Source organism: Megalops cyprinoides, chromosome 14, assembly GCF_013368585.1.
Source record: "Megalops cyprinoides isolate fMegCyp1 chromosome 14, fMegCyp1.pri, whole genome shotgun sequence".
Classification (NCBI taxonomy): Eukaryota; Metazoa; Chordata; class Actinopteri; order Elopiformes; family Megalopidae; genus Megalops; species Megalops cyprinoides.
In genome coordinates this window covers 8,655,873-8,716,820 of record NC_050596.1, presented here as the reverse complement: position 1 = coordinate 8,716,820, position 60,948 = coordinate 8,655,873, and the positions used below count along the sequence as shown (strand labels likewise).

At 44.7% G+C, this 60,948-nt stretch overlaps 5 protein-coding genes across 6 annotated transcripts; 1 reads left to right on the top strand and 4 right to left on the bottom strand.

Annotated features, from left to right (window-relative positions):
• Positions 1-5,353: 5,353 nt before the first annotated feature.
• LOC118789193 (kelch-like protein 9) lies at positions 5,354-12,672 on the top strand. The gene is made up of 7 exons (XM_036545525.1): positions 5,354-5,400; positions 5,772-6,237; positions 6,515-6,647; positions 7,086-7,276; positions 8,616-9,444; positions 10,390-10,503; positions 11,991-12,672. The coding sequence occupies exons 1-7, from the start codon at positions 5,396-5,398 to the stop codon at positions 12,476-12,478; spliced, it is 2,226 nt and encodes a 741-aa protein (XP_036401418.1). The 5' UTR covers positions 5,354-5,395; the 3' UTR covers positions 12,479-12,672.
• Positions 12,673-12,906: 234 nt separating this feature from the next.
• On the bottom strand, positions 12,907-19,130 carry LOC118789215 (popeye domain-containing 2-like). Its single transcript, XM_036545563.1, has 4 exons — positions 18,649-19,130; positions 16,264-16,372; positions 15,775-16,102; positions 12,907-14,019 (listed from the first exon to the last, which is right to left on the bottom strand). The coding sequence occupies exons 1-4, from the start codon at positions 19,128-19,130 to the stop codon at positions 13,937-13,939; spliced, it is 1,002 nt and encodes a 333-aa protein (XP_036401456.1). The 3' UTR covers positions 12,907-13,936.
• Positions 19,131-20,599: 1,469 nt separating this feature from the next.
• LOC118789499 (cytochrome c oxidase copper chaperone-like) lies at positions 20,600-23,283 on the bottom strand. Of its 2 annotated transcripts, none has more exons than XM_036545960.1 (4): positions 23,219-23,283; positions 22,626-22,758; positions 22,363-22,493; positions 20,600-20,791 (listed from the first exon to the last, which is right to left on the bottom strand). In XM_036545960.1, exons 2-3 carry the CDS (start codon positions 22,739-22,741, stop codon positions 22,409-22,411), a joined length of 201 nt encoding a protein of 66 aa, XP_036401853.1. In that variant the 5' UTR covers positions 22,742-22,758; positions 23,219-23,283; the 3' UTR covers positions 20,600-20,791; positions 22,363-22,408. The 2 variants fall into 2 exon arrangements, with proteins under 2 accessions (XP_036401853.1, XP_036401852.1); XM_036545959.1 differs by having other exon boundaries at positions 22,380-22,493.
• A 5,460-nt stretch (positions 23,284-28,743) lies between these two features.
• On the bottom strand, positions 28,744-31,788 carry LOC118789427 (histone deacetylase complex subunit SAP18-like). Its single transcript, XM_036545846.1, has 4 exons — positions 31,707-31,788; positions 31,187-31,296; positions 29,656-29,778; positions 28,744-29,084 (listed from the first exon to the last, which is right to left on the bottom strand). Exons 1-4 carry the CDS (start codon positions 31,776-31,778, stop codon positions 28,928-28,930), a joined length of 462 nt encoding a protein of 153 aa, XP_036401739.1. The 5' UTR covers positions 31,779-31,788; the 3' UTR covers positions 28,744-28,927.
• A 1,967-nt stretch (positions 31,789-33,755) lies between these two features.
• On the bottom strand, positions 33,756-41,496 carry LOC118789530 (junctional adhesion molecule B-like). The gene is made up of 10 exons (XM_036545998.1): positions 41,322-41,496; positions 37,776-37,841; positions 37,564-37,674; positions 36,594-36,743; positions 36,047-36,234; positions 35,457-35,559; positions 35,010-35,117; positions 34,619-34,634; positions 34,385-34,418; positions 33,756-34,147 (listed from the first exon to the last, which is right to left on the bottom strand). Exons 1-10 carry the CDS (start codon positions 41,428-41,430, stop codon positions 34,109-34,111), a joined length of 924 nt encoding a protein of 307 aa, XP_036401891.1. The 5' UTR covers positions 41,431-41,496; the 3' UTR covers positions 33,756-34,108.
• Positions 41,497-60,948: the final 19,452 nt, after the last annotated feature.

Sequence of the window (60,948 nt, the reverse complement as noted above, 5' to 3'; positions counted from 1 at the left end):
TTCAGGAGAATGTGGCAGCGCCGGAGCAGAGCTCTTCCAGAGACAAACAGCGCCGGAGTCCGCCAGACCACAAGGGCTTTGAAACCGAAGCAGGCGAGTGGCAGACCATGAAGGCCAGGAAACGCGATATCCTGCCCATCACTCCCTTCACGGACCTCTTTGTTGTGGGGCACGTCCAAATCCCGTCGGTCTGTAATCCCGAGCGCCCCGGTTCCACATCCGTACGACGTCTATACAACATAGAGGCAACCTCAGTGAAGTCCATGCTGGCAGATCTACTGTCAGGGACCTGCCTGTGAAGATACTGCGGCAGTGTAGCATAGCGGTAAGGAGCAGGGTTATTAACCGAAAGGTTGCTGGTTTGATTAGTTGGTTAGCGTTACTGAAACTGCAGAGACACAATACTGTGCGGGACATTGCTCGGAGCTGAGCCATGCTCCCACATCAATCATGCGGCCATCTCCTGCAGGAGGTTTATGGCCATCACGGTGTCCAGCCGTTTCCACTGCAGTTTCCAATGAAACAACAGACACGAGACAGAATGGAGGCTCTTTTTCTACCAGGGGCGGGATGTCAGTCAATATAATAGTTTTCTTTTGAACCGTATTCCTTTTGAACCATCATTTTATACCCTGCAAAACATTTGCAAGCTGAATAATGTATCACAGTATTTGCCAAAGAGAAATCCTTTTCCAGCACAGATGTTACACGTTCCATTTTATGCAACTCGATATTTTGCAAAAGCCATTCATGTTAACTAACTTATGAAATCCTCCAGGTTTCCAGCTCGTGTCCTGGTCCATATCGTCCAGGTCCGCGCCCTCAACCACCACACCTGGGAGCTTAGATTATTGATTAGATACTGGTGACTCAAGATGCCACGTTTTCCGAGTGAAATTGGCACAGAAGGATCCAGTGCTGATCACAGACAGGTCCCTCAGAGGTGCATTGTGAAACCCAAGCTACCATATGGTAGCCCTGTGTGTGACTGTTACAGACCATGAGACTTCTCTGTGTGTGGCTTCTCTCCTCTCAGCAATGTCAGATCTCCTGGCCACCCCATTGTGGCACTGATGGAGAACCAGAGAACCAGTGAGCCTGTAGATTCCTCCCTCCCTCTGGGAGTCTGTAGAGTAAACTACATGTAGAGAGATCTGGAGAGGACCATCTCTGCATTCCTGGAGGGCGTCCAGACACTTGCGGTCATGAAACCAGGAGAGGGAGCTGTGTTCAAGAGAGATGTGGTCCCGAGACTCCACACACACCAAGCAGGCACTCATTACTCACACCGAGCAAACAGCTCTCATACCGATCAAGCTGTTTTTCAGAGAGCGGTGTTTCTGTACTGAACACAGAAACACCGCTCTCTGTACTGAACACAGACACACATCGCTCTCACTCTGTAATGAACACAGAAAGATCCCTCTCTCTGTACTGAACACATATTCATCTCTGCGACTCACAGATACTCAGGGAACGGTCTGAACTCAAGCTCATACTGAAACTGGAGGCACAGAGCCACAGAATGGAGAAAAATACGACTCTTACTGTCTGCTGACAGCTTGTTAAAACTTCACTCGAGACAAGAGAGGGAGAAATACAGCCTTCTCTTTTTACTTTTCACGTGTTTCTCTTCAATTCCAGCCATTCCTTATGGAGAAAATGCTGAAAGAATATGATCAAAATCTTGATATTATGAGTAAACTGGCATATTTTTCCTTCGCATTCTTTTAAAGTTCTTTTCCTTTCTCTTTGGCAGAATATCTGCAATAACAATGTTCCGTCAATGTGGTGTGTATTTTGACTAACATTATACATCTGACTGTAACTGCACTGTCAGATTTGAATTACATTGGAAAATAAAAATAAACAGGTGGTCATTTTTTCTGGTAATTAATGTTTAGATAGCAATGCAAAGTAGATATTAAATTTAATTAACCTTACGTCTGCATTGTCTCCCTATTTTTATACATTTTTGCTGAACTGATCACAATGGTGATAAATTAGAGAAAGCTGGATCTGGAATTCTGGAATTCTGTAACTCATAACAGATCAGGTATGAAATCAGAAACTGAAAATACCACTTTATCCAGGGCTGTTATACCACCTATGTATAAGATTTCTCAATAAAATGTTGAGTTCATTTACAATACATCCTTTATATAAAACAAACAAACATTTTAAATTTGCTTCCAATATACACTCCTTTGTCATGAATATAATTGAATAATTGAATATTAATTGAATAAATACTCTAAGGTAAAAACGTGATGTTGAGAAATGGAACTGCCATTCTCTGTATATAACTGCCATTCTCTGTATAAAATAACTATATAAGTTACAAACGCCCACAGGTGTGCTCATTGGTTATGGTATTGGAGGGTAATAGAAAGTGACAGCTAGCATGTGTGATTGAAAATCTAAATAACACATTATAAATATTATATCTTGGCTTACCGAACTCTCATCTATCCCTCTCCTGATGCTGTAATAAAAGCTCGTGTATGTTAAATGTATGGAGATTTAAGCACTGGATATATTGTTTCAGGCTTTAAAAGTGTATTTGGGAGATAATTTTGGCATTCAATCATAGAGAATATGGTAGAAAACATGTTTTTATAACAAAATCATTTAACATCCCAAAATAGGTGAAGAGTGGTGAAAATGGCAATTACCTGCTAATGAACCAATGCAACATCCAAATGATTTTGATAGAATGCATCATGTATACCTGAATTTGGTTTACCTTTAATTTGATACCTTAGCTTGGTTTAGCTTTAACCTGATCATGTGTTTTTGATGACTGTCTTTGATGATTTTGATGATTGTTTTTCAGAAGTAATAGCCTTGCCGGTAAGGATATCCTATCAGCAGCTTAATCCTTTGCTACTGGTGTAGAATTTAGGGTTAGGGTTAGGGTAGGGTCAGTACTGCTGTGCACTTTTCCTGTATAACAGACACAGGAGATTGGATTTAATTACATTGGGTTCCTTGTTGAGATAGCAAGAGCAGCTTGACTTCAAAGCTTCGCTAAAAGCTGCACTGTAATGTAGTGTAATAGTAATCTAATGAAGTAATAGTGAAATGATGTACTGTTTTAATAATACACATTGTTTAGTGACGATGCCCCAAATGACAGCTCCCTATCCCCTGACTTCAACAGGATTCTATTGACAGCTGAAAAACACAGTCTACCAAAATTAAATCAGAGTGCAACCTCATGAACAATGATGTTCAGTACAAAAAGTGTTTGATTGCACTTCACCGATCAAACCTACATCAGGACAGTTCTGTTTGCATAGGAAACTGACATTTAGAAAAAAAAAAACACTGTCAGACTGTTGTTGGGCTAGTTCTCTGTCTCTCTCTGTTTGTGCGTAAGTGTGTGTGTGTTTATTGTGAGGGGGTGGGATGCATTTTTATGCTCATCTTTGAAAATGAGACAGAAGAAAGCGTGGCTCATGTCATCACGTATGCGATTGCTCTCCATGTTTAACAGCTGACTCTGACCTCATTGCATACATTAATAATCAAATTTCTAACAACGTTATGCCATCACTCTGGTCTCTCACGCTCACTCTCTCGTTCTCTCAGGGGCTGGGTATTGTCACTTTGGCTGCGGGCGTTGACACAGGAAGTCAGGCCTTGTGGGGCTGCGGTTAGCTCTGCTCACACAAGGCTGTGGACGGGTCACAGATGGGCATGGCTCCGGCTCAGCTTCAGACGCTACAGGAAGGCCTTGCAGTAAGCGTGCGATCTTAAACAGACAGCTCACCAAATGGAGAACTCCTGCTTGCATAGAACAGGCTGAAAGGTAGGTTTCTCGTTTTGTGCGTTCTCTGTTCTTTCAAGGATGGATGTTGCCAGCAGGTGTTGTTAAAAGAGATTCAGGAACCAACAAGAGCAATCATGTATGTTTTCAATTGCTCAGTTTGTTACCTTTTACTTTTACTGACTCCTGGCAAAGGGTAATGGAATGTTTGAGTAAAGATGCGCCATAAGTCACTACATATTGACCAGTCAGTCAGGTAGCCATAAGGGCACAGGGGCTATACTCTCACCTGAGCACCTGAAACACTACCCCCCTTAAGGAACTTCTCATGTCTTAAGCTGTCTCCTACTAAACTATAAAATATTTAAAAAGTGTAATCTAAGGGTTTAACGCACTCTATCTTTCTTTACCTGCCAGTTTGTACCTTGCCTGGCCAACCATTGAAACCTGGTCGCGCAGTGCTTGTAATACTGTTGACGTATGGTTTTTCGCTTGCTAAATGGGCTCTGTTTGTGCTCTCAGGGCTGTGAACGGATAGTCCAGGGAAGGTGACAGAATGGTGGAACAAGTTTGGGGTCAGGTGTTTTAAGACACAAACAAACTTTATTTTAATAAAAATAAGAGTTAGGAACTTCAGTCCATCCTCAACTTTGGAAACAGGCTTTAAGTAAAAGTAGTGCAGATAGGTGCATGTAACATGAATTACAACATTCTCACACAGCTGTTCTGACATTGTGGCCCTATGAGCACCTTTCTGCTAGAAGGTTAGGTGCTACCTGAGGGCTGAAGGGAAACATATTGACAAAGTGGGGTGAGGACAGGATTTATTTTGAAAATACAGTTTAAATGTAAGATATGGTAACTGCACACCGCAAAAGAAGATCGGTCTGACCTGTAAAATAATATATTTTTATATTTACATGGCTCACAACAGAAAAGTATAAAATTAAAAAGTGCTCAAGCGCACGAAAAAAAGACCAAGTACGCAAGTTTCGGTTTTGTTCAGGTCTTCATCAGTGCTAAAAAGTCCCACAGCCACAAGCACTTTAACAGGGGAATCAACTGAGATGTGACAGCTGTCTCAGCTGTTTTTGCGCATTGCTTTTGTTGTGTGTATGTGTGAGCATTAATAAATTCTTTTACAGGTCAGACTGATATAAACTTGCAGTGTGCAGTTACGATACGTGTTTGTGTGGTTGGCTTTTTCTCTTTGTTAATCTGTTGTAGGCTCTGAGTACCTGCAGTACAGCCTAGCAGTACAGCATGTTCACTAACTGCAGTGACAATTCTCTTAACTTTTAAAGTGGAAAATATGGCCATTGTCTCCATATAAGCTTACAGGGACCCTAAGGCCATCTCTGAGAGTTTGTCCGGCCCATGTATGAGTCATATGTGTAATATCACTAATGAATTGCTGTCGTGTGACTTTTTTTCCACTTCCCCTTTGACCAGACCACTGAGGGTCACAGGATGTGAACATCGATCTACAGAGCCTAAACAAAACACCCATTGTTCTGATTCAGCACTACAAAAAGTGTTAAAATTGATCTGAACAAACACTTCTGTTTCTGTTAAGAAAATAATTTGGATCTTCATCAAAACAAGCATCAAAGACTAGAGAAAATGGGGTAAGTAAGAAGTTTCTGTTTTGCCGTACTCAACATGTGCACTCCAGCACAAGTACCCTCCACAAATCAGAATCAGAAAGTCCATAGAAAGAGATGCTCAGGGTCCTATTGTTTTCTATGATGTCGCTGTTCTGTTGGAAACAAGTGTAACACAAAGGTAAGGGTGGCTTACCAATCACTCTAAAGTATTCAGGAAACCAGCTCGGTTTTACTGGAGGCCTGTAGCATAGACGTAGTGTGTAGTTACCAAAGACATCAGTGTGGGGTCTGTGGTCATGAGGTCCTGAGGTAGTGTGTGAGATGGGAGGGCCATTGATCTGTGGGGTTGAGATGACGTTGGGCAGACTGACCTGTGTCCCATTCTGTTCCAGGAGCAGTGGGGAGGGGAACATACTGCAGCGGAAACTATCCCGTCTGGGGAGCAGGAAGTCACAGAAGGAACCTTCAAAAGCTAGAGTACCGAGCCCAAAACCTCCTGAACTCAGCAATAAGCCTTCCAAATTGCCCCCTAAACCCCCAGAGCTCCCTCCTAAACCCCCCAAATTACCTCCCAAACCCCCACAATTGCCTCCCAAACCATCAAAATTTGAGTCAAAAGCCGCAGAATTTCCTCAACACCAAAATAACCTCAAGACTATCCCTCCTGACCTTGCCCTCAACCCCCCTGACCTCACAAATGATTCCCTTGAAATCACCCCCGTCCCCTCCGAACCTACCCCCGACCCCCCGGAACCTATTCCTGTCCCCCCTGAACTCACTCCAGATTCCCCTGAACTTGTGTCTAAGCCCAGCTCCAGGGTGTTCAACTGCAGTGAGCATGGAGCCGCCATCCTGCAGGTAAAGCTTCACACACAGGACCCTAGTGTGAATGTGGGTATCTAAAAATGGCAGACGACTGAGGTTATGACATTAACAAAATGAGAAATCCAGGTGTCAGAGTCACAGCTACTTTTACTTTTATTGCATTACATCCTGTCACAGACAGCACAGGGCTTGAATACATTACACCAACAGCCTTTTATAGGTGAAGCATTTTTAGCCATTCTATTTCCATGGTCCATTCAGTCTGGCCTAGTCACTGATGAGAGTTTTATTTTCCACTCGTCCCTCTCAGGGCTTTGAACACTTCCGTTCTGACAAGGCTCTGTGTGATGTCACTCTGGTGTCGGGTGACAGCGGCGAGACTTTCCCAGTACACAGAGTTATCATGGCTTCAGCCAGCGACTACTTCAGAGACATGTTCACAGGTTTGTCTGTCTGTCACCAGCTGCTCTTTGTGGGGTTACAAGTGAATCCCCCTTAAATAGCAGGTATGTTAGCAGGTGTGTCCTTAACTAAGAGATTCCTCAGCTGAGCTCAGAGGACAGTCACTTTCCCATTGAATCGAGTCCCTGTTCAGCATTCTTCTCCAGGCTTCCTAATATTCACTATTGCTAAGTAGTTAATGTCCATGTAATTCTTACACCATGGTTACCAGTTTATTATTTGTATGTTACCTATTTAACACCAATGGGTGAAATAACTATGGCTACATTTTATACACTGGATTTGGACTAAATCAATTCAGGATTAGTGTGTTTGTTCCTGTAATGTGTCCAGATTCTCCTAAAGTCAAGCCTCATGCTCTTATTGCTCTCTCTCTCTCTCTCTCTCTCTCTCTCTCTCGCTCTCTGTTTGATTGGCAGGTGGCATGAACGATCAGGGGGTGATTAAGCTGGAGGGGGTGAGTGGGCGTGGCCTGAGGAGGGTCATCGAGTTCATTTACACGGGCGGAGTCACCCTGGCCGTGGACTGCCTGCAGGAGACTCTGGAGGCGGCAACGTTCCTGAAGGTGTCACCCATCCTGCGCTTCTGCAATGACCTGCTGAGCAGCGAGGTAAGGAGTGGGGGTGAGAGAGTAGGACAAGGAGAGAAACACAGGGGAGAGGGAGCTCATTAAACTCCTTTAAAGCTGGAAACAGACTGGCCCAGTATATCCCTTTCCTAATGTACACTGGGATCCTCTAACCCAGGGGTGTCCAAACCTCTCCTGGAGGGCCACTTGTCCTGCATGTTTTAGATCTCTCCCTGCTCCAACACAGCTGATTCAAATGATCACTTTGTTATTCAGCAGCTTCAGGAGTTCATAACGAGTTGATCATTTGAATCAGCTGTGTTGGAACAGGGAGAGATCTAAAACATGCAGGACAAGTGGCCCTCCAGGAGAGGTTTGGACACCCCTGCTCTAACCTAAACTGCAGCCAAAGCTTGTGCATCAAGTACAGCAATGATGCTTTCCATTGCATTATCCATGCCTAAAACTGTAGCACACAACATCACACTGAATTCTAGCACCCGCTCAGACTGAGCCCTCTGCCTGGATTTTTTCTGCAATCAAACGCTGCTTGAAAGCTTTTCTGAAAAAAAAAAAAAAAAAGTAGGTCCCACGTTACTTCTGTGTATCTCCCTTTGTTTGTTGAGACCAGTGATGGCGGCTATCTCCCCTTTGTGTTTGTGTTCTCAGCTGAGAGCGCTAACGCTAACGGAAGCGATGTAGTCACACAGCACACTGACTCTGCCCACGGGCGGTTTGTAAGTAGGCCACGCTGTAGCGCTAGCAGGCCGAGCTCACACGGGCCTGTGTGGTAACGGTGATTACGGAGAGGCAGTGTGGCATAGCGGTACCAAAAAGGGTGTGTAACTCAAAAGCTGCTGCTTTGTTTCCCAGGTGGGGCACTGCTTTGATTGAGGTTCTTAACACAAATTGTGTCACAACACCCATGTTCAGAAAAAGAATGTTCTTCAATCACATTTTAAAAAATAATAGTGCAATGCAGAAACATACCAAGACTGCAATAATTTGCATATTTTAATATAGTGAATGAGCTAAAAAATATATTCTCTAAAATACATTCTCAATACATTACTTGTTACCCTTTTGTATGGGTGTATCCAGCTGTTTAAATAGGTAGAAGCTAAATGTGCCACAAGAGCATTTGTTAAGTAAATAAATGATAGTAAATACATGACAATCCACCTATAACCTGAATTAAGCCAGCCTGGTTTCATTTACATCTACATTTAAATTGCAGGAGTCACAATACTAGTAGTGCTGCATGACCAAGTTTCAACAGTTGGCCAATAGTTAGCTTTTCACATTGTGAAAAAGACTTAAGGAGTGAGTCTGTTTATGTCTGTGTGTGTGTGTCTGTGTGTGTGTGTGTGTGCTCTGGCAGATCACCATAGACAACTGCGTGGAGGTGGAACTCGTTGCCATTGACCTTGGTCTGGAGGAGGTGCTGGTGCAGGTCGGAGAGTTCGTCCAGCGGAACTTCTCGGCGCTGATGCGGAGCGGGAGGTACCTGCAGCTGTCGGAGTCGTGCGTGTGCCGCGCCCTGGCCAGCGACGGCCTGCGCGGGCTCACGGAGGCGGAGCTGTACCGGGCGGCGCGGGGCTGGCTGGAGCACGACCCCGCCTCCCGCCGCGGGAGCAGCCACGCCCTCATGAGCTGCGTCCGCTTCCCGCTCATGAGCCCCACCGAGCTGCTGCGCATCTCCCAGGGCGGCGGCGACGACGGCGGCGGCGCGCTCCGGGATGACCCCGCCTGCGTCCACCTCCTGCTGGAGGCCAGCACCTACCAGATGCTGCCCTTCCTGCAGCCGGCCCTGCAGAGCCCTCGCACCCGCATCCGCTCCGACTCCGCCCACCTGCTGGCGCTGGGCGGGGTCGTGCGGCAGCAGCTGCTGGTCAGCCGGGAGCTGCGTCTCTACGACGACGGCAGCGGCGGGGGGGCGGCGGCCGCCTGGAGGCCGCTGCAGCCCATGGAGGCGCCGCGGTACCAGCACGGCGCCGCCCTCATCGGGGGCTTCCTCTACGTGGTGGGCGGGCAGAGCGAGTATGACACCAAGGGCAAGACGGCAGTGGACAGCGTGCACCGCTACGACCCACGCTTCGACCGCTGGCTGCAGGTGGCCTCGCTCAACGAGAAGCGTACCTTCTTCCACCTCAGCGCCCTGCGGGGCCGTCTGTACGCCGCCGGGGGCAGGAACTCCAGCGGGGAGATCGGTGAGGCACTTTATCCGGTCGTGCACCTACTGACACACCTGCAAACACACCTGCAAACGCACCTACAAACGCACCTACAAACACACCTGCAAACACACCTACTAACACACATGCAAACACACCTGCTTTCCTACCGGTGGCCTATTACAGTGTCGTCAAGTGTGACACCATCAATGAGCTAATGAGTTAGAAAAGTATGTTCTCAGTGAGAACTGAGTGAGAACTTCTCACTCATACAACATGAATAATACACATTTCATCTTTCTGACGGTGGAATTACTCTGCCAGTGCATGTTCCTAATTTAGAATAATGAATTTAATTTAGCACTCGGTGAAAGACACAACCAGTAATATAATATTTACTCATTCACTATTCTCAATATTTTCAGCTCTAGATCATTATTCAATAAATAAACGTTTAGAAGTGCTTTGTGGTGAAAAATAGGACTCTTCACACCGATTGTTCACATAAATCACTTTATAAGTGATTTAAATATGTGAGAACTCTTCTCAAACATTGAGATTACACATGAGAGGAGTGAGCTCTTATCACGTCAACAGGACATAAACCCAGAAATGGAGACGACTGATTTTAGTGATAAAGACCTGATACATTGCATGAATGCTGCAAGATTAAACAATTAATGTTATGGGAAAGACTATTCCTATTCATTATGGAATTATTGTCCATCATCTTCAGCATTCAGTGATGATACAGTGCATTATAGAAACCATATGCAAACAGTATGCAGATATTTTGAATAGATTTTGAAGTATTTACTGCTTACACAGGTGACACCCAGGATAGTTAATAATCTCTGGGCTATTTAGAGGAGGTAAAAATGGATAGAATTGCCTTAGAAAACATTGTGCTGGCACTGTGTAAATGTAAATGCAGTTGTCACAGTGTGTAAATGGTGTGTAAATGCCTCTTTGCTCCTACAGACTCAGTGGAGTGCTATGACCTCAGTAAGAATGAGTGGACATTCGTGTCTCCGATGGCCGAGCCACGCTACGGTCACGCCGGAACGGCTCACGGGGAACTCATGTATATCTCTGGTGAGCACCGTCTCTATTTACATTTTTAAATGGTTTTTAAAAGACTAACACAGTTGTGAAGTTTAGGTAATGGAGCCCTGAGCATAATCTCTGAAGAGGGTTTGCACTCGCTTCTCACTGTGGTCTACCAGAGCTCAGTTTATATCACAGTCAGATGTCCTGTGAAGGTTTTCGCACCAGCACAGGTCAAACAGAGTTGATATCTTTTCTCACACTATCAGTCTCCATGGTCTGGTATCTGTCGCTGTTGCTCTACTCCTCTGAATTCCATTTAGTTTAGTATCTAAATATAATTCTGCATTGTTTCTCTGTAATGTGTAATTGTGCTGGCAAATTGATGGGTCAGAGCACTGGAGTCTGGACCTGAGGGCTGTAGATTTACATATACAGGCTGTCTACTGGATGTAATGTGGCCTGCAGTCACTGTGCCGCTATTGGCTAGGGCTGAACAGTACTGCAGACAACTGTGGACCTCCAGGACCAGGGTTGACTAGCCCTGCCCTTAGAAATGTCTGACAAAAGCTGTTTCTTTAAACCTTTCAAACAAAAAAAATGGCTTTTAAAAGCCAGACATAGAAAGTAATCTGGATAAAAACTACCACAAATTAAATGTGGCTTGAAATACTAACGCTAAGTAAAACCTTTTAGTCAGTAAAAAAAAAAAAAAACACCCTTCAAAAATTTCCTGTTTGGTTTTAGTAGTACAGAAAACGAGGTCATTCTCACACGGACACTTCATTGTCAGTGCGACGATGACGCGGACTTCGTTGTAGAGGCATGTAGAGGGCCCCTTTGGTGGCCAGTACATGTGATGAGCAGCTCCAGCATGGCGGTGTGGTGCGTGAGGAGGCAGAGGGCGGGGGGGTGGGGGTAGATAGTCACAGGAAGGACTGCTGTACTGATGGGGGAGGAGACTCAGAACTGTCTCACCACTTCCTCCCTCTGCTCTGGACAAACACACAGCTGCGTTCTGAGAGTCATTTCAAAACTGGGGTGTGTCTGTGTCTGTGTGTGTGTGTTGGGGGATGGGGCAGTGGCTCACTGTACATCCACATTGTACCTCTCATTGTTGTGGTTCCTGTTGGGACCCACAGGGGGCACTGTAGTGCAGGGATAGGAACCTGAAGTCTGAGGTGTCATGAGTGTCTAATATGTTGCACATCTTGCTGTCTTAGCATTAATGCCAATGACAAAACACGTTTGCTATATGCTCAAACTTCCCCCTGCACCCACTATGACATTTAACAGAATGACATGTTATGTAAAGACTCCTACTATCCGATTGTCACACTTGCTTTAGTAGTGTCTCTGTTCTTAGCCTAACCCTCTTGTACACACTTTTGCATGTCAATCTGGGTAAGAGCATCTGCTAAATTATTAAATGTAATGTAATGTAAAGTGTAAGCAAGTGACCCCGGATAGGAGAATGCGGAATCAGGAATCCCCAGCAGAGGGGAATTCTAGCTGTTTGTGCCCTTCCTGCACAGGCGGCATCACGCGGGACGTCTTCCAGAAGGAGCTCCTAGTCTACGACCCCGAGACAGACGGGTGGAGCCGCCTGCCGGACATGGCCACGCCCCGCGGTCTGCACTGCATGTGCACCGTCGGGGACCGCCTCTATGTCATGGGCGGGAACCACTTTTGCGGCGCCAACGAGTACGACGACGTGCTGAGCTGCGAGTTCTACAGCCCCGCCACGGAGCAGTGGACCGCCGTGGCCCCCATGGGGCGGGGCCAGAGCGACGTGGGCGTGGCCGTGTTCCGGGGACAGGTGTACGTGGTGGGGGGTTACTCCTGGAGCAGCCGCTGCATGCTGGACCTGGTGCAGCGCTACGACCCCGAGCTCGACCGGTGGGAGGAGGTGTTTAAGCTTCTGGAACCAACGGGGGGAATCCGGGCCTGCGCCATGACCGTCCATCTTCCAGAGGAGTCTGTGGAGGGCCACACCCAGGAGTTCCCACTTTCCACCCCCTGAGGAGAGCACACACCTTACACCGCCTTCCCACTGCACATCTTGAACCAGGCTGGTTCACTGTACCCCTTTCCCACTGTACACCTGGGCCCAGAATGGCTCAGTATACCCCTTTTCCACTGTAAATCTGGAACCAGACTGGCTCACTATACTCCTTTCCCACTGTACAGCTGGAACTATGCTGGCTCATTATACCCCTTTCCCACTATAGATCTGGAACAAGCTGGATCATTACAGCCTTTTTCCACTGTACTGCTGTAATGAAGAAAAACAGCTTTGATGAAAGGAAATAATTCCATATAATCTGTTGGAAAATGTTATTTTTTTATTGTCAAACTTTTTGAGTATTTTTTTTTTTTACATAAGTCCACATTGATGTGAATTAATAAACAAAAATACACAGTTGATGACATTTGTCCTTATGTGTTAAATCGTGGGAGCTGCATCAGTAATCACTGTAATGACACAGTCTGAGTTCTCTCTGTCCCTTCTGTCTCCTCCTAACATGGTCCTCAGGTCTCTTTCTCTCCTACCTCCAAATATGGTTCTCAGGGTCTCTCTCTCCCTCTCTCTCTCTCTGTCTCTCACTCTCTTTCTATTACAAACCTTCGACTAATGCTCCTGTGCTTGTCTGCAGCAAACTGGAGATACCCAGGCATTCAGCTCAGAACAAACTGCACTGATCACCTGACCTTAATGTGATCTCATTCTGCTGATAGAAGGTACCGAGAATGAAACTGATGCATCCATATATTGTACAGATTAGTGGACCAGAGTTAGTATTTTACTAAGCCCATGATAATTAGTGGTGTGACTTTGCATTGTTTTTTCCTAACTTTGTTGCAAGGGCACTATAAATAAATAGTCAGAAAGCTATCAAGGTCACCTGCACAGGAAGTGGTTGATGGTCACATATCTGGTCACCTGGGTGAATAGCTATTGTAGCTACGGCACGCTTTGAAAGATTTTATAGATTCATTAAATCATCAGTAACATTTATTTCAGTATTATGTTTCTAGTTTGCATTGCTCTTACAATTCAGGTAAATGAAAGTAATTTACTAAACAGTTCTATGACTACAATGTCTCTTTGCAGTGTTAAATGTTAGAAATCATGTTAACTGTATTTTGGTACTGTTGTAACATTACCTGGAGGAAACTTTACTGTTCACGATGAACCTGTGTTGACCCTATAACATCTGCTCTGTGAGCTGAGCTCTGGTGTGGAAACTCCAGAGCCAATTAAACCCAACCAATTAAACCAGGCAAATTAAAGGTGAATCACAGTGAACCACTGCACAACGCTAGCCTGGTGAGAGAGACTAGAGAAAGCAGTCACTTTATCACATTGCATCACCCTTTTTGTGGGTGTGGTTATTATAGTAGAAGTGGGAGGGTTGGGGCTGCACTGTGCCGGGCCCCACCCTGCTTCTCCTGTACAGTCTGCGGGACAGGGATGGGGTCACAGCTCGGGTGTGTCCGTGGGTGCTAGTGGGGCCCTGCGCCTCTTGAAACGGGTGGGAAGAGTCTCGGGTGAACTGTCCCCTGTGGGATGAATAAAAAAAATTATTATTTTTTTTGCAGTGGGCATCACTGAGCTGCTATGAGAGCAGGGTTCCCTTCAGTCAAAACAGTTAAAATACAATCATAGGCAAAGAAAACTTCATTGTATACGCAAAGATGTTGCGCTTGCTGCAGCTGAACCATCCCTGAGAGCTCTGTTCTGCCCCTACACTCTGTCTGAGGGTCAACACCCTGATCCCCCAGCCACTCCACAGCTGTCCCAGATTCTCTGTTGAAATGGGATCCACTCTCATCACCCACGGAGCTTTTTCAGAGGGACGTCGGGGGTGTAATGGTAACTTGCACTTGCCTGGATATTATCACTGTCCAGGCTGTAACCTTGCATAGACTCAACACTCCACCCCCAACATAAACATGCATACACACACGCACACACACACACACACACACACACACATGCGCACACACACACACACACACACACACACACACACACACACATACACACACACAGACACACACACATGTGCACACACACACACACACACACACACACACGTGCACACACACACACACACACACACACACACACACACACACACACACGGGGACCAAATAACCAAAATAGGTTATTATGGCAATGTTGTAATAAGGTGCTCCTTTAGCATAACTTGTTTATGCTCCTGTAATCTGAATGTATTTCAAATCTGCATCAGCCTGTACAAACCATACTGGAAAAACCTCAGCCCTGGGCAGTGCTAAGCCACAGCACTGGAAGAGCTGAGTGAGCACATGAGCAAGCAGAGCAGAGGCTGACATCATCTCCCTGCAGCCAGAGCAAGACTGCCAGCAGTCTGACAAAGCTGAACTTCACAACCAACACCAGCCGAGAAAATAAACCAGCGAATGCCAGTAGAATACCAGCAAATGTTACAGCAGCCAGGTGAGAGGGCATGTCAGTGCTGCCCGGTGAGCAGGCGTGTCAGTGCTGCCCGGTGAGAGGGCGTGTCAGTGCTGCCGGGTGAGAGAGCGTGTCAGTGCTGCCCGGTGAGAGAGCGTGTCAGTGCTGCCCGGTGAGAGGGCGTGTCAGTGCTGCCAGGTGAGAGAGCGTGTCAGTGCTGCCCGGTGAGAGAGCGTGTCAGTGCTGCCGGGTGAGAGAGCGTGTCAGTGCTGCCCGGTGAGCAGGCGTGTCAGTGCTGCCAGGTGAGAGAGCGTGTCAGTGCTGCCCGGTGAGAGGGCGTGTCAGTGCTGCCAGGTGAGAGGGCGTGTCAGTGCTGCCCGGTGAGCGGGCGTGTCAGTGCTGCCGGGTGAGAGAGCGTGTCAGTGCTGCCCGGTGAGAGGGCGTGTCAGTGCTGCCGGGTGAGAGAGCGTGTCAGTGCTGCCCGGTGAGAGGGCGTGTCAGTGCTGCCGGGTGAGAGAGCGTGTCAGTGCTGCCCGGTGAGAGGGCGTGTCAGTGCTGCCAGGTGAGAGAGCGTGTCAGTGCTGCCGTGTGAGAGAGCGTGTCAGTGCTGCCCGGTGAGAGAGCGTGTCAGTGCTGCCGGGTGAGAGAGCGTGTCAGTGCTGCCCGGTGAGAGGGCGTGTCAGTGCTGCCGGGTGAGAGAGCGTGTCAGTGCTGCCGGGTGAGAGAGCGTGTCAGTCCAGTGCCGCAGTACTTACATGAAGCTTCAGCAGCAGGCACTGCGTTAGCTGCAGGGCCCTGGCCTCTACCTCAGAAAGTCCCTCTCAGTGCAATACTGCGCTACAGACCCTGGCATGTTAGACTGGTGGAGTCCTCACCCGGGGGTGAGTCTGAGTGGATTGGCTCAGGGGATGGTGGGGCGGGGTCAGAGTCTGCAGCCCCGCCCAGGCCCTGCCCATCGCCACGCCCCTGCCTGGGGGAGGGGGTGGGGGACAGGACGTAGCACAGGCTCTGCAGGCGTATGTCCACGCGCTGTCCGGCCTTGGCGAGGAGTCTTTCGTTGAGCGTGGAGAGCTTGTCGGCGATGTCGCTGCCCAGCATGACGGAGAAGAGCCGGGCCACGTAGCGCTCCTTCGACAGCAGCAGCTGCAGCTTCCGCCTCTTCCACGACACGTAGCGGCACTCTGTCTCTGCCGTCAGGGTCACCTGGGAGCATCCGGTCAGCAGGGGATCACAGGAGGCCAAGATCAAAAGGGAGGCACACAAAGGCTGTCTCTCATGCGCTCTCTCTCTCTCTCTTTCTCTCTCTTCCACCCTCTCTCTCACACCCCCTGCCCCCTCTCTCACTCTGTCTCTGTCTCCAGTACCTGGAATGTCCCCTCCTTCATGGGCTTCAGAGACTCCCACTCAGGGGAGTCCAGGAACTGATAGGGGAAGATATAGTGGAGGAACTGGTCCTCCTGGGACACCCGCACCCTGGGAGAGAGAGAGGGGGAAGGGGAGAGGGAATGATAGAGGGGTTGGGGGAATGAGAGAGAGAGAGAAAAAGAGAGAGAGAGAGGGAGAGGGAGGGAGACAGAGAGAGATTTATACTGTACATACCTGTTAAAGTGATTTGGCAATGCAATTTTCCTATACATCAAGCTAATTAAGACACTTTGAATTTCAGAAGAAATCATTGCAGTAAAAGACATTATAGTAACACTAACATCTATATACACACACATCTCTTCTCTACATACACACTGACTATGAAGTGTACTTGTCAAGACGTACAGCCAGTAGTCTTGTGTTCAAGTTTTGGCAGGAAATGAGTTTTGCACTGTGTATCTGAACATATGAGGAAGGCACAGGAGAACTTCAAAATGATTTCATGCTCTGTTTACATATACAGCAGAAGTTTAATCAAAATACAGAGGTCAAATCTTAATAACAGTCCCTTTGAATTCCCTGAATGGGTCTGACTCAGGGTCAGCAGCAGCCACTGGACGCATTGCTCTTAGGGAAGTGATGCTATTGAGGGTGATGTAATAACAGCTTCATGTGGCGAATTCAGTTTCCATGGTAAAAAGCCCCTTGAGAAGAACCATTTCATTTAGCAGGGTTCTTGTGGAGCCAGCAGAGGTGGAGAGGGAAGGAATCATGCAGCCAATGAAACCGGGCATGATTATATGGCCAGATTTAGAATTCTGGTATGACAGGAAACCCACTATTCCGGTGCCAGGGGGCCCATAATGACCACTTGATGATTCTGGATGATGATTTAATGTTGTTCAGATAAATCTCCTATGTCACAGTGTCCCCACGATAGGGCCGGAGCACTGGTTTTCTCCTTGATCCAGAGCGAAGACTGCCTTCAACAGCAGTTCCAACAATAACCTGCTTTTCCCAGGAGGTTTTCCTAGTACAAACAGAACGCAAGCCATGAATATCTGGTTTAAAAGGACCCCAACTGTCCAATTTTTATTCATAAAATTTTATGATAAAATCCATACTTGCAATGCGGGGGAGGCTGGGGAGTGAGGGTGAGAAAAAGAGTTGTAAAAGTGAAAGACATTCGAGATCAAAAGCTTTCTTTGAGTGTGTAGTGCAGTCTTGTCTGTGTTAGATCTTTACTCAGTGAACGAGCAAAAGGAAGATTCATATATTTAATCCTCTGAGGTTCTGCACTGTCTTGCTACACCTGTAAGGAACACCTGTCTGCAGACTGGGATCCCCATGTCCTGCCAATCCCGCACCATCATGCAGTGTCTGCTATAATATTAAACATTCAAACTCCATTTCACGTGTAAATATAATTAAATATACATCTATGTACTAGTTATACCTTAGAAAATTAAAATCCCACATTTTAATTTTCTTGTAAAAATTGATTTCCACCCCATATTCAGGAACACAGCACCCACCTGTACCTGTGAGAAAATAAGACCCAGGTCCTGGATGCTCCAGGTTACAGGAGGGTAACCTGGAACGTGTAGTGTCAGTAGGGAATGCCTGTACTAAACAAAGCCAGCTCTGCTTAGCTTCAGCCAGTTATGACTTTCCAAGTAAACAGATGGCTTTTAATGTGTACAGTGAAAGCCTCTGGAGTTTATGGATAGATATCCGGTTTTGGGCCTGTTACATTTACACATGAAGATTCAGCTCTTACGTTTCTTTCAGTAGCTGCAATATCCATGTAAGGAGAGGATGCTGACAGGTTGCGCACTGTTTCTCTACTATGGAACATCACTATTAACCAATACATTCGGTTCACATAGTTACAAATGCGTGTTACAGGACACTTGAAACAGACAGTTTTTCACTGTGGCTAAGATCAGAATTTGTTATTAATTGCAAGGGGTCAGGCGCACCTATAAAGTGAAGTGCCTTTAGAAGAAGGTCACATGACACTGATGGTGGCCTAATGTCAAGTCATTTGTTAACTCGTCCCTGAATTAAAATAAACAAAGAATAAATATGCACAGAGTTGAGGAGCAGGATGCATAACCGAAAGGTTGCTGGTTCAATTCCCCACTGGGGCACTGCTGTTGTACCCTTAGGCAAGGTACTTAACCCAGAATTGCTTCAGTAAATATCCAACTGTATGAATGGATAAAAGGTAAAATTGTAACTTATGTAAGTCGCTTTGGATAAGAGGATCTACTAAATGACAGTAATGCATCCTGCCTTTTGTGGGTGAATGACTTTCATTATTTGGTTAAGATCAAAATACCTGCAATGAATAGCACAGGCCTCTGCGGAAGACTCACCTCCCGGACAGCAGGAACGAGAGCTGGTTGATGGGTGTCTTCCCCTCCAGGGCGTAGGTCTCGTCCACGCCCAGCGAGTGGACGCGGCTGTCAGCGGCGCGGGCCACCTGCTTGAAGGTGTCGGGCGGCACACCGAGGGGCCGGAAGACGGCGGCGTAGAGGCCGCGCAGCTCGCCGGGGAGGAAGGCGTGCTGCTGCAGGCGGAGCAGCAGGTGGGCCAGCTGTAGCCCGCACAGCGCCACCAGCAGCACGTTCCAGGCGAACACGTCCACGCCGCACAGTGTCAGCCAGCCCCACAGGGCGTGGCACAGGAAGGAGGGCGCCAGGAAGCTGAAGATGTAGAGCGCCCCGAACACGCCGCTCCCTCCCATGTAGCCCAGCATCAGGAGGGTGTTGCCCAGCTGGTACAGAGCGCCCTCCGTGCCGTTCACCCACTCTTGGCATTGTGGGTGTCCGAACAGGCTGGAGTTCTCCTGCCACATACCTTTGCTTGCTTGCCCACCTGTTCTGAGCTATGGCAGCCCCAGCATCCACAGAAATGGATTTCAAAAACTCCCTCAAGATGCTGGAACTGGTTTCTAAAAAATACACAAAGGAAGGCTAGAGTCTTAATTATTCAGAAAATACATATTTTTGAAGTCTTGAATGTTCCTTCCCAGGATTCACGCTGTATAGATTAAACACACATTCTGAATCTCTCTGAGCTCTGAGCCTTTTCACCCTGAGCTGGAGGGGACTTCTCATGCTGTGAAGATCTCCCTTTCCCACCCTTTCCCTCTCTCCCTCTCTCTCTCTCTTTCCTGCTCTCACATACTTCCTCTCTCTTTCCTCTTCTCTCACTCTGTCTCATCCCCTCACCCTTCTGATTTCGTGGAACATTTCATCAGGAAAGTGTATATCTTGGCAACAGGTGAGGGAAAGAGAGAGAGACAGAGAGAAAGAGACCCTGAGAGGGATAACCATGTTTGGAATTGAAACATAAGGAGGAGATAGCTGTGAACAGAAAGCAGAACAGCTGCTTAACATAACACCACACACACACAGAGAGAGAGAGAGCAAAACGGCAAAGGAGCTCTGAACTGACCGACTTGCAGTGGGAGAGGAACTGAGGATTTTTTTTAGAGACACTGAGATGGGTAGGATTACAGAGCAGGTCGGGTGTCACAGATGAACCCCCCCCTCTCAGAGCTTCCCATGGTAGATTCCAACAGTCACAGGCAACTAGAGGGCCCAAGGAGTGTGAAGTCACTGCAGGTAGGACCAAGGGCACAGTGCTGTGAGCACTGCATTTAGCACTGCACTGAGTTTATTCTCAAAGTGAAGCAGCGGATCCCAAAACAGAAACACACACACACACACACAACCTATGCACACACAACAGAGAACAATCAGAACCAAAATGGGAATCAAAAACCCCACTTATACTGCTCTAAATATTTGTTCTGTTAGACATGAGTGTTTTCTTTCAATCAAGTTCCTGTCTCCAAGTAGCGATAATCTGCTGTTGACAAGACAGTCTGCAAAACCATTGAGTTAAGCTGTATTATTTTTTCTTCTCTTGCAGTAAAATGTATGCATGTTCCAGAGAAACACACAGGGATATGCCCTGTGCCTGTGTTTGTCTATGGAGCAGTTCCTGTGCCCATACTTGTCTCATTGGTGTGCACATGTCAAGTGGCAGTGTTTGAACAGTTGCTCATATTTTGCTTTGAGTCCTGCCGTTCAGCTGAAAGGTCTTCTACTCAAAATGTGCCGTACCTCTCACAGCAAGACATAAACACACACACACACACACACAAGTGCTGCCTGTCTGTGCTGTAATGCAGCACAGTGTAATCCTGGTGTTTGTTTACTGCCCCCCTGTGCCTCCCTCCCAAAAAAACACATTCAGCTCAAAAACACATTGCATAGGACCTTTATTTCATTCCAACGAGAGGAACACGATAGGGTCTCTCTGCTGGGAACACTTCCCCAGGAATTGCGCGAACAAGAATTAAGACTAATACATTCAACCGTATTAAAAAAAAAAACACAGAACAAAAACAATTACAGCAACAATGTGTATGTATGTGCTGCAGGCCTTCCTTTCGCCCCAGGGTTAGGCTGACCTCTGAGGGCTGGAGCAGCAGCCAGCTGCGGCACACTGAAAAAGGACAGAGAGGAAAAAAGAAAACACGATAACCCACAACCCCGAAGCAACATGCTCGCCATCTGCAAACTGCCTTCCAACTGCGTTCTACCGGAATTTGACCAAAATACGGGTATCTGAACTTAAATAGAGGCATCTAATGCTGAAATGGAGGTGGTGGTGAACACAGCTTAAGTTTTTTGGCAGCAGCAGGATTTCTTCGACTGTTCGTCATATTTATTTTGCCAACCGCATTTTTTGCCGTCAAGGCAGGAATGATATATAGGATGACAGCATAGCTGAACCATGTTTACATTAATATGATGGTGCTGCCTGTGCATAGCTGAACCATGTTTACACTAATGGGATGGGGCTCTTTGGCAGCACAGCCGAACTATGCTAACGCTCACTAAAGTGGATCCCATGCAGATATGAGTTTGTGTAAACTAGTCAAGAGCCCCATGTGAAAACAGCACCTTACTTTGACTCTTTGCCCCTGTTGGTGACAGATGTAACAATGCGCCCTGCAAATGACACAGAAACCCCAAGCGTTTGTCCGTGTCTGACCTCTGCCCATACAAGCAGACCCACAGATCTTTATATAGAATGTGGATGAGCTGATACAGTGAACTGGCTAAGTAAGATGAGCCGCCCAGGGCCTGCTTAAGCACAACCCATGTCTCGAACAGCAAGTCTTTCTCACATGCAGGCTGGTGCTCAAATGAATCAAGAAAAATATATTTAGAAGTTTTCTGGAAAATCTCAACACACAGTAGTCACTGAGACATTACCAGACCACACATTTCACATCCCTGACCTGCCACAGACTGAAATTAGAGGTTGATACTCCACACTCTTTGGAGTTTTTTTTTTTTTCAAACAAATGACGAGGCCAATTTCCAAATTTGCGTGGGTGATAACATTTTGAACACTGCACTCCTTCCGCGGACCAAGAACGTAAACATCCTGTTTCCGTCTTCAGTAATTTGCCCTTCAGAAAAACAGCGGAACATGCGGAGGACATTCAGAAACACTGAGCGTGCACAGGGATCAATCAGCGCAGGGCTGCCGCATTGGAGTAAAAAAAGAGAAGAGATGGTCACGTGACCGCAGTCTTGCACGCTCCGCATGGAACATGAGAAGTACATCGTGTCCATCATGGCACTAGGGGAAGCCTCCCTTTGTCTACCCTACACCAGAGGACAATTACTATCGTAGCGCAACAGTTAAAATGACGAGGGAATTAACACTATTTGCACCAGTTGCGCGCCTAGCTATATTTTGCAGATTTGTTGAAACATAAAAATAGGGTTCGGAGTTTAAAAGCGGTCACATCAAGTGTTCAAATTCGTTATCGAGTGGAAAAAAAAAAACTTTTTTTTCCTACAACGAAAATGTGTAACACCACCCATTTAGGTCTTACAGTGATACTCAGAAGTTTCGTGTTTCGGGGTATTCATAACTTTAAATGCAACTTGTTCCTCTCTGCCAGCTTCCTAAATTATGTACTTTAGTTCATAAAAAAAACAGCAGACGTTTGAATAAGCATTCGCACCGTTCTGAATCTGGGATTAAGTTATAAATACCACATTCGTAGATTTACCACGCAGAGGTTCCGTCGGTCGGGTGTTTTCAGATCTTGAATCCGAGCGCCCGCATACAGTCTTTGTGCGCCTCGATGAGGTCAGTGCAGCTTTCTTCGCCCTTCTCGATGATGCTGAAAATGGAATGTAGAGAGACACCGAGACACATCAACCGCTCGGCTCATCGCTTTTCTCTCTACTTCTACGTGGATAATCCGCGTGGGTTCGGGGTGTCCTCCGTGGGGGTGATCGCCCCGCTCCCTTACCACGCATCCCTGGCTTTCTTGGTCTCCGGACACGCGGGACACGGTTGTTGTTCCTCCGGCTCCGCGCTTTCCAGTGCAGGCGCGGTGTCGGGGGTCGCTGCTGACAGGGTCGACATGTTCTGCCTTGGTCTGTCTTGAAACATAAAATAATATATAATTAACCTGTCGACCCATTAACAAACTCCAGAGGGCCTGATATCTAATGTTAAAAAAAATGAATGTTAGAGAGACAAAGCATTAGAGTAATTTTCTAACAACAGCTAGTTAACCAGACACCCTCACTAGTGGAATGAACAAGGTAAGCAAAGTCTCAAACGTATAGCCTTCATACTTGAATAGGATTCCAAGTTAGTTAGCTCTTTCCTCTTACCAACCACCTAACTAGCCAACATGTCTAAAGCCCGTGCAAAACGGCGAGCTAGTGTGAACGAGGTAGCCAGCAGGCAATCTCACGTCCTGTTATTATCCTCAAAATAATAAACAAATAAGTTAAAGTACAAGACTCTGTACTGGATAATTTGCTTGTTTCACTTATTGCAGCCTGCAAAATATTGCTAAAGAAAATAAACGTTCCAAAGCGCGCAGCTAGCTACCTGTTTGCCAGAGAATGTCCAAATGACGCCTAGTATGTGCGGACCCTGTAACACGGATGAGCAGAGGAAGGGTTAAACACATGAACAATGTGCATGTTACATAACCCCCGCTTCACATGCCTGGCGGTGGCAGAAACCTCACGTGCGCCCTTCGTTACGTAACTCGCAGCCAAAGGCAGGGAACGCGCATTTTTACGCGCATCACGTCTGGGGCCTGTAGTTTACATCCTCTAAAAATGAAGTGATTCTCCAATTTTCGCTGCATTTCCTGAGACGATACACCGCTGCAAAGAGTGTGTGTTTTATGTTTGTACGTGGGAATACGCTTCACCCGTTTTAATGCCATAAACAATGTCCATTTTGACTATGGTGGTGGCAAGTAAAGGCAAAATAAACCCTTCCGGTCCACACGTTCCAAACGTGCAAGGAGACTGGGTTTCGTGTGGAACGCCGTATGTCAAAGATTAAGCTAATTTCAGATCTTCTTAGCAGAGATATTAGGTGCAACAGTAAGATACCATATGCCACCGACACTGCAAACTTTACAGATATAGGCAGGCTATGTATGACTGGGGTACTGAGGTAATAGTTTGATTCGCTGTTATCTACTCTGAAACAGTTCTGTTTGATTGTTAGTTATGATTGACTTTCTGTAAACGCAGATCATTAGACGCCTTTATTTCTGGATGCACAGTCTGCATAGTTTGCTTGGATCCACGTGTCCATAATGCCATTCTTACAGTTTTGCTCAGTTTGTAGTCTTTTATACCAAATATCTGAGGTTGCCGCTGGAGGACCAGCAGAGGGCAGTATAATGCTGGTGTGTGCATTTGTCAAAAACATTTTTACACTGTTATCTCAACCAAATGAAACTCTTTAATCCTACCTGGTGCTGTTTCCTGAGAACCAAGGTCATGCTGGATTTTACCTCTGGTATTATTAATCTCAATGTGAAAGTCAACACATTATTTCTTGTTGTCACAATCACCAATTATCAAAATCTCTTTTGTTTCCTCAATCATTTAAAAACATGCGAAGACTTTAAAATGAGTACAAAATATTGTGCTCTGACCCTAAACATAATGGCCAGGGTTTGGAGCAGAGCCAATGCAATGGATGACTCACTTGGATATACTTTTGTAAGCTCCGCTGTATGAGACCAGAAACTGGAGTCTATTCTTAATACATTTAATCAAATTATACAAATAAAATAAATGTGAAACAAAATGATGACATTAATTAAATATGGAATTAAGAATAAAGCATTCCTTAATCCTTAAAAGCAATGAGCCAAAAAACAGTAGTGTGTGAGCAGAATTTATTTGCAGACACTCTTAACCGGCAGCATTAATATTATTGTATCCATTTATAAAGCTGGACATTTACGGAGGCCATTCACTTATGCATTTCTCTGTGAAGCAGGTGCTCCAACTGTGGATTTGAACCTGCAACTCTCTCATTACAGGGCTACCTCCCGGACCCCTGAGGCCCCGCCCAAAGCTGGGAGCGGCGCTCGGCGGAGAGGGATCTGCTCTAGCCGAACACGCAGACAGTGCCTGTGGCCAGGCGGTGCTTGTACTCGTACAGGTAGAAGGAGGCCTGTGGGAAGTTGCACCTCATCTCCATCTTCCCGGGCACCACGTGCACGGCCACACCCTCGCCCAGCCCCTCGCTCAGCTTGCGCAGCATGCGCGAGGCCAGGTAGCGCCGCGCCCGCTCGGGCTCCTCCTCGATGGAGGCGTACACCTCGGGCGGCGGGTTGGGGATCTTCCACTCCAGCTCCACGATCAGCTGGTGGATGCGGGCCTTGTCCAGGGAGGTGGGCGTGTCCCTGTAGCAGGCCACCACGTCTGTGCCACCGGGCCCCTCTGAGGGGACGGTCAGGAAGCTCTCCTGCCGTTTGGGGCCGGCCTCCTCCTCCCCCTGCTCTAGTGCTGGCCCCGCCCCCACAGGAGGGTGCACCATCACGGCCCAGCGCAGCCAATCGTAATTCTTCTCCAGGGTCTTCAGGATGCCAGCAGCCTGGTCTTCAGGTGGCTTCCCGTCCTTCTGGGCCTCCCGGACAATCCGCTGAACATCCTCCTCCGCCTGCTCCAGGAAGTACCCCGAACAGCGCCCCCCGGTGGTTTTCATCTTCCTGTAGAGCGCCCCCATCTTGTCAGCCCAGGTCTTCATGAGCAGCGCCTGGTCGCGGCCCGTCAGCGAGGCCTGGATGAAGAGGCACAGCAGGCCCGTCCCCAGCACGAAGTTCACCTACCGGTACAATCAGACTCAACCTGAGCGCAAAGCCACCTGGGTAATCTCAACAGCACCTAGCTGCCAGAGAGCTCACATTCTGGACTGGGTGACACATACTTTACAGTGGTGGCTGGTGAGCAGGAAATTCAATTTGAAACTGATACTGAAACCCTTTGGGCTGTAACCCATTTTTCAACACTAACACATTTCCGAAATGTAGCATTCACCAATCAACAGCTGACTCCTGTTTCCTTAATTATCACAAAAAGAATAGAGGGTGGTTTTCACCTTAAAATCAATAGTGTTTTTTTATTTTAAGAAAGAAGTTAATGAATTTGGAGAGCTCAAAGTCAGAGCGATTGCATCAGATGCAAAGAATTAAAGAGGGATCAACGGCTAGCAGGTGATCCTGTTTAAACTGGCACACATGTGAAAATGGGTGGAGGAGCACAGCATAGTGTGGAGCTCACAGCATATCTGCAGCATGAGCCCTGCTCTCAAGGTCAAACCAAAGCACTCTATAGTATGGGCCTCCCTCTCAAGGTCAAACTAAAGCATTCTGTAGCATGGGCCTCCCTCTCAAGGTCAAACCAAAGTGCTCTGTAGCATGGACCTTCCTTCAAGGTCAAACCAAAGTGCTCTGTAGCACGGGCCTCCCCTTGAAGGTCAAACCAAAGCACTCTGTAGCATGGGCCCTCCTTCAAGGTCAAAGCAAAGCACTGTATAGCATGGACCCTCCCTCTCAAGGTCAAAGCAAAGCCATCTGCTGCACAGGCCCCATGGCCCCTAGTATCCTTCAAATTGCCCTTAAATTCTACTACAGTATTACCATACAGCACATTCAGCAATTGTAATGTTTGATGTGTCAACTGTGTCACAAGATTTTCATGTTTGAAATAAGGGCTGTTTCTTTCTAGACGTGACTCTGTGATGGAGGTGGAAATGGGAGTGTCTTCCTTCTGCTGTTCAAGGATCAGTGATGACAGAGGAAAATACCCATAGTTCAATATTCATCCCCTGGCCTCTAATAACCCCTCATGTAACACCCACTCATTTTAAAAAGACATTATACAGCACTATTTTCAGTTTTTACACTTTTTTTTCCAGAAATGCAACAACATTGAGAAAAAAAAGATAAATTTAAATTGCAAATGTAAAGAATCTTTATGTCTTAAAGGAAGACTTTAAGGGAAATATTATTTAAGAGCACTAGGTGAAATTATAAATTTAGATTAGTACAAAGCTGCCTTGGTAGGAGCTGTGACTCTGCTGCTTATGAAAGCTAAGGACTCACTGCTGTGACTCTGTACTGTGACTCTGTGCTAAAAATGAAAGGTTAAGCCTCAGAACTGTGACTCTGTGCCTACAATGAAAGGTGAAGCTTCAGAATTGTGACTGTGCTGTGACTCCATGCTGACAATGAAAGGTTAAGCCTCAGAACTGTGACTCTGTGCCGTGACTCCATGCTGATGACGGAACTCGCCTTCTCGCAGAACTCCCTCATCTCCCAGCGCTTGGGCCGGCGGCTCTGCACCAGCTCCTCCAGCAGGGTGGGTTGGGCGGTGAGGGCCGACACGCCCATGAGCCGGCTGTGCAGGGCGGTCAGCTGCCTCTCCAGCCGGTGGTCCTGGACGTACTGCAGGAACACCTCCGTCTCCCGCTTGGTGTGCGCGGGCTGCGCTCTCACCACCGCCCCCAGCTGGAAGTACACCACCGCCAGGTCGTCCTCCAGGCGGTGCACCTCCTCGTCAGACAGCAGGCCCCGCCCGGCCACGCCCAGCTCCTGGTCGATGTGGTCCAGGTTCTTCTTCACAACGTCCAGCTCATCAGCTGTTGCGCTGCCATCCAGGTACGAGCAGATGCTTTGCACGAGCCCGCGCAGTGTCTGCATGTACCCCACCGGCTCCAGAACCTTCCCAAACAGCGCCATGGCAACAGCACCTAGTGTCTTTCACTGCAGATGTAGCAGGTCTGGGAATATAAAAGACAGACAAACAGATACAGGCACTCAGACAGACAGATACAGACACATGGAAATACAGGTAGACACACGGACCAAAGGATACAGAGACAGAGACCGAGAGAAAGAGGAAGAAAGTCAGATGTAGACACACAGACAGTCGGATACAGACATAGAAAGGCAGATAGTATGAACTGTCACCTATGTAAGTCGCTTTGGATAAAAGCGTCTGCCAAATGAATAAATGTAAATGTATCAGAGAGACAGATACACTTGGACGGACACAGACACACAGAGATACTGAATCAGACAGATGGATGTACATTGATAGAAAGCTTTACTCTCCCCAGTGGGGGAATTTGTCCTACAGCAGAATCCATAAAAACAAAACCTAGGCATACAACAAACCAACAGATCTTCATAATAATGTATATTCAAATGGCTGAACCACTCACAAGCTTCACAGGTGCAGTAGGCTCTCACCTTCACCGGGAGTAAATTCACAATGAAGGTCTGAGATAACCTTCAGCTAGTCCCTACTATTTAGACCTTCTAGAACAAAGGAAGCTCTGATAATACATTTCTGTTAACATTTCTTTTAACCCTTAACTGTACTTGTGCAGTGACACCCCTGAGACTCTAGAGACTTGTATTTATGTCATCAGGGGAGATTTCAGAAAGGGCAGAGCATTACATGCAATTCTGCACTGGATGCATTCTTCACAAGTTTCTGATGGAAACCAAGAGTTCGCAAGAGTACTAAGCCTCCATTGTAGTTGCTTTTTCCAATGTACAGACTTAAATTTCATTGTTGCAAAAAACATTCATTTTATGTAAAAGAATACATTTCTCAACATGTTCAAGATTTTTCTCCTAAAGTACCATTGACCTTAAGGACCACCAGCTTTTTATAAACACTCTGTGTGCTTTGCTTTTGGTGCGAGTTCTACTGAGCACTCGTGGTAAGAGCTGGGCAGTATTACCAACACTAATGACCTGGCAAAGAAAAAAGCACACGATGCTGCAGACAGTGCCCTCTAATGGTTTAATTAAGAAGTTGATCAAGACACTGAATGCACCCCCCCCCCCATTCCTCTTTCTTGTCCTTTGTCTCCTGGTTCTACAAGCGTAATACTCACATAGAACTGCTCACAGGGAACGCAGGTATTTTACTCATTGAATGATTTTTTTCATTTTTACCACTTGACACATGCATGCACGCACACACACCAACACCAGCCACTTGCACCACAACAGGTAAGGCATAATGAACAAACCACAACTGCAACACTTTAAAAGAAAGGTTTAATTCACATTCATTCGCCACGACAGCAAACAGTGTTTAAAGCTGACAAAAATTAAACATGGGGCAAATATATCAAACAATTCAATATAAAATTAAGAGGAAAAAAAGCGACTACACACATTTTCCTGTGTGTGCAGGTGTGCGCATGCATGTGTGTGTGTGTGTGTGCGCCTGCAGAGGTGTGGGGTGGGTGGCTCTACGGGTGTCAGTACGGCCTCATTCGACCCATGAGGGGCGGGGCTCTGTTGGGTGGGGTGATGGCTATGTCCAGGTAGTCTCCTATCTGAAAGCGCTGGGACTGCAACGTCATAGAGTCGTCCGCCCCCTTCCGGCCCGACACCGTGTTCCCGATGTCCTTCACCCTGGAAACAAAACAAATATAGTAACAGTGGCCATGACATGAAATTATATATACATAGGAGATGATCTCTCAATCAAAGTAAGAACAGCACCATTTTCAGCAGTTATTATGTCACCTATTAGATTATCCAGCAGGTAAAATCGACTTGTAGAAGTTGTACTTAGAGAAAATGGTCTTACTTCTAGCTGAGAAGCTTCCTAAATAAGTCTTACTGCCTACTGAGGTAGGACGTTTCTTAATTCTCAGATGCTTGATAAATACAGGGCCAGTTCTGTGCTTCTGTGCTGGCTGATCCTGACAGAAGTAAGGCACTACAAACTCAAGGAGTATCTATCATTGTAACTCACACTGTAATGCAAAAAACAGCAGGGGGTGGAATCACTGTCTTCAGCAACAGACCACACAAATCCTGCTGCACTCCTTTATTAAATCGATTTGTGCAATACAGCAATAAGAAAATGAACAAATTTTCACAGTCAAGTCACACAGCCGAGAGAGGGCATCAGACATTATCTGTGTGTGCTCGCTACACCTGCAGGTGTGTGCTCAGGTGCTGAGCCCATCTACCTCACCTATAGCCTTGTCTTTTTGGGTCTGGGTAGACGATGGCAAAGCCGAAATGAGTGCCTTTCTTTCGAGCTTCTGGATAGACCTCTTTCACCAGGCTGGTTAGCTCCTTCAAAGTGGCATCCATCCTGCAGCAACATACACAGTTATTCCTATTAATATTATCACTGTTGAATATTATCACTTAATGCAGAGCCATTTCCAAGCTCGCCGTGGTCAGTTGCATGAATGCGTATCACATGAACACAGCACGACTGAGCATCAAGCTTCAGAAACACTGAAATAAGCATGTGCCTAACAACAGAACAAATAAACTTACATGCTAATGTAAACCTGATGACCATCAATAACCAGAGCCTTGTTTCAGAGTATTACAACTGTTAACAGTGTTGGGCAAAAGCTACAGTACTATACATCAGATATCCTATGAGGCCGGGGTGTTCAGGTTCTGGGGCCTACGTGTGGGGCAGGGCAAAGTAGAGAGAACCGAGGTCAAGTCCAAACGATGGGTGTACAGTTCTGCAGTTCTGTTGGCCGATACATTTGTACAGGATTAGGATCCCCTGAGGAGCTCCTGCAGCCCAGTGCAGGTGGGACAAAATGCACCCCATGCGAGTAGCCTGCTGGTTTGAGGCTAGTCTGACATTCACCAGGGGGACAATGTGGGGTAGAAGTAGGTGCTGCCTTCCAAACCGAACCCCTACACCCTTCTTTGGTAAATTGTCCTGTCCCATTTCCATAGGAAGTAAGCAGAAGGGGCCTTATGCATCAACCTCACTAGGAAGACTCAAAGCTTATGACTGTTTGCCTTAGAGGCAGAGGCAACTCAGAGACTACTCATCTGTGACCGTCATCTTATACAGGTACAGATCTTAAGAAAAAACAGCTTACAAAGCAGTGCATAGACTAATTTCATTATTTCAATATTACATATTAAAGGCGCTGTGCATGACATACACTAAATCGTCATGAAAGCATAAATTATTCCATAAAACGTCTCTTTAATGTAGCTACTTTGCTAGACTGGCTTGCTAGCTACAGAAGCACAAAAGAATCAGTGACTATTAGTGAGCTAGCTGGTGATGTACTGTATACAGCTGTCTAGCTATATATTGGCGATTTAACAGTACAGCAAAAAATGATAACGAGGTATTTACTTGTGAGACAATATTTGCCGAATATAGATTGCTTAATCGAATATTTTGTCCTCAAATGTTTGCAGGGATCAACAGCCGAACAGGTAAACTGCTGTTGTACCACTGCGCAGGCGCTAATACACATGGGCCAATAAGACGACTCGTCCATAATGTCATGGAGATTCAAACAAGTGCTTCCCTTTTCTTACAATATTTTATCCTTATTTACTGTTACCACCCAAAGAGTGAAACACTGACATGAATCTAAAAATGACGTCAAAGGCAGCGCCACACGGTTAGATTGAAGGCAAACTTACGGCAGCCTCCCCCTCCATGTCACACTCAGGACAGCATAGACAAAAACAATGAAACCCCAGCAGTTCGGGTTAGGCGACTTTACCAGGTGTAGATCTGCAGCTCGCTTGATGGGACGTTTCCTCGGGCAAACTCGTCCATTCTGTGGTGTCGGCCATTGTTCGTGGTGAAAACCCGCAGCAACAAGGGGCAAGTCTGAAAACGACAGTTACCTGCCTCAGCATTGTTGTACCAACACCCACTGGTTAAAACTCTCAGCATAACCATTCGTCATTAAAGTTTCCAACGCAAGTGTGCCACGCATGTAGAATGCACCAGCTGAGACATTTCACAGAGATGGTTGCAATGGGTGCAATCAATCAACGTTACTAGACCAAAACCGAAATATAGCTACCAGCCTACTATACAACGCAGTATTTTACCTGCTGACCTGCTGTACTGCTTGTTTCATGTAATACAGGGTCTAGCTAGCAAAATGGACAAATGCAATCTATTTTCTCCGGCTAGCGAGTCAGTCAGTGTTGCGCCAATTACAGCTAGTTAGCACTGCATGTACCGTAACTTAACTACACCAAGTAGAAGGTGTTACACTTGGAGGATCCCACCTTTTCTCTATCGACTGGCTTTTCGGGTTCTTTCTTAATTTCTTCTTGTGTAACTCTTGATTCAACAGCCATTTCTTCAAAGGATCAGTTTGTAGGTAACGTTAGCGATGCTAAACACAAATACACAGGCGCCGTTTCTGTTTCCGGGTCAGACGAGAACCAGTGACGTCACATAAAACGTAGGGGTTATATTTAACCAATCATCGTGTTGCATGATCTAGCTGCATTCACTAAATAAAATTAAACATTGTTAATTGTGAATTACATGTAAAATATAACACACACACCTGAAAAACATATGTAGCCATAAAAACACCTTCAATGCACCAAAACATAAGCTCATACAGTATATTTTCTTAAAAAAGAAGTGGTGCCTCACTTTACAGTTGTTTTAAGTAGAACAAATAAGGCCTTCTAATCAGTATAGAATAAAATAATATTTGGGTTTGAATTTAACATTCTGGTTTTATGAATACAAAAACGCTAAGTGTAAGCACAAAAAAAAAAAGAAACACAATACTTTTAAGGAATCAATAACGGAATCGCCTTTACTAAAACCAAGAATTACAATTGTACACATGAATCAGTTTGTGGAAGTTTTTGTAAAATGTTAATATTTTATTATTATTGGCATTTTAGTTCGTTTCATTTATGATAAAGCCTTAGTATAGAAGCTAAAGCCTTAACTTACGAGAAAACCTTAGTTCAGAGCACCATCCCTACCACTTCTGAAATAGAAATCCTGCTAATACAAGTCAATAAAATGCTACTGACCAATTTGGGCACGTTTTACCAGTCTCCCATTTGCTTTATTTTGTTATGTATTGTCACATATTGTTTGAACACTGTCCTAATAACTTCCTTCATGTTATCCGCAAGGTTGTCATTGACAATGAGAAAGTGTTCCTAATTGACCCTTTTGGTTAATTAAATATGAATAATTTCCTATTTTTGCTGTTCACTGAACCCTTATTGATGTAGCTCAATAGTTGTGATTCATCTGAATGTCATAAAGAGGCAATGCAAATTGCTCAGGTTTTTCTGCACTTAGTGCCTTTTGCATTTTGGCAGTGTATAAACCCCAACACCCCTGTTTCGCGGGTTAGAATTGATGTCTTCTTCTGGCGTTTAACCAATAAATGAGCACATTGATGGTGTCATCAGAAAGACTTTAGCTGGAGAGTGGTGAGCACACTCGTGTTAGGTGCACACATATGCCCCCTGATGGTGTAGTTATGTTCAGGCATAATGTTCCTTTGAAATATGTGACCATGGATACCAGGTTATGGTAAGGATGGAACCGCTGAATTCCCTGGAACAGTGAGCGATCATGCAAACTGGATCATTTCAATCACATGACAATAATTAAAAATGATTATTCAGTCCACAGAATATGGCGGGAGGGTCTTCACCTTCAGATGGTTTCAGTGGTGATGGGTGACATGACCTGGCAAAGTGCATGTGAAAACCTGCACACACACACACACATGCACGCACACACACGCATGCACGCGCGCGCACACACACACACACACACACACACACACACACACACACAAACACACACACACACACACACACAATGTTTCTCACACAGCCTCAGCCAGTCAGTATGTACAAACCTGCATGCATAAACACATGCTGTTTGCATGCAATTTTGCTCTAGTATGATCATGGAACATTCTCCTTTTAATGAATATTACACACAAACAACAAAATAGTGTCATAAAAGGGAAAAGATTTAATAATCATTCCACATTATATCCACTGTAAAATCTTCTTAATCCATCCCGATTATTTCAGTCTCACTCACAGAAATATAAAAAATATTTTAATATAAAACAAGGTTATTAAAAAAGAGTTACAAAACATCTCTGATAAGTCTTCATTTTTTTCTTGAGAAGAGGCGACAGTGATTACAGAGGTGAAGGAGTTATCTCTGTACCCACGAGTATCAGTTTGGACATCAGTCAAGCAGTCTGAGTGAACAGCTTTGGTCGGTGCATCCCTGTATCTGCCTGCTCGTCCAATCAGAGGAGGAGAGTGAAGAATTCCCTTTCAGTGGCCTGTTCCCTCCCATTCCGAACACAGAAACAAAGTGCTGGTACTGTAGTCAAACATTTCTTAGTAGTGGGGTTGGAAGAACGCTCAAATTTGAGTGTGCATTTGATAGCTTGGCCACTAGAGGGGGGTGGTGGGGCTGAAGTATTACATTGTTGTTCTTCACAGCAGCGGAGAAGGGGTATACTGTGCTGTTTGTCCCTTGAAGTTACCCGTACTCAAGCAGTGCACTGTCTCTTGTGGCCAATGAGTTGCACTTGGTCAGTCTGTTATTGGTTTGATGGCCCTGTCCAGTCCTGTGTTGCCATAGAAATGTTGATAGGGGCATGGCCTCTGGCCCCTCACAGCATAAACGACTGGGTGTGTTTGAAGTCCCGAGGCTAAGAAGAGGAGAATGGGTCAGTAACACTGATTAAGCATAACTGATGTGACTGGACAGTAACAGAGCAGCTGATCATAATTTTAATAACTGGTCAGTAATAGAGATCAACCAGATCACTGCCTCATCGACTGGTCAGTAATGGAAAGTCAATCACTAGTTTGTGGACTGGTCAGTAATATGCTGAAATGATAAAAAAAACAAATCTAAGGAATAAAGGGAAGGAAAGGACTCTTACATGTCGTGGAGGACTGCTGTGGCTGCTACGGTTGCTGAAATACAAGGACAGCAATTAGAACTCTGAAGTCTGAACTGTAGTGTGTTCAGTTGCCCCATGACAAATATGACCATTTCAATGATTCAGCTGATTCAGGATCAGTGTGGATTAGGTCCCATGTACATAGATGTGAGCTGGACACATTCTTGTTCTTTATGTTGGTGCATTATGGCTAATCAGATTGGACCGTCTTACCCTCTCCTTTTGCCCTCTGCAGGGAAACATGGAGGAGAAGAGAGAGAAAGAGAAGGAAATGAGCACTGAGCACAGAAAACAATATGAAACATGACAAATTCTGACAGACATAAATACGGTCAATACTGACATAAATATAAAATGTTGGTTACCTAGAGTTCAAAGACTGTGCTCAAAATCATTTCAAAATCAGGGCAAATATTTCCAAAAAACTGAGAAATTTATTTCCAAATTTACCTGTCTTACTAATCTTCAAAATTCCCCTCCATATTGTGACAGAATAAAAAACATGGCAGCTATATACTGTATGTTTCATTCCTGCTGTAACCTGAGGGACAGTTGATAGAGAAACCAATAAAAAGGAAGACTGACTACAGAAAGACAGACTCACTTTTACAGCAGCCCCTCCGACAGGCACAGCAGATCCCCAGGATACACAGACAGATGACGAGGAATGCCCCCCCCCCTGCGGCTGCCACCAGAATAATGTCCACTTCATCTATGATGCATAGAGGGAACTTTACTGACACTCACCAGTAACATGATGACACACTGTGACATACTGACATGCACTGGTAGCATACTGATATACACTGATAACATACTGACACATACTAGTAACATATGGACACACATTAGTAACATACTGAAATACACCAGTAACATACTGACATACATCAGTAACATAGTGATACACCAAAAACACACTGCTACGCCCCAAAAACAGATTGACACCCGCAAATGCACTCACACACACATATGTGCCCTCAGATACACAGGCACACATGACACACACATACAGTTGCACACTCATGCAAACATGTACACACGCACTCACCAATCTTCATGCGTTTTGCCTCGCAGCTCTTTGGCGCCCCCACTCCGTTGGAGGACTCACAGCGGTACTGTCCCGAGTCTGTCCGGGACACACTCTTAAAACGCTGAGAAAGGTTGGTTAAGAGGGAGGAGGGGCCACATGCTGACATGCACCAATAACATACTGAAACACACCGGTAATGTATTGACAGACATCAGTGACATAATGACATGCGCTAATAACATACAGACAAAGATGAGTGACGCACTAGTAACATACTGGCATACAGCTGTATCATACTTGCAGACCCTAGTAACATACTGACGTATACTTATACGTGCGTGTGTGTGTTCATGCATACAAGTAAGTGTTGATCAGTTGGAAATTTATTGCTTTTTGCAAGCTGCCTTAGCTCCAGAACAGCAGAGCGCACTGCAATAAATGTTGCTGACCAGTGTGTACAGCTGCATACTCTAGCAAAGGCCTCTGAGTAGCAAGTACTGGTAACACGTTGTAGTAAACATCTCTAAGCAGCATGTATCAGTTATAGACTGTAGTAAATGTCTCAGAGCAGTGTGTATTGGTTACATACTATGGTAAATGTCTCTCACCAGTGTCCCAGAGTGAGTATCCATGGAGTAGCTGATGTTGGGCAGTTTTGCAGTGCTCAGTGGCTTGTTGTCCTTGTACCACTTGTAGGTAGCTGGGGGGAAACTCAGCTTGTCCTTACAATGGAGCTCTACCGCAGCCCCCGCCACAACATTGCTGGGGATCTCACAGGATGGGGTGTGGGGAGGCACTGAGGGGGTACAGAGGAGAGAAGGGGGAAGAAGACAGAAGAGAAGAGTGAGAGAAGGAGGGGGAAAGACAATGATATAAAAGTGGTGAAAGGGGGTGGTCATAAATGTGAGGGAAAGAGAGAAAATTTATCACAGTTGTATTTCATTTTTTACTTTTTTGTTCACATGGCAACACAGCATTTGTTTGTCCTACCAATAAAGCACCATTGAAGTGAACTGAATTAAAAGAGAGGTTTGATGGTCAGGGATAGACAGAGACACACATGGCATAAATATAACTCATAACACAGCTGTGGAGGTCATCATCGTCACAGAGCTGAACACAGAAACAGACAGACAGACAGACTGAAAATCCTACCCAGCACTTTCAGGGTGACGTTGGTCTCGCCCAGGGTCACTGAGTCTAGAGGAGCGCTGACTTCACAGCGGTACACCCCGGCATCCTTCAGGGTGGCCTTGTACAGGGTCACTGTTGCTCCCTCGATTTTTGCACGCCCAGCCAAGTTACCTGGATGAGCAGAAAAGGGGATTAACATGGATAAAATAATTTACAGTGCAGGGTTAGGGATGGGATGGAGTTAAGTGTGTGGCTGAGAGTGAGGGTGGGGCTGGGATTAGGTGTGCAGCTGATAGTGAAGATGGGGGTAGAGTTAAGGGTGTGGTTGACAGTGAGGATGGGGTGGGGTTAAGCGTGAGGGTCAGGGTGTGATTAAGGGTGTGGTTAACAATGAGGGTGTGGGTGGGGTTTAACATGACGGTTGGGGTGGGGTTAAGGGTGTGGTTGAAAGTGAGATTGAGAGTGGGGTTAACCATGCAGGAGGGGTGGGGTTAAGTGCAGTTAATAGTGAGGATGGGGCGGGAGTCAAGAGTGTGGTAGACTGTGTTGATGAGGGGTCGGGTACAGTGGTGGAAGCAGGGATAGGCAGAGTTAAGGGGTAAAATATCAACACTGTCTGAATCCTACCAACAGACAATGACTCTTTTAATGGCACTGAATGATGTCAAATATGAACATATCATCATTGCATAAATGCCCAGCAGGGCAGTACAGCTGTGCTCTGGGGAGTGTCCAGAGTTCAGTTGGTTCAGTAAATATCCAGCTGCGTACACAGCTAAAGTAGAGTTGAGTAGGTCGCCCTGGGTATGCGTGTCTGAAATCAAATAAATAATACAATGGAATGCATCTGTGTGTGTGTGTGTGCTTGCCTATCGATATGTGTGTATGTGTGTATGAGTATGTGTGTCTATGTGTGCTCCCATGACTACTCCTATGTGTGTGTGTCTGTTTGTGTTTGTGTGTGTGTGTTTGTGTGTGTGTGAGGGTTTACCTTTAAATTGTCCACCAAAATAGACAAAAGACAATTCCTTGGCGTTCCTCTTCCACTCAATGCGAGGATGGTCGTCTTTCTCCGTCTTAAATATGCAGGACAGCACAGCATCTGAGACAGAGAGAGGGGGATGAGAGAGGGAAAGGGGATGAGATAGGGAGAGGGGGTGAAGGGGGGAACGCTCTCTTCTCATTCTCCTCCTCCTCTCTTACCTTCATTCTCACGAACCTCAACTTGGGGCTTACTGGTGCTCACAGTGACTGCCGCAGAGCTGTGACCTGCAGAGAGAGAGGGGCAGGGAGGAGGAAAGAGAGAACGAGAGAAAGAGAGAGATCCATAGTAGTGTTGTCAGACAGTTGTAGGACTGATGTACTTCTGCTCTGTGGGATGTGCTGCTGTATTTCTCTCTAACCCTAGGATGTGCACACTGTCTCTGTCACCCCGCCTCCTACCCCTCACCCATCTCTACTTTATCCAACCCCAAAATGCCAATGGACCCCCCCCCCGCGACCCCTACTGAGCAACTCGAGAGCAGTGAGTGCTGAAACTGCATCAGATATAACAAGGCCTGCTTCTCATCCCAGCCCAACTCCACATACAACCTAATCCCACCTCTATCTGCATGTGTATATGCACGTACACACACGCATGGTTGCACACATGCAACACTCACTCACACACATACACACACGTGTACACATACATACCCACACCCGGCCGCAAGCATCCAATAACACTCACGCACACACACGCCCCCTCCCCCGCCCTGTCTCGGTACCAGGAACGGGAGAGCTCTGGAATGCAGGGTGATGGATGGTCTCCCTGACAGGTCTGGAGCAGGAAGTGAACATCCCTTCCTGTCGTGATAGCCCATCCTACAAACATGACTGACAGCACGTATAAGCATCTCCGAGGCCGGACGCTGCCTCATACATTACACTCATGCAACAATAACACTCCGGAGTTATTTCAGCCATTAATGGAAGAGAAAGGAAATCAGAGGCTTTAGAAGTGCTTTCTCTTCAGTTAAACGCAACAGTGCTCCACACAGAGTTACAACAAAGTTACTCTCATCCTCCATCCTCCAGTCATATTGCACAACTGAAAGTGCACACACACATGGGCACTCAAACCGAGAGAGAGAGACTGTGTGTCACTGACAGTACTATAGATTGTTCGGTGATTCTTAGAAAGGACAATTTAACTTTGAGATAGAGAGTGTGGGAGGGAGGGACTCGGTGAGAGTGTTTGTGTCCTTCCATTGGCAGAAGTGTACGCTGTTCAGACATGCTGATAAACTGTGACTGTATTTTGCATTTAAGAGAGATATAGAGAGGGAGAGGTGGAGGAGAGTGTGCTGTCTGTGGCTGTATTGACTAATGCCCATTCTTCTGGAAATGTCGACGTAATTTATGATAAACAGACGTTCCTTGCTACCCCTCCTCCTCACCACAGGCCCCGTACCAGAACCCCTGCCTCGGCCGTCAGATAAGGCTGCGGCACTAGGGCACTCATACACACACACACACACACACACACACACACATACACACACACACTCACTGCCATCTGAGCACACAGGAATGTCCGAGGAAGGCTTCCAAGCATCCAGCCACCAGGCCAATTACACCAGACCAACCCCATTATTTATTTGTTTCAGTCAACACCTTTAACCAAAACCATTTCCAAATTCTTACACCTCCTAGGCAAACAGTCAGTTGCCGCAGAAACCTTCCCAAAAATCAGTTTGCCGTGCCAGTTGGTCTTGAGTAGATGCAGCCTGAAGCTGTGTTCTCTATCTCTACAGGCTGAAGCTAGTCTGCCCATTGGCAACCACCCTTTAACGACTGAGCCAATCAGAGAGCAGGGGGGTGCACCTTTAGGTCTATTTGAACTTCTGCATGATGTAAACAGAAAGATGCAGCGATTCCAGCGTGCACCAATCAACAGTGAGAGGAAGGAAACATCAATGGAGCAGCTCTGGATTTTTACACAGATGCTGCACTGAAGGAGAACATGCACAGCATAGTGTATGAGATGATGTGGTTTATGTGGACCTTAAAAAGACATCTAGGCCTACTTTTCCAAATTAAGTTTGCCCTAAACCTGTAGATTTATCTTGGATTGTATAGACCAGAAAAAAACCAGCGTCACTGCATTTGGGCAGTGTGCTTTCTTGTCCTGGAGCAGAATCAGAGCGGATTTAGGAATACTTACTTCTGAGGGAAGCTCAAGAGGATCCCCCAGACAGCCCCCCCCCCCCTCCCCAAGTACTGTGCTCAACCTCTTCAGAGGAACGCCCAAAGCCCCGGAACTGAAACGCTGTGAGAATGTTTAATGAAAGACTCCCCCCCCTCCCTCACAATCACTCAATCACTCACAGATCCACTCACAGATCAACAATCACAGGCCTGGACTCCGTCCAAGCCGACGCTGACGCTTTGTGATCCCATCTCTCTGCTATCAGCCGGCTCAGATGACACGAGGTCCTTCAGAGGAGGCTTTCATCAGTGTCTAGCATCGTGCATCTCATGGCGCTCGCAAACAGGAAGCCTGACCCACGCCCGCTGTAATCCCACAACACTGCGCTCACATCTGCAGCATCACAGAGCACATTCAAAACAGCCGTTTGAAGCCAGATTACTATCTGAAGCTGAAATTCAGCAGGCCCTCATGTACCGGAGCATCATCCCTAGGAAATTAAAGTGAGGTCCTTATTAAGTGAAAATGACTAAGATGACCGGCATTAATCCTACTTCATTTACCTTTTGAGTGGAGGTCAGTAAAACTGTTTGTTATTCAAACTCAACAGAATATGCAGTAATCATAATAAAAACTCTGAAAACAAATTCAGCAATCAACTCATTTCTCCAGCTGTCTGCAGACAGAGACAGAGAAGTGCGACGTACTATGAAAAAGTGAAGCGTGTGAGGATTGTGAGTAAACCACCGATCATACAGGTGAGGTGGTGAGGTGATGCGTTTACAGCAGATTGACAGCCAGCCCAGGGGTGCTTTCACGTCAACGCCACTGTTGAATCCCTCCTCATGAGTTAAAGAAAGCATCAATTAGGCTTCAATTTCCAATGGTGTCACATTCCTCACTTATAAAAGCAGAAGAGAAGCGCAATGTTTAGGAAACAAAAGTAAAGCATTTGATCTTATGTATTTAAGTAAATGTGTGTACTATCAGATAATGTTGCGAATATAAATTAGTCAGCTCAAACAGATTAAAAATCATACAGATACACAAAACTGTTAATATATATTGTGGACATCAACCAGTTAAGGACGTTTATTAGGCAATTACACAAAAATATTTCCAATGCACGTTTAAGATATACTACCAGCAAATACTTTAAAACGCCTATTTTTTGTATTTGACATTTGCAATGTTGCATGTAGGTCCATTTCAGACTGCGCGTGTCTGCATTCGGACAGGGAGCGCTGCTTGTTAGCTTGTTTGTAATCAGAGTATTTCGGTGGAAGGGATGATAACGCATCCACAACAGTTTTTTTTTTTCACAGGCGCTTGGATAGGGAATTATCCCGTCAAGCAGCCGATGAAGAACTTTTTAAGTCGCAGTCATGCTCAAAAAGGAAGGTTGATAGACTATAAACCTCATTGGATATACTGACTACAGACACATCACACAGGAGTCGATGAAGTAACAGCACCTGAAGGTGCGCTGTCACCTAATTTCCTATTTTCCTTGGATATCAGCACAATAGGAGGGAGCGGTATGTGGCGTTACTTACTTTTTAACAATACCAGTAAAGTGGAGATGATCAGACCCTCTAGTTTCATCCTTGGACCCGGTACGCAGGAACAGCGATGAGATGCGCTCCTGGAAACACACGACCACATAGGAAGGCAAAGCAGGTTTTCAATATATTTTCCGACCTGCGGTTGCGTTGCTGAACTTCTAGTCTGTCCTGCGAAGCTGTTTACGGGACACTGTGATCTTCTAAGTGAACCTCGATTTATCTCTATCCACTCTCTGCCCCTCGTGGGGGCGTGTAACGCGAGGGAGGTCCGCGCTGCCCCAATGTCCGAGTGGCACATCGCTCGCAATTTATTGCCATTCTTCACATTATTGAGCATTATTGGATCATTAGTCATGGACTGTGACTGAATTGTTAATGGTACGACTCTAACATTTGTTATTTCCCTGTTATAGATTTACTGCACTATTCAAACACGCCTTTATGTATACGAATTTCCCTGCAGCGCCCACAAATTTACCTTTGAAAATTACATGTACACATATACATATATGTGTCTGTATGAATATATGTATCACATACGTATAGCACATTGCTGTATATCATTATTGCCATTCCTCTTCCTAGATTTGTAACTTTCTTATGCTTTGGCAAAATAATTTTATTGGTAATGCCAATAAAGTTCCATTTGATTTAATTGATTTAACTGAGAGGAAGAACAGAGGAATGTGAGAGTAGAGAAAGAGAATAGAGAGATCTGAGGGTAGAGAGGGAGAACAGAGTGACGTGGGGAGAGAGAGAAAACAGAGGGAGATGTTAGAGTAGAGAGGAAGAATAGAGAGATCTGAGGGTAGAGAAAGAGAGCAGAGAGAGGCGTGAGGAAAGAGGGAAAGAGAGAGAAAACGGGGGGGGGGGGGGTTTCTCTCTTAATAGGCACTCTTTTCCTCATCCTCCTCCATCTGGAGGATGCACACACACACACACACACACACACACACACACACACACGTACATACATGTAAGACATACATAAATAAGTATCATTGGGCATCCTATAATTATCAATAACAGTTATTGATGAGTCAATGAGTCAATTGTAAATATGAATTCATCGCAGCCACAGTTTCAAAACAGGAACATCAGTTGCTTCTGTATGCAGTGTCTCCATAAAATTGCTGAAGAAGTGAATCGCATAACCAACAGTGGTCTTATCTGTCATGTTTTAATAGGTTTGAAATTGTATGTAAGTATGAAAACAATCAAAAATGATCAAAGCTGTGAGATGACACTGTTAAATGAAATGTTAAGTGGGTTTTATGCTTGGGTGTTAGTGTATTTACTACAATTTTGACTCAATAAAAATATTTCTTATCCTCCCATTGAAAGTAATGGAGTGAAGGTTGGCGGGTAAGATGAATCTCTTACAGTGAATGGAGACAAGATAGTGCTGTTGCTTGAGGAAACCTCATCCTTATAACCTTAATTTAGCCAATAACTCAGGTTTTTCTATTTTAGAAATACTGCTTATTTTACTGTACCACGGTGTGGTGTGGAATGTGAATAAGAGGTTAGATTCAGTTTTAATGCTAAAGTTAAGTTTTGGAGCTATGTTACTGTTGTAACCTATTGAATGTTGGCTAGCTGCAGGGAAATGTGGTGAATATTAATGCTAATTGTTATCATTGTAGAATGCCAGATAATATTAGGAAAATGGACTCTTCATTAATTAGCTGTGTTCATTTATATCATCAGCAGTATGTGAAAATCATAGCATGTGAACATTACTGATGCTTTTCTACACCATGTGCTGTAAAGACGTACTCTTTCTGATACCATTCATTCTTATTTCATTACATTATTTCGATATTACATTGCTGAAGACGAGAGGCTTGCAATGGATTTTGTCAATGGTATCATTTCACCTGTCTTACATTCACAAACACACATTTTCTGTTTAATCTCTCACCCAATAGAGGGCACATGCACACACACACACCCACACACACATACACACACACACACACCCACACACACATACACACACCCACACTAACACACACACACACACACATGATACAGGCCTCACCAGTCATTATCACACAAATTGCCTTTGAGAAAGGAAGATATGATAATATTCACCCATGTACTGTGGAATATGACAGTGGTAATATTGATAATTGGTAACTATGTTATTATGTTAATTACATCATCTTGTTTCAGCTCCTGACCATTAGAAAAAAATCAGAGAAACTAGACAATGAGACTTCATTAAAAACTTTATTGTCGGACACAAGAGGTTTAAGCTAGTGCTTTAATGACATTAGAAGCTAAATCCCCAGGCCGTGATTTAATGATATCATGCTGACTAATTCACTGTGTTACAGGGGCAGTAGGGCCATCATGACATTGTGGATCTTTGGTGCTGTAATGGTGACATCACAAGCCAAATAAAGGATATTTCTGCCCGATGCAGTGGAAATGTGGTCATGCTGTGGTCAGTGTGAGTAAGTGGAGGATTGGTCAGTTCTGTGGTGGCTTTGATCAGAGCGGAGAACAGGAGTGGTCTGGAAGTGCGAACGCTGCTACGCTGGGGTTAGTTCTCCTAGAACCCCAGTCATGGACAGCATTAACACTCTTCAGACCAAGTGTGTGTGTGTGTGTGTGTGTGAGAGAGAGAGAGAGAATTCTTTCAGGGTGAATGCAAGGCTGAAATGTTACATGAAACAGACATAAGAGAAGCATACAGTTTTACCTCTCCATGCCTTGTGGAAAAAAAACTTTTAGGGTTGAGATTTTATTTGACTGTTATACCTGTTTTTGCAATGTGAGGATATTACTTGTCTTCACTTAAAACTGAGGCTGTGTAATTCCATCCTTTCTGTTTGAATAAAAATGTCCCATCCATTTGACTTGTTTTATAAGCCCTCTTTCTTCTGTCTTGGACACAGTCCATTATCTGCGAGTTTCCCCCAGCGCAAGGCTAATGCTAATGGTTAGGAGTTTTGTACAGCTAAACCCCTATCACAATTAGCATTAACCTTGAGCTAGGCATGTAAGTCCTCGTCATGGAGAGAGGCTGCACTTCTGCAAGGAGGCCTGTAGAGGGAGACAAAAATCAGGGTGCAACAGCACATAGTGAAATACAGCACCTGGAGAATGGCAAGCAAAGAGCTGTTCAGTCAGTTAGACCTTCAGGCTTGCTGTCTGAACAGAACAGAACAACACTTAGCTTGCCTTTCTCCAAGCAATATATATAAAGTACCAATACTCAGAATAGAGTATCAGTACTACATATTAAAACACAGTATTACTACTGGAGAAATGAGGTCATAAAGGGTTTCTTTGAAGAAGTCATACACCAGATTGCCCAAATGAACAGTCTAATGTGTATTGTACAAGGGTAGATAGTTAGCTTTTCCAAAACAATATATTTTCCTGCATAGCTATCTGCAGTACAATACAGTATCTCCTCCTGGAAGGCGAACTGGCAGTGGAATCATAACATGATCATCATTACATTGTAGAACAATATTTCCTTTGTTCAGCAAACTAGTCCTGCTAGCTGTTTAGCAATTTTGAGTCAGGTACATCCCCAAAGTTACAGTCTCGACAGGCCCCGACCAGTATATGAAACCTCATCCTCTTTGGCGAACATGTGGCATAGTACATATCTTATAGTGGTACTGTAGATAGAGCTGTGGTCTGTGAACCAGACAGGCATGGGTTTCAGTCCCATCTGAGAAGCACATGGCCTCAAGCAAAGCACTTAACCTCACCTCAACCTCACCTCACAGTAGAAATACACACAGTTATACAGAATTGAGTAGATGTATGTCACCAGGTAGAAAGACCTCTGCTATACACAGAAATGAAATCCATCATGGAGTCTGGAAGTACTGCCCTTCTCTCTACGGTATTTATGCGTTTGATCGCTCAGTTCGTTCGATTATCAGGGGGCTGTGAGGGGCACGGCCGTTGGCTTCAAGTCCGACACAGTGCAGCAGCCTCAAAGCAAGTCTATAGCGCAGCACAAGATCACAGTACCTGCTCCAGTCAGCAACCACCACTTCCTCCTAGAGACTGGTGTGTAGACTTCCTCTCGTAGACCAACTCCGGCTGCCAGGACATCCTTTCTTTCTCCTTTTCTGCTCTATCTCTCTCTTCTCTGTGCCCTCCTCTCTCTCTCTCCATGCCTCTCTCTCTCTCTCCATGCCTCTCTCTCCCTGCACTGACTCTGATGTAAAAGGCCTGATCAAAGACACCCCTCTCTCTTTTATAGAGTGTTGGTGTGACTCATCTGAAATTCCCCGCAGCGGAAAGTCATTGGCAGAGGGGAAAGTGTCTATGTGACAGCGGCATCCTCAGCTGTAGAATGGCAGCTTCAAACACAACAGCACGAGGTAAAGAGATGCCTCTCCATCCTGATACCACAGAGACAACTCTTCACCACCACACAGAGGACTGACCTGTAACATGATACCTCTGCATAGAGTCAGAGAGAGCTGCTTTGTAATGTGATACTTCCTCAATGAGGCACAGGGAGCTAGTGATGCTGATGATGGTGATGATGATGAAGGGGAATCTGTGTATGTGTGTTGCTGCAGCTTGCTCAGGGGAGTTTCGGTCAAATCGTTTGGTCTAAGAGCTTCTTCTCTCTGCTGTGAAAGACAACTCTCTGACAGCACCATGAAAAAATCACCTTTCTCAGGAAAAGCTTAAGGTAGCCCATGTCACACATTGATGGAAGATAACAAACAAATGCCACGGGCTTCTTTCTTTACCACAACTGAAAAGAAATTTTCAGACCACAGGGATCAAAGGTCATAAAGTACTGTTCACCTACACAGGACGCATGGTCTACACATGTGCAGACATATAGATAGCATGACTACAACCAGTCTCTCCTGTGGGCTGAGGAGTAAATTCCCACAGCCATGGGAGGTCCCCTGCTCTCTCTCTCTCTCTCTGTCCTTCTCTCACTTTTGGTCACTTTCAATTTCGCATCAGTGTTGCCAACGCAAAAGCGACAAGGAATAACATGAAACAAGTAACTAAGCTGCTTAAGCTGTTTTTTCTCTGTCAGTTCAGTTCAATTATGCATTACTGCCAGGACACACCAAAGCAGTATTGTTAAAGGGGTCAGATACAATATGAGGTCTAACAACAAACACAACTATTGTACAGCACAGAATGCACATATACATATACACAGATACATGGATGGTAAACGTAAGAACAGTGTTGTTTAAGTGAAACCCTCTCTCTTCCTCCTTTTAGGTAGACCATCAAAATTATTTAGTTGAGTGAAGAAAGAAATCAAAACAAAACAAAAAAAAAAAAAGAAAAACAAGTGTTCGTAGTTGAAGTGTAATAGACATGATAAAGAATAAAAGCACAAAAGGTAGGTGCGATTTCAGATCAATGTCTTTCAGGCAAATCAGCTAAGCAATACTAAATAAATGTTCACTTGATGGTTTAATCAACAGCTTGATTATTTCTATAAAACTCCAAGCACATTCTGCTTGTGTTTACTCCCACTTTACCTATCTGGAAGGATTTTCACAACAAAATCTTCTTGTGTTCACATGGGAAAAACATTCTTTTGAAAATGTCAAACTGCAGCATCAGTCTACAATGGAAGAACATGTTATCGTTGAAAATGTCAAACTACAATGCGAGAACAATGGAACTCCCAGCAGCTGCTGATTGATTTGGAATGTAACTGTAGACACATGCTAGGAGTGGATCCACCATGCCAGGTGCCTTTGTCCTATGCTGTCTGGCTATGGAAATCATTGCTTGTGATGTTGATAGAAACCTGTGTCCTGACAGGAATCAGTGGGAGTGACTTTTTGTCTAATTTTACTTTATTTATCTTATATAGGGGGTGGGGATCTTTTCATAGCACTTTTCTTGGTATTGTGAAATATTGTTTCAAGAAATGTGAGCAAACGATTAAGAAAAACTGTATAGGCTGAGTCAGATGATTAGCTAAAATCACTCAGAAAATCTCCAAGAAATGAATCCGTTTGCACTGGGATTTTAAGACGTTTACACAGATCTGTGGATGTCAAGTTTTTTTTCAAACCATGAAGAGCAAATGGCTTTATGACTATATAACATATTCATCAAAATCTACAATGAAATGATTATCATAAAATGAGTAAGCACAAAACGTATGTTCTCAACTGGTCCTCACGATCACCAGACCATAATCCAAATGAACATTTGTGGATCAAACAGTATAAAGCAGCTCAGAAATGGAAACCAAGAAATCTGAAGAAGAGGCAATTTTGCCAAGCGAAACGGACAAAAATCACCCAGAGAAATACCAGAGCCCCATATAACGCAACAGGAAGCCTGTCATAAGTGTAATCCATATCAGAGAATGATTTACAAAGTGTTCAATATAAGGGTGTGACTAAATGTTCTTTGTAATAAAATGTATTATTTTGGAACAATATTACTTTGCTCTATACAATGATATTATATATAGATATATAGATATGTATATATAGATACTATATATACATACATAAAATATATGTAATAATGTAATGTGTATATTTTTTCATCTGTTTTATGTTTTATTTCTTATTTAGACAGAAGTATGATTAAATATGAAGGGCACTGTACATGTTAGGCAAGACTCTTGTCAGCCTCAGCAAAAGGAGATTTGAGACACTATTGGCTAAAAAAGCACTGTAGGCCAAAAGTCTCGTTGAGCTGAATGCCTTTTTCTCAAAATTAAAATTCTTACTTTTTTCATAACGATCTTATAGTAATGCAAGCACACAGGGGTTAATAAAGTTAAAAGAGGTTAATGGATAATGTCATGTTGGAATGCCCATTTCAGAAGTTTCAGTTTCTTGGCATAATGATCCAGATTTTTGGCCAAAATGGTTTATGTTTTAGTATGTTTTGTAATTCAGCACCATGGCACTGACTACCAATGCAAGGGTGTAAGGAAGTGGCAGAAGGGTATGACCAGCTCTCTGGTCCCTAAATTTCTTCCTTGTTCACCTTGATTCTCCAGGTCATCATTTTAAATGAAACGTGTTCTTGGTTGGCATGTTTACAGCACACACATAAGACTGGGGTATTTTTGGTATGCCATTGTGTTTCTATGTATTTGTAAAGTCCATGTACAGACACTAAAAGGTTCTGTGGATGACAGAATTAGGTCATCAGCATCTCTATCTCTCTTTCTCTTCACACTTGATATGACTCAGTTTGCTGTCTGTAGACTTTCCCTGAAGCAACAGGGTGAATTCCACACAGTTCTTGTACCAAAGACCCCTGAGTGAAAACCAGAGTAAACCACACAAACTATTTGTGTACTGGTACAACCTCTCTCTGTCTTTCTCTCTCTCTCTCTCTGCCTTTCTCAAACAGAAACTCAGATTCAGATGTGCTGTGTTCACATGACTATAAAACATGTGATGTTTCCATAGCAAGTTAGATGGATGTGGACGTGTAATGGATTTATGATTAATATAAACGACAACACTGTTGTAAGTTATTAGTAAGTGAAAATGGCTGTTACATACCTGTGAACACACACCAAAAAAATAACCAGTAACAGTCCCTTCCCTAACTGTCTCCCTCTCTCTCTTTCAGTTTTTAAAATTGCAACTGACATACGCAATAGTAACCACAGAGTGGAATGGCGACCACAGAACGGAGCAGTAGCTCTCTGTGTCTCCCTCACTCTTTATTTAGTGTTTCTGCAGAAGGTGATCGCCCACTTTTCCCAGATGTGTGGAGGAAGGCGTAGATCTGGCAGATATGAGAAGCCTCAGCTTCTGATGTCACTTCCTGCGACATTCACGGTGTTTACTCCATGAGTCCCTGTTAACTCTGTGTGTGCACCTCGCTGTCTCTCAGATGCAAATGGTTTGTATTGGCTCAATGTGGTATTGTGTTGCCAACCTGTTACACAAACAATGAAGACAGTTAGATCAACAGCAGCTGGAAAAACAATAAAAATAACAATAATGACAATAACAGTGATGATGCTAGGAAACGTTATAAAAATAATGATAATAGCAATAATGACCACAGTGCACTTCATCTTCCTCCACACTGTTGGACAGCAGTGTAGCATAGCTCTTAAGGAGCAGGACTTGTAACCGGAAGGTTGCCGGTTCAATTCCCCACAGGGTCACTGCTGCTGAACCTTTGGGCAAGGTACTTAACCCATAATGGTCTCAGTAAATATCCAGCTGTATAAATGGATAATGCTATAAAAAACTGTACCCATCGCTCTGTGTCTGCTGAATGTAATGTAATGTGTAAGGATTACCCATATAAGAACACGCTGCATATATTGCTAAAGAAGTAGTTGTATTCCATATTCCTGCCAAAGTCTAATACGGTTTAAATATCTCACTTGCCAGAATCAAGCAGTCTAGTTGCTTTAGGCATATTGGACAAGGTTGTGAACTAAGAGTGACTTCACCACAATCCTGTTGGCTAAGCAATAGGCAGACAGTAAATGATGCGTGCGTGCGTGTGTCTGACTCCGCTTTCAGTGATCTGCATATCTGAGAGGTGACGGTCCCCAAGGGGAATTTGTTCAGGCGGTGGAAATACCAGAGGAGCAGAAACCAACTTGTGTTTTCTCTCACATGGGATCTGTAAGCTCGGCCTCGCCTGCATTCTCCTGCCCACATGGTATCTGCTGGTAAATACTCCCGCGTGGCACGGTCTCCTGTAATCCGCCATGCGGCACTGTGGCAGAAACCTTCCGCTCATGCCTCAAAGCCTGCGATGATATCACATTTCCTCTGCCTTTCAGGGACACGTCACTGCACCCAATCAGGTCCTGGGAAGGCATGAAGTTGGGCTCCTTCTGAAGTATTTCTCATTGATTTTGCATTACATTCAAACATATCAGCCCTGCCAGCTCAGAACTGGTTGGCTAAACAGAGAGAAATAACAATGGTGGGGAAGGTATATATTTGTGTGCTGCCTGTGCAGTAAGTACAGACTTTAGTGTGCCGTTTTAATAGAGAGGTTTGATTGTAGTAAAGCACTAGTGACGCTGTGGGAAAAGAACAGAAGCCACGCAGCTGCTGGGGCAGCACTGGGGGATTCACCTGCATCCTAGGCAGGGCAGAGTCTGGTCTCACTCTGTCTAAGAAGGGTGGGGGGGCTGGGGGGCTGTTTCCTGCGCACTACCCGGAACCCAGTGGGGGGGTTATGTATCAGCGGATGTGCTGTTGGGTGCAGCATAAGAGAAGTTCCCTCAGACAAGGGCTTTTATCAGAAACGGGTTGGTTTCTTAATAATAAACATTCTTTGACTCTTCTACTTCCATTATACCCCAAGTGAACTTTTTTTTTTACCTTTGCTGTTTTACTCGTTTCCTGCACCTTGGTGGAACACGGAGGCAGCGTCAGTCCCTTTCTTTGGAGCTTGAGGGTACACAGACATAGATCTAAGATCTGTAGAAGGAGTGACGCTTTTCCCATCATGCCTTGCTCCCTTTTCTCTGTAAGCTGGTGGAGGCGAGAGACGCAGGTGTCAGCTTGTGGAAACCGCAGATATCAGTGGCATCTCTGCGCAGTTTTTCCGTCAGCACACAGAAGCACGCTGGCTTCGGCTGCGGTTAGGCCTTTGGGCTTTTGCCATGTGCTGTTGTCCTGTGCTCCAGGCACATCTGTGTTATAGTACGAAACAGTAGGTTTCTGTGTGTGTGTGTGTGTGAGTGTGTGTGAGTGTATATATAATATATCATTAGGGGTGCGACGAATAATCGATGTAGTCGACTAAAATCGATGACCAAACTAGTTGCCAACGAATTTAATTTAATGGTATGGGAGCACATCAGTTACGCTCGAGCATCTGAAGAGCAGTGGGTGAGCTGGAAACAGGGGAAGCCAGAACAATTTAACTTAAATTGTTAATTACACAATCTCACGTTGTAGCTTTCGCAAGCACACAAACTATAGACAATCTGCGGTGTTTCGCGAGCATAATCATTTATTCTAATTACGCCATTGGTGTCAATTATTCTGTAAATTATTTGTTTTATTGTTAATCAGGGAGGATAAGGGGGTACAGGTTGAAAGTAATGATAGATTTAAAGGCAGTGTTCTGTGTGTGTGTGTGTGTGTGTGTGTGTGTGTGTGTGTGTGAGCGACTGTATGATTATTTGTATTTGGCTGTGTGTTAGTGTATGTATTTGATTGTGTGTGTGATTGATAGGAGATAGATAATGGTTTATGGTTTCTGAGTGGATGATGTGACGCTGTCTTTGACTCTGTGTGACAGGACTGAGGAGGTGATTCACACATGAGGAGTGCTGTCTGTGTCCAGACCACTTAGAAGCTGAAGCGCCATCTTCTGGTCATTCATGCATGCTGTTTATGTACACATACACCTGCCTATGATATACACACACACACACACACAACCACACACACACACACACACAAACACACTCTAACACACATGCACACAACCACACAGACACACACACACAAACACACTCTAACACACATGCACACAACCACACAGACACACACACACAAACACACTCTAACACACACACACACAACCACACAGACACACACACACAAACACACTCTAACACACACACACACACAACCACACAGACACACACACACAAACACACTCTAACACACACACACACAACCACACAGACACACACACACAAACACACTCTAACGCACACACGCACACACACTAACACACTCTAACACACACACACACAACCACACAGACACACACACACAAACACACTCTAACACACACACACACAACCACACAGACACACACACACAAACACACTCTAACACACACGCACACACACTAACACACACCCATAAACATACACTCATACACTGTGCTCAAATACATACGCACACATATGCTCATCAACACAGTCATACACACACACTCTCTCACATACACAGCTTATCAGGGCCCAAACCACATGAGGTCTGTTTCATAAACACCTGTGTCTTTCTCCCAACCACTGGTCCCAGATCAGTGTCAAAATTACTGATACCACCTTGGTCCCTAATCCCTGATACCAAGCCAGTGTTACCAGCAGAAGCCAGGGTTAGGCCACAGGTACTACCTTGCAACATATAGGGTGTGTTCACATACCCATCCCAACTGGCCTAATCTAAACACTGTTTACAGCTGGAGTCAGTCAATCAAAACTGTGTGAGGTCAAAGTTCAACACTATAGTCATTTATGTTGTTGCTTTCTTTATCAAGAAAATGATTGAATCAAGCACTCCAATAACGTGCATGATTGAACTGCAGTTGGATAAACATTTATTCCAAACAAATTTTAGTATAAACACTGCCTGTGATCACAGATGAGGAACGGGGACAGAATTAAACCCAGAAAATACATTATGATGACTAAGTACATTTGAAATGAATAGTTATGTTGGCATTTCATGTTTATTTTATGACATTACAAAGGACTTGGGGGGTCCGAGACTTGATTGACACTTGAGACCCCCTGAAAGCCTCAACAGCAAAATTTTGGGGGGTCTCTGGAAAGATCTTTAAAAAATTATTTGTCACTTGCAATTGTCACTAAAAACGTCTTTTAACCCTTAAAGCCTGACAGATGCAGCCAAATTCACATCCCTTCTTCTCGGTTGAATTGCTCACGAAGTATTTATAGCTAACAATGCTAGTTGCTTGTCTATGCGACGAGGTGTTGGGGAGAAAAATAATTTTGAATGTACATCAAATTTAATCATAGTTACAATCTGCATACAGCTCTGCATCCATCTCCACGCCCATTACTCTTGTTTGAATTAGTCCTACTCATGAACTTGTCATTGCATAGATATGGAACACGTATCACAAGAAAGAGCGGAACTGGAGCTTTGTAATGATGCTAATCACATATTTGTATGTAACGAAGTAATCACGTTATGAAGACAGATCTGCAAAAAAAAAACTTCTGCAAAATAATATCTTTAATAATTTCTTCACCCTATTTCACACTCCTGCTTCTCAGTTGAATAAGTCACAAAGTCCCTATCACTTCACAGATCAAAATCAACAGCAGAACTTACCCTTTCCGATGATACTAGTTGTTTCGCTGTACGACAAAGTGTTATCGAGTTATCTGGTTTTGAAATCACAGAAAATTTCTGCAGTGTCTCCAACATAGGGCTGACATTACATCCCACTTTGTATGAAAAATAAACACAAAATAATGTATTTGCTTTTCATTGCAATGATTCAAAAGTTGTGGTCAAAAGACATGCACAGGTTTTCATAAAAAAGCACATTCTTTATTCAATGATTCAGTGATAAGACTTCAGTGAATAAAACAATGACATTTATTTCTGTTAGGCACTAAGCACATGTTTTTTCAAACTGTCATAGAGTATACTTTTAGAGTATAGACTATTCAAAGTCATAGAGTATCCCACCATCATGGTTCTGATATTGCCAGATTCCAGACAATCTCCCCTACACAATTATGAAAAGTAAAAATATCTCTACTGTCAGCATTTTATGGTGAGATACATGTAAAACATGACAAATTCATAAGATGCAATCTTTTTTTTTCCTTGATGTTTGTCTGACGCTACCCAAGTTGCCAGATCATCTATGAAACACAATCCACACACTGCATACAAATATTTATTTACTTATTTATTTACTACCCCCCCCCCCCCCCCCCCCTGCTTAGAAAACCTCCTGTATTTTGAAATCTAAATGTTGGCAGGTATGGGTAGGGGGGACCCGGGCCACCGGGTATTTCGCACACTGCTTGCATTGCATGCAAACAAACAAAATGCAATATGCAGGATATGTTCAATGCACACACAGTTCAACACAGTTTGTAGTAGGTCATAAGCTTAATACTGTGTTGCTAAATATAAGGTACAATTTAGCAGTAGCAGTGTAGTTTAGTGGATTTTAGGCCACTGGAGATGGCCAGGCTTCCCTATGGCATATTGTTTAACTCCTTGTAGTCACATTGGCTTTGTCTTATCCACAGAAACTTTTTTATGTTTGCCAGGGGTAGCTCAGTCAGCCTGACACACACCGTGTGAAATAGGTTTGCTATTTGCTCTATGGTGACAATCCAATTTTGTAATCAAGAGCCGGGAGTTGGGTTTAGCTCTAATAAGGTGCAAACTGTGAACCACCAGCCTGTTTAAATGTATGCATGCATGAGTTTTTGTGAAAGGCCATAGTGTTTTGAACAGGACAGAACACGGAAACTCAACAGTCAATGTGTCATAAATAAATAAACGTACAGTAAACCTCAGAGAAGCAACCTCAGAGACGCAAACCTCAGAGTAGCTTATCACAGTGTGCATATGCCAATGGTTTACTGGTATTTATTGGCTGTCCCAAGGGTCAAAGGTCGAACTGCCTTCAAAATAGAGATATCATGCCAATGGCAATAATGATAGTGGGGAGTTCTCATTAGGCTTTCATGCCATCTTTCCTCCACTCCCTCTCCACCTTTATTTTCTGTTCATGATGTCCAAATGGGGGGAGAACGGGGGGTTAACAGCCTTGGCCAGGTGTGACCTCTTTGTCAGACACCAAGCCAAATATAAGTACTGCTTCATTAATTGCGACCTTTAAACTTTGATTGTATAGAGATTTACAGTAACAGATTATCAGTAACCCACCTGATTAATAAAACAGGAAACATGCATTCAAAGACATTTTGATCTTAGAAGACATACTGAAATGCTTGAAATTTGTTTTTTAGATAAACATAAAATGTGAACTTGCCTATGTATGAATTTCTTTCCAAAATAATTTATTAAAAATATTTTTTGGCTACTTTGAAGAATTCAAATTATAAGATAGTTTTGATTTGTTTAACACTTTTTTGGTCACATAAAAACAGTTAGTTCTGAGATGTTCTTGGGCCATCATGCACGCACAGCATATTTAAGATCTACCCACAGATTTACAATGATGTTCAAGTCAGGGGACTGTGAGGACCATTCCGAAAGCTTCAGCTTGTGTTGCTTGAAGTAGTTCATTTGAGGTATGTTTTGGATCATTGTCCTGTTGTGGAAGCCTGCCTCTTTTCAGCTTCAGTTTCTTGACTGACTGTGTGACATTTGCTTCCAGAATTTGCTGATATTTAGTGGAATCCATTCTTCCCTCTACCTGTGCAATGTTTCCTGTGCCACTGGCTGCCACACAACCCCAAAGCATAATAGATCCACCCCCATGCTTAACAGTTGGCAAGGTGCTCTTTTTATCAGTAGCTGCTTCTTTTTTTCTCAAAACATACCTTTGGTGATTGTGACCAAAGAGTTCCATTTTTACTTCATGAGTCCACAGCACTTGTTTCCAAAATGCATCTGGCTCATCTAGATGTTGTTCTGCATACTTCAGATGACTTTTGTGCTGAGGTCGCAGGTAAGGTTTCCTTCTGATGACATGGAGATCATGTTTGCGCAAGCAATGCTGCCCTTAGCTGCCATTTCTTAATGACATTTCGGACAGCGGAAATTGAGAGCTGGAAGCGCTTTGATATCTTTTTTATAGCCTTCCCCTTTTTTGCAGGCATTCAGATTGTCAGTCAGTTGCTTAGGGGAGCCGATGGTTGTTCAGTGTAGGCACAAGGTTCGAAGAGTCAGGGAATTTATTAAGCTCTGTTATTGTCATCAGCTGACAATTCCTAATGACACTTCTTGACCTACCTAACACGTCTTAATGAATCAATTAAGATATAATGAGTTAATTAGGTTCTGAGACTTTACAACTGGAAGGGTGCCCAGACATTTGCACATGCCACAATTACTATTTTTTTCCATTTTTTAAGTTTAACAAATATAAAGTAACTGTGCATTAAAACTGGCAGAAAATGTTTGTTTTTTAAAATAGTGTCCTGCAGAGGTTGTGTTTACTTCTTTTCACTTCAAAAGTCAACAAAATATGTATTTTGGCCAGGGGTGCCCAAACATTTGCATGCATGGAACTGTATTAGCAAAATGGTCATCTCAAGATCGCAAAGTAGTAACTCAAGATTTTGACATTACCAAATATTCCAATATTAATAATTTCAATAATTTGATTCACGTGAAAATTTCATCATATTTTAAAGCCATTGTTTGAAGTTTCATCACAACATCTAAAGGCCTGAATTTCACTTTTACCTCTTACAAGTGCCCCGCCCTCTTCACTTACTGCATTTCACATTCAGATTCATGACTCCACTTTCATTAAACGCACTGTTTGAGTTGAAATTCGTCTGTATCTTTCTATTCCTACAGTAACCTCACCTTCCTGTGGTCACAGAAAGAAAAGGAACCAGAAACTCTCATATCATGCAATGTGCAAACCTTACTCGTAGATGTTCCTATAATCTATGAATTGGAATAAGGATGAGAGGCCTAAATTCTAACAGTATCATCCTACACATATGCGGCCTTGTGGAACTGTGGTTGGGGATTGGGCTGGTAACCAGTAGGTCATGTGTTCAGACCCCTGGTAGAACCCCTCTTCGGTCTGGAGCAATCACAGCACTGCTTCGGTCCAAACCCAGCTGTGCATGTGGACAATGTGTGAGATGTCAGCTATGCAGGCTATGCTGAGCTTCTTCTAAGAAAAGAAATACCGTTGTCTAATAACACTCTCAAGCCAGTTTACCCATACCTCACAGTTTACCTGTATTATAAATAGAGCATTGGTATCTGTTTTTCTTTATGAGACAATATCTGAATTCTGAATTTTGAACCTTAAATGTTTAACGTTTAACCATTAATGTTTCTCGTCAGTGACTGAAATGCTTTCCAACCAGGAACTAAAAAATGAGTATCTGCAACTTTTCAGATAAGAGATTATGGGAGCCGTCGGCAGTCGTCTCGTTTCCGTGGTGGTCGGGGCAGATGTAAGAGGTGCAGTAAAAAATGACGGACCAGGCTGCTTATATAAAGAGCAGGGCACAAAGAGCGCTGAAGAACTCAGAGCGTTACACAGAGGATCAGTCCTACAGCAGACAGGATAGAGAAGAGAGACGTTTTCACAGGACCCAGAGTTTCTGGACTCACAGGTGAGAAAGGACCCTGATCTTCTGCACTCACAGGTAATGCACAGCAAACACGCATATGCTCAGGTGAAACACTGCAGCTGGTGGAGCACAGGGGAGGAAAGACAGGTGATCCAGCGGAGGTGAGGAAGGTAGGTAGGTGTCTGTCTGCATGTACTGATCTTGTGTTTCACGTACTGATCTTGTGTTTTAGCCCTGTGAAAACTGTGTGGTAAAGACCACAGTTGTATGAAAAAAACAAGGGCTCCAGGTAATAGAAGGCTGTGCCCTGTAACCCTGCCTGCTGTGTTTGACCTCTGACCTCTCTCCCCCAGGCAGAGAGATGAAGCCCCTGCTCACCCTGGTGCTAACCCTGACAGGTAAACACACTCATAACACTCAGGCTCTCACTGCACTGGACTCGTTTATGGGCTCAGTGGCAGGATTTCAGAGCAGTGCTTCATGGGATGCCTTCTTATCAATCGCTAATGAGTTTTTATGATTTACAGTTAACACTTCCTCAAAATCAACGCGTGAGTTTTCACAGGTGTGTCCTGCAGGATCCTTATGGGCATTTCGTGGTGCTCTATAGACTGCTAATTTCCCCTGATATTATGAAAACTAGAACAGCGCTACATTTTCCAGTCCACATGAACTTCCCGATACAAAATATATTTTGCAAAATATGTTTTTTAGCTCAATAAATATATTTCAAATATGTAAATTATTGCAATATATTTCTGATTTGTATTAATATATTTTAATTATATTTCCAATATGTTCTTGGGCTGAACAATATACTTCTCAGTTCATTACAGTATATTCCATTTCTGTATTGGTCATATCAATACAGATCAAAACTGTTGATTCATCATGTCATCTTTTGGCCCAGACCACTGTTGAAAAACTGTAACAATATTTTTTCTTAACAAGCACAAATATAATTCATATTCACAATAATCATGTAAATATTACAATTACTGTCCTGGTATGTGATTGTTTCCTTTAGGGTGGAGTCTTCTTGAATGGGATGTACTTATATATTGCATAGGGCACTCTGTTAAGGGTAAAGGTGGTGGCTGTAGCAGAATGAGAGAAAGCTCCATGGATGGAAAGGGTTAATGTTGTCAGTGATGTTTTGTTGGTTATGATGCTGGCGGTGTTACACAGTCATGACCCCGGCTGTGCTGTGATTTCCAGTGGCCTTCGGGGCTCCAGTACAAGATTGGACTGCAGAGGAGAGACCAGCATTGCCGCAGCAGCAGAGCAGCCACGCCCAGAGGGAAGAGCTCCCTGACCAGGGCCTCACAGTGCAGGAAGAGCCTGTCGCTGAGCAGAGCCCTCCGGTGGAGGAAGAGATGCCTGAGGAGAGCTCACTGCAAGCAGATGATATTATGGATGATGATACAGTGTTAGCAGAGGAGCCTGTGATGGAGGAGGGGCTGGAAGAGGAGCAAATGATGAGTGAGGGGCCTGCAGTGGGGGATGAGCTGGAGGAGGAGCCAGTGATGGAGGAGGGGCCTGTGATGGGGGAGCTACTGGAGGAGGAGCCTATAATAGAGGAGGGGCTGGAGGAGGGGCCTGTGATGGAGGAGGGGCTGGAGGAGGAGCCAGTGATGGAGGAGGGCCCTGTGATGGGGGAGGGGCTGGGGGAGGGGCCTGTGATGGAGGAGGGGCTGGGGGAGGAGGGTATGCTGAGGGAAGCGCGTCCTGTAATAGGGCCTTCTGAGGAGCTGGAAAGACTGGCATACCGAGAGGTGCTTCCACAGCGCAGCACTGTGCTGGGGTACGACATGACGGAGGAGGAGCCTGGAGACTTGCCCCAGCTGAGCCCCGAGGACGAGGAAGCCCCCCCCGGGGAGGATCCGGAGCCCATAGCGTACATGCAGGAGGATATGACACCCAGAGGTGAGAGTGGGGGGGGGGGGTGGGGGTGGGGGGGCTCTCAAACACACAGATGAGCCATGCCCTCAAAGACATGGGTGAGAGGGTTAGAGGAAGTTCTCAAAGGCATGTCTGAGAAGGTTAGAGGTTTATGGGTGAGAGGTGAGAGGATTGTGGGTGTGCTCTCAAATACGCTGGTGAGGAAGTGAGAGGTGTACAGGACATTTCTTAAATGGCATGCTGTACTTGATAGTGTTGTTTATTTATTAAGAAGATGCTCCTTCTCCAGTGAGCTACCCAGAGCAATACCTAAAAATTCAGCCGAAAGCCTAGTGTACAATTTGTGTTATGTATAGTTACATTTCTGCAATGCCATGTTACTTCACAGCGCGACGGCAGTCCTGTGGGGGTGTGGTCATTAGTGGACGATGCTATCAGTTCTTTAGAGGCCCCAAGAAAGCAGCTGATTCTGAGGTAGCCCAATCCACTCACCAGCAGCTCCTCGTAGTGAGGTCACAATACTGTTTCAGCTGCAGCCACCTCTGATTGTGAGGTCACAATACTGTTTCAACTGCAGCCACCTCTGATTGTGAGGTCACAATACTGTTTCAACTGCATCCACCTCTGATTGTGAGGTCACAATACTGTTTCAACTGCAGCCACCTCTCATAGTGAGGTCACAATACTGTCTGAGCTGTAGCCATGCCTCATAGTGAGGTCACAATACTGTTTCAGCAACAGCCACCTCTTGAAATGAGATCATAAAACTCTTTGAGCTGCAGGTATTCCTTATAGTGAGGTTGTAGTGAGCTCCCAGTACTATCTGAACAATGGTCACCCCTCATAGGGGGGTTACAGTGACAGTGAGGTCACAACTCTGAAATAAAGCTTGGGGTCACACACTTCTCCTGATATGAAGATGGTAAACATACTTTGTACATGTGGTCCCTCTGTGGTTTATATGGGCAGCAGTGTAGCATAGTGGTAAGGAGCAGGGCTTGTAACCAAAATGTTGCGCATTCATTTCCCTGCTGGGGCACTGCTGCTGTACCCTTGGGCAAGGTACTTAACCCCGATTGCCTCAGTAAATATCCAGCTATGAAAATTTATATATTTTTTTATAGCTTGTTTTTTGGCTTTTTTATATTTTTATTTAAAAAACATATTTAAGTTGCTCTGGACAAAAGCATCTGCTAAATGACAATAATGTAATGTAATATAATATGTTAATTATAGTCATATAATAGATGAACATGAGGTCCCTACTGTATGTTGCTGAAAGTGCAGTACCCCTGTGGTTTAATCTGTCTCTCAAATAAGCAGTCCTCTTGTAGATCAGGGTCTGAGCTGCTTATTTCTCTCCAGTTGAGCCATCCGTGTAACTTCTTAAACAGTGCTCTGACATAAGATTATTTGCCAGCCACTTACTGTGTTTCTTCTTCAGTTTTTTTGCCAGGATAACTTCCCTAACGGACACCTGGCCTCAGTGACTAGCCCCTTCATCCACCAGCAGATGATGAACCTCATGCTCCAAAATGGAGGCTACACTCGCACCTGGATTGGAGGATTCAACTACCTGAAGGTCAGAGGCCTGCGATCAACTCTGCCAGTTTGACTAGGTCTCTTGCGTATATGTGCTTGGCTCTAACTGCAACTGTGTGTGTGTGTTTTTTTCCATGCGTATGTGTGTGTTCGTGTGTGCATGTGTGCATCTGTGTGTTTGTGCATATGTTGTGTGTATGTGTATGTGTTTACATG

What these genes read in the sequence shown, in the direction of transcription:
- LOC118789499 (XM_036545960.1), bottom strand. Translation starts at nt 22,741, where the DNA reads ATGTCGACCCTGTCAGCAGCGACCCCCGACACCGCGCCTGCACTGGAA. An exon ending in AAGAAAGCCAGGGATGCGTG is followed by an intron (nt 22,494 to 22,625) that starts GTAAGGGAGCGG and finishes TTCCATTTTCAG; the next exon opens with CATCATCGAGAAGGGCGAAG.
- LOC118789215 (XM_036545563.1), bottom strand. Translation starts at nt 19,130, where the DNA reads ATGTGGCAGGAGAACTCCAGCCTGTTCGGACACCCACAATGCCAAGAG. An exon ending in TCGTTCCTGCTGTCCGGGAG is followed by an intron (nt 16,373 to 18,648) that starts GTGAGTCTTCCG and finishes TCTCTCTCCCAG; the next exon opens with GGTGCGGGTGTCCCAGGAGG. An exon ending in CCACTCAGACTCACCCCCGG is followed by an intron (nt 14,020 to 15,774) that starts GTGAGGACTCCA and finishes TTCATCCCACAG; the next exon opens with GGGACAGTTCACCCGAGACT.
- LOC118789193 (XM_036545525.1), top strand. An exon ending in ATGACCTGCTGAGCAGCGAG is followed by an intron (nt 7,277 to 8,615) that starts GTAAGGAGTGGG and finishes GTGCTCTGGCAG; the next exon opens with ATCACCATAGACAACTGCGT. An exon ending in GGAACTCATGTATATCTCTG is followed by an intron (nt 10,504 to 11,990) that starts GTGAGCACCGTC and finishes CTTCCTGCACAG; the next exon opens with GCGGCATCACGCGGGACGTC.
- LOC118789427 (XM_036545846.1), bottom strand. Translation starts at nt 31,778, where the DNA reads ATGGCTGTTGAATCAAGAGTTACACAAGAAGAAATTAAGAAAGAACCC. An exon ending in AGCCAGTCGATAGAGAAAAG is followed by an intron (nt 31,297 to 31,706) that starts GTGGGATCCTCC and finishes TGTCGTTTTCAG; the next exon opens with ACTTGCCCCTTGTTGCTGCG. An exon ending in GAGCTGCAGATCTACACCTG is followed by an intron (nt 29,779 to 31,186) that starts GTAAAGTCGCCT and finishes ATGTTGCTGCAG; the next exon opens with GATGGATGCCACTTTGAAGG.
- LOC118789530 (XM_036545998.1), bottom strand. Translation starts at nt 41,430, where the DNA reads ATGTGGTCGTGTGTTTCCAGGAGCGCATCTCATCGCTGTTCCTGCGTA. An exon ending in TTTACTGGTATTGTTAAAAA is followed by an intron (nt 37,842 to 41,321) that starts GTAAGTAACGCC and finishes CTCTCTCTGCAG; the next exon opens with GTCACAGCTCTGCGGCAGTC. An exon ending in TTTTGGTGGACAATTTAAAG is followed by an intron (nt 36,744 to 37,563) that starts GTAAACCCTCAC and finishes CTGCTCATCCAG; the next exon opens with GTAACTTGGCTGGGCGTGCA.